Source organism: Lottia gigantea, assembly GCF_000327385.1.
Source record: "Lottia gigantea unplaced genomic scaffold LOTGIsca_69, whole genome shotgun sequence".
NCBI classification, from domain to species: domain Eukaryota; kingdom Metazoa; phylum Mollusca; class Gastropoda; family Lottiidae; genus Lottia; species Lottia gigantea.
Window position 1 is genome coordinate 1,244,697 of NW_008710347.1, and position 72,089 is coordinate 1,316,785.

A 72,089-nucleotide genomic window follows, 5' to 3' on the forward strand; every position below is an offset into this window, starting at 1 on the left:
TTAACAGGTTTTTATTTAATTGAGCCTATCGCAAGACAAATTTTCCTTGAAGTTATCATTTACTTACAGCACAAGATTGTATGTTTTGTAAGGTATTTAATTGTGTGAGAGGGTGTGTTTGTGTGAGTTTGATGTGTTATGGTAAGGCAAGTTTGGTGAAAAGTAAAAGTTTGTATATTTTGTATGCAGGGCTTTCAACGTTTTTCTTTCTTTTATCCTATTTAGGGTCTTTAATCAATTGCATGACGCCCCCCCCCCCCCACCCTTTTCTATTTCGTGACTTTCTTTGTGCAATTTTCTGCAATCTTTTTCATGTCGGAGAACATTTTTTCAATTAATAAATTTCTAAATTATCCTACTTGGGATAATTACCCCTAGGTTGAAAACCCCCGATGTAGTGTGTGTGTATATTTGTTGTGTTACTAATATTGAGTACGAAAGTGTGATACATTGAACGATTATGTGATGGTGTCAATATATTTTCTGTTAGCAGTTGAGTGATTACTGCTTAGTGATAATTGTTTTGTTATTGTGTTTGTGTACAAATACGGTTGGAAAAGTCCAACAAAGAAGTTTCATGATTTCACTAACCTTTTACCAAAACATAACTAGATTTGAATAATGTCTAAAGATATTATCGAATTTCAACTATCGGAAACACTAATAAAAAAATTAAAAAGAGTTTCATAATTCATCTTTTCCCCTTTCACAATTGTTAACATTCTTCAGTCAGAATTATTCAGACACAAAAAAAACCCTTGAATTTGAGTTTCATTTCCCGATTGAATGGATTTGAAATACATGTCTTACAGTGCATCATATTATCGATTTTCAGCAATATCTCCGATTCGAGACCATATACAAGTTATTTTATGGCACTGGTGCTTTGTAAAACGTTCATAATTACTATGACTTTCAAATTTCAAAAGCATGATACTCTCAGAGAATCTAGATTTTCTTTAAAAATCATGAATGTCGATTGCTTCTGATTATTAGGGTGTTTGGTTACAAATAGCATTGACGTCACGTCACACCTATGATAACAAGGTAGTTGTAGAGAAGAAAGGGGGTGAAAATTGAATCAATATACTGTAAATATTTATATTACTGTATATCTATGTTGTGTGAATCAGGACGAGACATTGAATACATAGGTGACAGATGGCAGCATGTGTTCTATTGCACGGGAGATCTAGAAAAACATGAAAAAAGAACGAACAAACGGACAACTTTACATTGATAACTAGCTGAGGTTCACGAGGGTCCTTTCTACCAGTTGATTCCTGGCCAAAACTCTTAGAATCGATTTTTCCCGGATTATCTGTTTTCAATATTGATAAACGTTACTTACCAGAACTTTTACCAGTAATTGTATCAGCCAAACATTTCAAAAATTGACTGGATGGTAACTTTTCAGCCCATCTAGATATAGGTAATGTATCACAGGGGCTCTGAATTATCTCATCACAAACAGGGCACAGAAAACATCCCTCGGCTTCTACTTCTTTACTCCTTTTATCTATATAACTCTGTATACACGACTGGCAGAAACTGTGAAGGCACTTGAGAGTCACGGGAGAATCAAAGTCTTGGCAGCATAATCCACAAGTGAGATGATACTCCGATCCGGTAGACAGTGAGGCCATGTCTAAAATGAATAATACAAGAGTGGAATGAAGTTCATACAATGAACATACAGCGAAGATCAATAGAAAAGCTAGCAGACGAAGTTTAAGAAAACAGATCCAGTAACGAGAATCAATGAACTATGAGAAGTTAATAAGATAATATTATAAATCAATACATATTAAACTAATAACTAGTCATATATTTACATTCTTAAAATGGTCATAATCCTATTATATTACCTATTGTGTTAGTATTACAAAACAAGAAATTTCACGTCCGATGTTCCGACCATAAGCTGAAAAGAAGGCATAACTTTTTATCTATCATGGCATCGTCTTCAAAATGTCGAGCTATTATACCTTGACTGCAATAAGCACTATTGCTGTATTACGGGATGCATCGATTTGATTGGATTGTACGCCAGCGAATATATCCAATCAGAGGCCTCGACAGAAAGGCAATTAACCATATGCATTTGTGACTGTTCACATACTTTTTTTTTTGTCGAGGAAGAAGACTGGCCGTATTCACCTCTTGGCAGGACGTTCATTTTATGTTATTGAACACATGTGATGGCTTTCGTTTTCAAAATATTTAATACATTGTTACTATAACACTAAATTTCCCAGTGCTTTTAATTTAGATCAGCGTAATCTCGTTCATTTATAATAGTTATATCTGTTTTCAATAAGGCATACCTGGAGAATTCAAGTCAACGAATAGCCGTTACACAACGAGAACGGTATATCCCTATATAATTTATACCCCTATTTCAACCTTCAAACCAACTAAAATTTACCACTGGTCAATAAAATATTTTAAATAATTACATTACTTTTTGGCTTCGTGACAAAACTTCTATTACGTAAAGTAACTACACTAGTCTTTTTGCGTGAACTTGTTTCATTACTGTTGTTAAAGCGGAAATATCAAGCAAAAAATTTAATCCAATTTTGTATGCAGAAAAATAATGGCTACTGATCACATTATGTGATATCCTTGCCGCTGCGTTCTGACAATCCTAATGTTTTCTAGCACAGTCGGTGCTGGTAGAAGGGATCTTTTAATAGTTGTATAAACCCAATTTGTTATCTTTGTCGATAAAAAAATCTTTCTCTCATTCTTTTTTCGATAGAACTACATCATCATCATCACCATACAACATAAATATTGTTAATGTAATTTGATTATTGGGTTACAAGGAATACACAAGTGATACTTCCAGAACTCTCATGAAAATAATTTTATACATAGATAAAATATGTCATTACGTTATCGTTTTTCAATATTCCTGTGTGTCTCCATTTACGTAAATCAGTTGTTAAACTGTTTCATCATACATTGCAACTGAGTGAAATTCGTTGGGTCAACTTTATACATTTACTCTGTATCAAATCAAACTATTTCTGCGCATGTATTTATCTCCAACTGCCTAGGAAAGATTTATCATATAATCACATTAAAATTATACATAATCATAACCAGTTGTAGACCAAGATGGAGATGAGAGATAGTGTGTTACCATATAACTTTCCATACGCCACTCTAATATCCCATTTACATGTATTTCCTACGAGAATTGCCACGACGTGCACGCTGATTTCATGATCAGACCTATTATCACAGAATCTTGAGGAAATGCGATTACATTGCTTCGAGGAATAGTAAATGAATCAAACTTACTTGGAATATTGTGTACGTAAGACCAATCAAAGTTCAAATAACGAATCCAGCAATAGTGTTTTAGATACAGCTGTTACAAGGATATTTCTTCAAATTCCTTTATTATATTTACATGTTCATAAAATATTGTGTATGAAAAGTCAATAGAAATACTATGTGAAGTTTTTATATAGAATCGATAGAGTCTGGTATATACAGTAGATATAGATGCAATCATTAACTTTACCACCTGATATAACCTGTAAAAAGTGTAAACAGGGTATATACGCCCCCGTCAGGAAAACCTGGTGGCTCTTTGTGATTGAGTCTTTCGACTTTAACTTACAGTAGATAGTATCTGGAATATCAGGAGCTTTGTTTGATGTAAATCACTAGATCACTATACATCTGATCAGTGTACCGTATGGAATACATCAACTATTACCTACTTTACCAATCGGCAGATCTTCGATTTTTAAGTTTCAATCCAATACGAAACTACAAAACTTTCTTACGACCATTTTGAATCTCTATATCGATAAGTCTCCCGAATAAAGGGCTATAATATTTCAACAAAATCCTTTTCCTTAAAATGTGATTTGATGGCTTAGTTGAAATATAATAGCCTTTTGAAAACCCATTCGTAGTTTCGTATGGTTTCATTCCCTTCGACCTGCATCATAGGGGGTAACCCAACAAAAAGACTCAATTGCGATGCTTTATAGTTCCTTGTCTTAATATCGTGACATCCTGATAGCTTAACTAAAAGGATGAGACTAGTTAAATTGATTGGAAGCTCGCATGTTTCTTCACAATCAAATCGAAATCCAAGAACATAATTAGTAGACAATATCAAGCTTATCTCGATAAACTTTATTTCTGTGGTGTTACCTCGAGCAATGGAGATCATAATGTCGAACTAGCGCAGAAAATGCGTGAGATTCTTATCAGAAGAGCCACGGGCTTTCACTTCCACCAATTAATATCTAGATCATTTTCTTAATCTGAAATCTTCCATTCCTCCTGGGGCTTCATCTGAGGATATTTTGGGTGTTGGTCGAAACTCCTACGTTCCGCTATATTTTCCAATCTGAATTATTATTTTTTTGCTTTCTTATAGCAAAATATCATTTTCCGGTATAAAAAGGGTTATGGATGCCTTCAGCTTGTAGTTTGTATCCTTTTCGACATTAAAGATGGGTTTCCTTATTTATATGTGTCATATTAAGCAAACTATTTGATTAATTGGTGTTTCTAATGTATTATCATGCATTTTGAATCATATCATTATGCTCTTATTGCATATAATTAAGAGTTTTAATCAATCATAAATGTCCATGTTTGTACAGTCTGGATAAACAAAAAAAAAAAAAATAAAATGTGTTATATTCCATAATATTGTCTTGTGTTTTTGTTATATCTTCTAATTTAGCTAATTATGAATTAATTATGGACATGTGAGACAAACTTGGGTTTTTTCCAAGTCATGAGGACACCTCTACTTTCTATTCATATAAATATTAGCATTTTCATTTTAATAAATGAAAATCAGGAAACTCCTCTTTAAATGTTTTGATCATAAAAAGGCATAGAATTTGATGCCAATCGTCTATCCTCGTAAATCGTCAATCTAGTCTGGTATTCAAATTAGTAAGTAGTAAAAACCAACACATCTTGAATAAATTGAGAACCAGTAGCATGGAGATAAGTAACTATTTACAATGCGTTATGGCTCTATTTGCTTCAGCGACTATTTAACTAATGTTCCTTATCATCTCCAGGAATTACAATGAATGATTCCATTTTACTAGTAAATGGCATTATTGACTTTAGTACCAGTGTATAGTCCTCTTTTAGGTCAGTGAATTATGATCATCGTTGGTTGGACAATTGTCGCGTTATGATATATACTATAAGACCAAAGAATACATCAAATTTATGAAATGAAGCCGATCTTTATTTGTTCTAACCATATACATTGCAAATGGGTAATAATTTCGCCATTATCAATAGATGTATAATTCACTCATCAACATTGATCATAAACAATAGCCTCGACAAAAACAAAAGAATTTTTATAGAGCGATAATATGATTTCTGTTTCAATATTTACCTTGTTACCCCAGAATAATACAATGAATATTCCATTCATTTTGTACAGCGTTGAAGTTTTATTGTCTCATGATCACTACCAATTGTTATAATTATTAAAATAATGGCACTACATTAAATTATCTCATACCTTCGTCCATGCCAAATTACATTTTACTACAGAAACATATATGTATTGTGTCGAATGGGAAATAACAAAGCATCCATGGCTTCTGTATTTAACACCCTTCACAGTGATCAGTATTACTAGAATAGATAGAGGTAAGGGTGAAGACCTTGGGTTCGGGAGGGACCATCGCCAATTTTTCTCCGCATATACATTTTAGGTGATTCTGGGAACGTTTTTGTTAATAAAGGACTTGAATCCTGCATTTTATTAAATTCAGGGTCGGGGCAATATCTTGACGCCTGTGCGTAAGTAGTAAAGTGTTTCCAGTTATGAATTTTGATCGAATTGTGGAAACTTCCAAATGTTTGACATGGAATTTTAAGTCTAGTTTCATCAACTGAGTTGAAGACGGACAATGCCATGTAACGTCATGAACTTCCTGATGATAATGATAATAGGATTATAAAGGACACAGAACTAGAAGTATATTAAGGTCAGTGTATAAGAAGATTTAATGAAAATGAAGATCGGGGGGATGAGACAGGATTATTTGTCAGTCAGTTGACTTGTCTGTACCTGTTTCATATATCATTAATGACTATTACTTTATTATTTCCTTTGTGTTGTGTATTATTATGTAGGTCTAGAATGATTCTGGTGATTGATTTTACTACCAGCAAGAATCTAACAAATATTAAAAAAATTACCATATACAGCTGTGTCGAAACTATACTGATATTTTTAGCTATTAATTGATTTTCAAAAGCTGAATATAAAGCCATGAGTTGATTTCAGTTGAATAGGAGTGTGGTGTTCATATGGGAAGCAGAAATTTATCGACAAAAAAAGTAGAAGATGGTATCAGATGCAAACTGGCTGGAATCTGACGCCAACTTTATAGTAGTTGAGGGATTGAAATAAGTGTTCTATATCTCAGACGGTGGGTGGCAGCGACCTAAAAATCCCCAGGCAGACTCGCACATTCATTGATCGAAGTCGTGCTTCGCCCAACATCTCAACCCTTCAAAATTTTCGGTCACACCATTTTAGTTGAAGGGGAATAACTCTATGTTTTCTTCACCTGATTGACTTGTGCAGTGTGCAATGAGGGAAATTCGGTTTTTGACAGCAGCTTAGGACCATTCTTTTTCTATTTCCAGCACAGGCCTTTAGCACACGCTGTCTTGGTATTTTGTCCCATTAGAGCCCTTCATCCTGCATTACAAGAGGCACCCGGTTGATAAATTCGATGGTATCATCTTGACCTATGTCGGGATGGATACCTGTAAACGTAACAGTTTACACTATGGGAAAAGGTTTCAGATTCGTTGACAGTGGCGGCGCCCTTGGTTTGTATCCCAACTATATTTCTAACAAACTTAAAAAATGATTTTTATACGTTTTTGCCCTAAAAAAATCAGAATGCACCAAATCAATTCTATTTTTCAATTATGTTCTTCCACAGTGATACCGCATTTACAATTTCAACCTCAACAGTTGTCCAAAAAAGTTAATCCGCCCCGTTTCTGTTTGTTTTCCTTGACTGAGAACACTGGCTGAAACAGTTTGGTTCGTACGGACGTACCAGTAATCTTTATTTACAATTTCAACCTCAACAGTTGTCCAAAAAAGTTAATCCGCCCCGTTTCTGTTTGTTTTCCTTGACTGAGAACACTGGCTGAAACAGTTTGGTTCGTACGGACGTACCAGTAATCTTTATTTCAAATCTTTGAATGGCAGCAGTATTTTACATAATTGTAAAATAAAATAACTTTAAAACGCAAATAATTTATGGTGTCACCGAAAATTAGAATTTCGTGGTACTGAAAAAACATTTCTTTTGTAGGTAAATGAAGAAAACAGATGCAATGTCTGTAAAAGTTATATTGTTCAAATTCTGTACACATTTGTACATTTGGTCTGCTTACTAAAGACCAAAATTGCGATTATGATCCATCATCAATTACTGTACATCACTATATTTTATATTTAAGTCTTTTCGAATCCATCAACATCAGACTGATGTTATATGATTTAAATGCACATAATATCATTGTACAGCAAGTGTCGTATACGGAATTATTATTGACAAATACACAGTGTAACGATATACATCACAAGACTTTATTTACATATATTAATCCATTCATTCCTTACTTTCCCGCGCTTTGAAAAATCCTGTATCAGACGAGCATTCACGAATCGTTATAGTTTGTGCTTCGGTTGTAACATCTGTAATACATATACTATCTAACACGGGTTTCACTGATATCGGTGGTGACCAGTAATTCTTGAGTTCAATAGGCTTCTCTTCGAATTTAGAGAACAGTTTATCACTTTGTTCAAGTCTATCGGACAGTTTGTTGTTCAACATTTGATTATTTTCACCGTTACTTTTAACATTCGAATGTCCATTTTTTAGAAAGCTTGTTTTATTTGTCCTCCTTCCCATCTGTTTAGTAACTTTGACTTTTAATTTTGGTCTCTTTTTATCTTTGTCTTTTAAACGAGGTCGACCAACTGGATTCTTCGGTTTCCCATCAGCGGTTTTCAATAACTTGGCTTTTGTTTTTCTAGCTCGTTTCAATGCTGGATTTTTCTTGGCAGGGGGTACCCATCCCGGTGGCCTCGGATATTTAGGAGGTCGTCCTGGACCCCGTTTGACAGGAACCGGAGGAGGATCTGGAGTATTCGGGCCCGGAGATCCGGTATAAGATGATTCACCGAATGACGAACTCTTCTTGTCTTGCTTTGAAGATGAACTTTGTTCGTCGGCTGGTTTTTTAATTTCTTTCTGTCGTAATTTATTGTGGTTCTCTTGACTGCTGTTACTGTTGGTATCTGAGGCAAAGATTGAAGTGTCGTCATCATCTTCGTGTTCATCATTCTTATCACTATCATCTTCACTGATTTCCCGTCTTGCAGCAGCTTCCTAGAATACAGTAAACATACAATATACTTTCTATTACTTTAATTGGATATACTTACATTTCAATTTCACAGATTGAAAAATATCTTTTTTTCTCAAATTCTCGATCCGTTTGACCAATTGTACCTTAATCTCAGAAACGGAAAGTTGTTTTTAGCTAAGCTTATTGTCACAGTTCGCCGTCGAAATTCAAACCTTCAAATCCATGTGTCAAGAATTATCGGAGTTTGAAATTTAAAAATTTCACAAGACGAATCATATTTTCTTGAGATTCTGCCTTATATAGAAAAGACATTATGTGAATAGATAGTGAATTTCTTAGTTTTGAAAGAATTATGATATTTTCTAGTATGACATTTTTATAGTTCTGAAGACGTTTTACATATACATATAGTCAAAACCCAAATCAGCCCAGGAATGGCGAATCTGTCCTTGTAAAATAATTATTTTAATGACTTTTAAAAGTTAAAACACTAACATATGAATGTACTTCTTCTGATTGTATAACATACCACATTTTGAAAAAAAATTCAGGTAACATTAGTACCGTAATCATAACGTTATAACGTTATAAGTATAGTAACTGACAATGTAAGTAAAAGTTATATTGTATTGTGGTTGTTTATTTATTTTCCCATTAAAGCTATCTTGTTTAAAAATTGTTAATTAAATTTATTCCTGAAAATTTTGAAAAAAACGAATTTTTCTTTTGAATTTCATTGGCCATTAGTGATATTACTCTCTAACAATTACTTTAACGATTTACTGAAGTTAAGTAATCCGCAATCATAATTAAGTTTTCTTGTTACACAAAAAATACATATTTGAACATAAATTCGATAAAAAAAAAAAGGTAACATAAAAATGTTCCTGTATAATTCATCTTTTGACATTTGACAAAATGTATGATTACTTTTTGACCGAAAAAAAATTTTGATTTCGTCCTTGGATAGAATTTTGCCGATATTTTTACCTAAATATAGCTTCAACATATTATTGACCGTATAAAATGACTTTACGATGGTCAATGACGACCACGGCCTCCCGAGACTTGGGGAACGAATAAGGGGTAGATTGACTATCAAGCCTTGAATGTGATTTCAAGAACAAGGGCAATAACTCATATTAAATACTTTTAGGGTTTTTTTAATATCTAAAGAGTACATCATTGGGAAATAATTAATAATCATCGATAAATAATTAATTATTTCACGACATTTGGTCTAAATCTCTCAAGAATTGAGCCTTCAAGATCTTTCACATGTTAAAAATTGAACATGTTTTCAAGAACAAGGGCAATAACTCATATCAAATACTTTTCAATTTGTCTGATTTTCAATGCGGTTCATCCTATTATGATAACAAACACTGGTACCAAATTTTATCAAAATCTCTCTAGAAACTAGCTCTCTATAGTGACCACAACATATTTTCAATTAAAAATTGAAAGCGTTTTCAAGAACAAGGGCAAGAACTCATCAAATATTTTTCGATTTGTCTGATTTTCAATAGGGTTCATCCTTGGGTAATAACAAGCATTGACACCAATTCCGTCCCAATGGCGCCGCCAACATGAGTATATATTATCACTGCCAAAGGTGTTTTATCAGATCTTCGATTAACGGCGGACAGTAAGTTTTTATTTTTCGTATTTCTAAATGCTCGATTACACAGAAAGAAAGTCTACTAATGTTAGATTATTTTTAAATATATAAAAAAAATCTTCATTTATTTGTTTTGTAAAATTATATTTATTAGGGAAAATTTCATATTATTATTGTTTCAAACATAAAATATAATAGGATTTGAAAATATCTATCTATTAATTCATTTCCCTTTATAACTGTCAACAAAAATGTCCAACAGCAAAACTAAATAACCTACACACATGTGTTATATTATATAAAGTATGTAAAAAAAGTTATACCAGTGAGATAATTGTACCATTGTTTACACAATAGATTATTACGTGTGCTAATTTAATATAACCTCCATGGAGTTGGCGCAAATTGCTAATGAATATGGCTCTTCAATATTCCTTTGTATTGAGGATTATTTTTTTTGCATGCACATAATTATGATCAATATAGGCTAATATGAAAATGCATATATTATGTTACATAAAATGAGGTTAGACGTAGAAATGAACTCAAACATAACTGTTCACTAGTTATTTAATTATTATTCATTAGTACGTATTTTTAGAATTATCGTACTTTATAAGGACATAATAATAGTGACAGATTTTCCTTGTCCCTTTATACTTTCTATTTTCGGAGTTGTGTACATATACAATTTTCTTATATATTTCGATTATTAGCCTTCTCAACGTAAATATATTTATTAAACCTATGACATCGGTTAAATAATTTTATATAAAAATTCACAAGAAATAACCTCTGGAAATTACACAAATGCCAAAAACATAAGTCAACTAAAATTTACTATTTAAACTTGAAAATAAAATTGATTAAAGCTCACTTACTTGCTGTAATTTTAATTTCTTAGGCTTGGGTCCTCGTTTGTGACATCTACCATCATTTTCTCTCAAACTAAAGTAAAATATTGGGAACAAATTAAATGTAAATGTAGGAGGTATATTTAAGAAATTTAAATTGTAAAAGTAATGTTGAACGTGTTAAGAAAAGTGATTATAGCAAGCGGCCATGACAGATGTATAATATCTCTACTAACCTCGCTTTAAATGCTTGGATTAACCGCTGATCAAGTATATTTTCTTCTGGTTCCCACGTATTAAACCTACACAGGAAAAAATAAACAAAATGTTAGCTATCTCGATATATTTTTCATACATTTAATTTGATAACATTTAGAGAAGGAAAATTAATTTCAACTTACTTTGTCGACCAGCCTTTCCACTTGATATAAAATTCAGTCCGGCCCTGTAAAATGAAAACGTATATTGTGAGACTAGGTCAAATAATTCGTTGAGATCGAACACAAAACAAAGATAAATTCACATACCCGCAATGTCCTCTTCTTCTCGATACGTTCTGCAGCAAACACCCTTTCCCCCATATTTTGTAACTCCATTCCAATTTAAGAAAACAATGTAAAATTTTCCGTTGTTTACGGTTTTACAAACCGTGCCATAGATGCATCGCTACATCCCATAATACTCAGTGTGTGACGTCACTACAATATTTTGTATAGGGTTTATTTCGACCTGGTTATATGAACAATACGTCGCGTGGGGGTTAAATCCTCTATTTTAATTTATTCTTTCTGGGCTTCATTCTTAACCATCTTAAATACAGGCCCTCCGAATAGCCTATCATGCAGTTATTATTAGTTGTCCTTGTCGCCTCTTTGTTTTTTTATATCGATTGACTATTCGCTTTAGAAATTTAAAGAAACATCGATATATATATATTTTTTTAATTAAATTCAAGAGGTAATTTTTATACGATTTATGATGTAAGGAAATATATGATACGAATATCTTTGTTATATTTTAAGTTTTATGATTTTGTCTGAGAATTTTCAACGTGTATTTATAAGTATATACTGTGTACTGAAAATCTTTTCTTATCAATTTTATATACCTTGTTTTGATAACAATATGAACATTTTATTATTTATGCAATAATGTAACTGTGCCGAAAACGCTATATCTTCACATAGATTTAGAATAATTTTTAACGATTTCAATGTATTATTTTATAAATTCACAAAAATTATCTGTGTATACATAATAGAACAACTTATTAAGTATTAAGAATGATTTCTTTTTTCAAACAGTTTATTTAATAACAAAGTTACATGGTTTATATATATAGTTTGTATAATAAATTATAATTACATTACATCTTATTTCATCCACGAGGCTTTATGAATATTTCATTACTTTTGTATCGTTTTCCAGACATTTATAAATTCTAATTGATTTTTTAGTTTTTATTGATTTTAATAAGATGATTTTGGTTTTGTATATAGAATGATATAATACAGTTTATAACTCATTCAGTATTATTTTGGTTATTATACTTGTAAATAATATTAATTTTACTCATATTTAATGCAGTAAAAAGGAATTTCGTTCAAACTGGTTAAACGTATTTGTACGTTTTACTTTACCGTCTGATGTATTTATCCTTTATGTACATCGTGATAGATAATGTGTTTTATGAAAAAAATGTGATTAATAAGTCTTATGTTTTGTTAAATTTTATCTTATCAAAAATCAAAAATACTTCAAATGCTGGTCCAAGCGTCACTCTTGGAATGGCTCTTATACAATTTAATTTTGTATCGTTATATATGCTTGTACATACCATTGTACAATACAAATAATTTTATTTGAACAAATATTATTGCATATGTTATTTTCAGTTTAAATGCTGGTATTTCAACCTGAATTCAATAATACTGATTTACATTTGAAACGATGTAAACTTTGATAGGACTATTGTTCAGATATTTTAATATTTGGAAATATGTTGCCAATCTCACCATTGAACAACATAACTGAAAATATGGATGTGTTAAAAAAGCTTAGAGGGTGAAAAATTTTTTTCTGATACTGGACGTAGTAAAACCAATATGTTTTCATGTGATTTCTACATTAGTTAATGTTCCGAATAGTTAGCAACCAGAACTATTTTTCCACATTCAATTAGACGTTTGAATTATTTTACTTATTATGAGCGAGTTTCTTTTCGGAAGATCATGGACTATCGTTCAATGTAAAATAGCCATAATAAATTTCTACTACAGGAAACAATTCTTTTTTCCAGACGTATTGAAATAACTTAACTTTCAAAGATGACTGGTTTCTAGTTGGAAGTTTTAAAGACACAAGGAAAGAGAAATTCGTAGATATTCACAAATAATGAGTTGGCTATATTTTATAATTTGATCATTTTATGTTATATTTAAGAAATTATATGAATATGATATTTGTGTAGAATGAGTTGGCAATATTTTATAATTTTATAATTTCGTATTATATTCAAGAAGTTATATGATATTTATGTAGAATGAGTTGTTGACAATATTTTATAATTTGATCATTTTATGTTATATTGAAGAAGTTATATGATATTTATGTAGAAGGAGTTGGCAATATTTTATAATTTGATCATTTCGTGTTATATTCAAGAAGTTATATGGTATTTATGTAGAATGAGTTGGCAATATTTTATAATTTGATCATTTCGTATTATATTCAAGAAGTTATATGAAATTTATGTAGAATGAGTTGGCAATATTTTATAATTTGATCATTTCGTGTTATATTCAAGAAATTATATGATATTTATAGAATGAGTTGGCTATATTTTATAATTTGATCATTTCGTATTATATTCAAGAAGTTATATGATATTTATGTAGAATGAGTTGGCAATGTTTTATAATTTGATCATTTCGTATTATATTTAAGAAATTATATGATATTTATATAGAATGAGTTGGCAATATTTTATAATTTGATCATTTCGTATTATATTTAAGAAATTATATGATATTTATATAGAATGAGTTGGCAATATTTTATAATTTGATCATTTCGTATTATATTCAAGAAGTTATATGATATTTATGTAGAAGGAGTTGGCAATATTTTATAATTGATCATTTCGTGTTATATTGAAGAAATCATATGATATTTATGTAGAATGAGTTGGCAATATTTTATAATTTGATCATTTCGTGTTATATTGAAGAAATCATATGATATTTATGTAGATTGAGTTGGCAATATTTTATAATTTGATCATTTCGTGTTATATTGAAGAAATTATATGATATTTATGTAGAATGAGTTGTTGACAATATTTTATAATTTGATCATTTCGTGTTATATTCAAGAAGTTATATGATATTTATGTAGAATGAGTTGGCACTATTTTTTAATTTGATCATTTCGTGTTATATTTAAGAAATTATATGATATTTATGTAGAATGAGTTGGCACTATTTTATAATTTGATCATTTCGTGTTATATTTAAGAAATTATATGATATTTATGTAGAATGAGTTGTTGACAATATTTTATAATTTGATCATTTCGTGTTATATTTAAGAAATTGTATGATATTTATGTAGAATGAGTTGGCTATATTCTATAATTTGATCATTTCGTATTATATTTAAGAAATTATATGATATTTATGTAGAATGAGTTGGCTATATTCTATAATTTGATCATTTCGTATTATATTTAAGAAATTATATGATATTTATGTAGAATGAGTTGGCTATATTCTATAATTTGATCATTTCGTATTATATTTAAGAAATTATATGATATTTATGTAGAATGAGTTGGCTATATTCTATAATTTGATCATTTCGTGTTATATTTAAGAAATTATATGATATTTATGTAGAATGAGTTGGCTATATTCTATAATTTGATCATTTCGTATTATATTTAAGAAATTATATGATATTTATGTAGAATGAGTTGGCTATATTCTATAATTTGATCATTTCGTGTTATATTTAAGAAATTATATGATATTTATGTAGAATGAGTTGGCTATATTCTATAATTTGATCATTTCGTGTTATATTTAAGAAATTATATGATATTTATGTAGAATGAGTTGGCAATATTTTATAATTTGATCATTTCGTGTTATATTCAAGAAGTTATATGATATTTATGTAGAAGGAGTTGGCAATATTTTATAATTTGATCATTTCGTGTTATATTCAAGAAGTTATATGATATTTATGTAGAATGAGTTGGCAGTATTTTATCATTTGATCGTTTGATTATTTCACGTTATATTTAAATAATCCATTACACAAAGAGTTGTTATACAAATGTTATATGTGAATTAACACATTATTTTTATTCTTTTATGGTATTTAAAATTAACTGCACATTTTGTGTTTATATTTTAATCTTAGTATGAAACCAAAAACCAAAAGTATCCTATTTTTCAGATATTTTTATATTGTTCAAAAATGTGAAGTATTATGTAATCTTGTTTGTAACGAATAATTGTATGTATGACGGTTTAGACTATTTTCTTCTCTTGCATCTGCTGACTATGATATACAGGACATGGCACCATTTAATGAACATAGTTTTCCCAGTAGTAACAACCATCATTACAATAAGACCCCGTCACACCGGTAAGGTGTTCTTATTGCACTGCTACTGCGACAAAGACGCTACAAAAACGTTAGAGGCAACTCAAGGGACTTTTTACTTTAGTTTTCCTCACGATTGGCCGCAACGCAGTATATTTCGAGTCGCCGTTGGATCGCAAATGGTCACAGTCCGGTGTGACGGGGCTATAACCTATTCAGTAATAGACTTTGATTCTTTCGCGATATCAAATTCTGTCACTAAAATTCCCGTATTAAAATGGACATTATCATGTAAGAGCCTGGACAAGAACTACATTAACATATTACTTCTATATTGACCATAATTGAATAGAATTAAAATCTCATTATCGCCATTTTACAGAATTAACTCGATAAAATAAATACAGAATAGGCATTAGCGTTTCAAATTTTATGATTTTGGCAGATTACTTGACTCTTGATATACCGATATAGATAGACGCGGCAGTTGTATTTTTTTGTGCAAAAAAAATATAGAAATGCGTTTTGCAGTTTTAATTGCTCTTCTTTTGCTATATCACAATGCAGTTTTAGCAAGGAATCAAACTTTGCAGGATTTCGTTATTCTTATTGATGATCAATATTGTGGACATTCAACTTGTTCCTTTACTTCAAATAAACGGAAAACTCCAAATCCATTTTGTAGAGAGTGTAGCTGTCAGTTTGATTGTTTTGTTCAACATAATTGCTGTCCAACCACAGCCTTTCAATACAAAGGAATTTATAAAGAAGATACAAGCACAGAATGTATCTCGGCTGATTTAACTGGTAGAGTAACTAATTCAACGAAACATTACCGTCTTGTTAGTAAATGTTCACCAAACCACCCAGATGGTATCTGGAGAAGATCCTGTGAAAATGTTACCGATAACACACCGCTTAGTCTGATACCCGCTCTTGGTTGGTTCAAGGGAGTTAATACTGCATTTTACAGCAGTATACCATGTGCTGGTTGTAATGATATGGAAAATTTGGAACCGTTCTCCTTATTAGCTACCTGTAATCACATCGATATCTTCATACAGGCAAAATCCGAAATAGATGTTTATTATGCAGCAATGAATCAATCCGATTGTCATTTAGAAGCGAGTTTGGCATTCAGAGAACCTGACACTTGTTACCCTAATGATAAATATCTGATACGGTCGTGTAATGTTAGTGGATTATGGAGACAAAGGGATGATATGATAGAAGCTGGTTGTCTGTTACAGATTTATAAAGTACCAGTTAAGAGTAAATATTACAACATTTTCTGCTATTTGTGTAATACTGATCAGGATTTGACTGAATTGATACAGGAAGAACCAGAAATAGAAATAGAACAGATAAAATTTGAAGCGTTCCTTGATGGTTTACCACAAACATTATCAGAACAAAGGAGCGAGAGGCCAAACCCGAATGTTTGTTTTGAAGGTGACTATTTCATAGATCTTAAGGTAAGTGGATTCGCCATTTCGCTTATTCCAAACTAGGAATTTCTATTTTCATTTCTATATGTCTTTCCTCATATATGGCATAGTCGAGTCGTCTTTTTATTTTTTTAACTCGGATAACACATATGGATTTGAAGGCTCAAAATATTTCGACTGTGCGTAGTGAACACTATTAGTGATCATCTTGAACACTATCAGTGATCAGCTTAGCTAAAAAAAATTCTGTTTCTGAGACTAGGGTACGTCAAAGAGAAGTCGAACCTATCACACTAAAACAGAACTGTCTACAGTCCTATTCCCTAAAATAATACGGTCGGCATGTTTGAAGTTACGTTAAGTTCACTTATTCTACCGATTCTTCGTATTGTCAAAATCTAAAAGAAATGACAATATCAAACATCAAATTCCAAATCAAGACAACACTTTATACGCATGCAAAGTCAAAAATACCACTAACATACAATCATTAGTGCAGAATGTTTTTGTGGTTTGAGTCAAACATGGGGACTTCCCTATAGAATTCAATACACTCTCCAGCATGCAACATTCCAAAGCTAATGAACGAAGTAAGCATATAAACAATGAAATATATACCTGCCTATCGTAATTCGGAGGATTCAGGAATATCACCAAACCTGTGTCACTCAGGCAATTTAAATTCATATGTATTAAAAGATGCTTGGAATCTGAAGTTTGTTATAAACAAATTGTTCATGTTTCCGAGATGGAAAATTTGCGGTTTTGTTCAGTAATTAACTTATTAATTAATCAACCTTAATTAAAATTAATTTAACTTTCGGACCTCATCTTTGTGGATCTGAAATACCAATCTCTCTTAATTGTCGTGAAAATCTCTTTCAGGGTAGATGTTTTGATATAAGTTGCAGTCTTGGAAAGGTGTTTAATGGTATTGCTTGCGAGAGCCCTATTCATAGTAATATCATAGGATACGATGTTTGTTTAGAACTTCAAGCTGATGATGGTCAAGATATCGAGAGTGGAGAAGCCGAGTTGTACCTTAAATTAGTAATTTTTGCTGAAAAGCTAAAGGAATCATCGGGATTTCAAGTGACATCAATAAAGTCTTTTGAACTCGAACAATGGATCTGTAATAATTCTTCAGCCTTAAAACAACAGTCAATATTATCTTTAGTAAATCCATCACCTATTAAAAGGGAATGGCTGTTTGATCTTATTTCACATATCTGGACAGGCATCACCATCAAACATCCCCGTCGTTGTGGACAGCTAAACGATAATAACTGTAATGTTAGATTTGTTAGTGGGACTAATCACACTGAAAATTATATATCCAGTAAATCAACATTAGCTGAATATAGCAAACAGGTTCTGTCCGTTCCATTTACTAGGCTCGAATCATGCTGCCAGATTTTACTCTATGAACACGACTTTCTCATGAACGATACAAATAAAAATCTGCTTATTTTGAACTCTAAATTAAATCTATCTGTCGATGATTATATATTACATGAAAATGGAACAGTTACTGTTTGCTTATCTGATTTTTTAACTAAATACGCCGTAATTTGTAATAATAAAATTAGATTTCAGGATGAAGGCACGAATACTTCTTCGATTGACCACCCAGTTAGCCCTCTAGTTAACCGAACAGTTGATGAGTTGAATGATCCTGCTATTGCTTCCAGCACTGTTCCTTATGACGTGGCTCAGGTGAAATCTGCAAGTGAAGTATTTTCTCCCTCGTTAATACATACTGAAATTATTTTTATTTTTAGTCTTGTGTTCTGTTCATTTTAGTTGATTCTATTAATATATAAGTAAGTCCTTAAGATAACTGATTTAGACTTGTTTTTAAGATATTTATGAAAATGTGTGTTTTCTCACTGATTTAGATTAATCTAAAGATATTTATGAAAATGTGTGTTTTCTCACTGATTTAGATTAATCTAAAGATATTTATTTAAAAAAAAGTGTCTTTGAGTGTAAGAAGTCCTTTTTTATTAAGATAACTGATTTAGACTAATCTCAAAATATTTATAAAAATGTGTGTTTTAGTTTGGTGCAGGAGGTCCTTATAATAAACTCGCTGATTTAGATTAATCCAAAAATATACATGAAAGTGTGTCACTGATTTAGATTAATCTAAAAATATATATAAAAATGTGTGTTTTAGTTTGGTGCAGGAGGACCATATATATAATAAACGCACTGATTTAGATTAAATTTAAAAAATATTCATTAAACGAGTGTGTTTTAGCGCAGAAAGTCCCCGTCATAAAGATAACTGATTTAGATTATATTAAAAAAAAACGTGTGTTTTAGTGTTTTAGTTTAAATAATGCTGATTTATTTAGATTAATCTAAAGATATTTATGAAAATATGCGTTTTCTCACTGATTTAGATTAATGTAAAATTGTTTATAAAATTGTGTGTTTTGATTATCTTATTTAATTATTTATTTATTTTATTATATTTGAAGGAAATCAATGTACAATGTTACTTTTATTGGACCAAACAGTCGGCAGTGATTGTTATAATAATACGAAACCTCTTTTCTTGTATAAAGTTTTATAAGAGAAACTCTCGTAAAGAAGCACTGGCCTAGGTTACATTGTGTTTCACTATTTTGAATAACATTTTTTAAATAGACTTTGGTGGTTATTTAAAGTCAGTTGACAAACCAAATTACCAAATCTGTTTGTGTAATGCAAAAAAGATGCATGAACTTTTCATAATTTCTAGATAATTTTTTATCTGAATTTAATATTTGAAAATAGTTGCATAACAATTTCAAAGTATTTAGATCTGTTTTATTAATAAGTAGCAGAAGTACGGTACCCAATGTGCTCTACCTGGCACACCAATCGCATAATTTCCATATATGTTAATACGCAATTTGTGGGTATTTCTCGATTAAACATGTCTTTTACCTTTTGGAAAGTCACCTGATATTGTTTAACCGTTGTCTACAAAAGCATTAACATTTAGATTGGATTTGATCCTGTAAAACTATTTTACTGTAATTGAAATATGAATTAAAATGTTAGGATTAAATACAGATTAAAATACGATATACCTCATTTATTGAGCATTACGTGGAATTTTAGTTAATGGGTATAAATATAAGAATTTGATGTGTGATTATTTGGAATTAAAATTACTTCACATTATTGGCCGAATGATCGCAGCAATGTATATTTATTCCAACAAGAATAAATGTTTATCATTCTAGTAACAAAGGATAGAGGATGCAAGGGAAAAGGCAATTTCATTTTCTGTCATTTATATTTTTGACTTTGGTGTTTGAACTAAATTTTGCTTTCAATTTTGTTGACGATAATGTTACACATACAGCTGTATCATCTACATCGCCGTTCTTCACGGCATCGTTTTACACAAGTAGATTTCATCAACAGGTTACGTTAATTGATGGACAATTTTGCGGTCCTAATGATTGTTTTGCTTCAGTATTAACAGCATTGCGAGTACGAAATCCTAACTGTCATCAATGTAGTTGCAATGAAGACTGTTTTCTGTACCACGACTGTTGTCCCTCTGTTTCGGTATACGCCAATATTCCTTACAGGAAAAGGGAATTTATATGTCGACAACCAGGCAGCAAACCAAGCAAAAATGGTCAAAGATATTTCCTGACATCTACATGTCCAGTCGGACAGCCACCTGACTTGGTATATAAATGTGAAGGTAGTATAGACCCTGATGTTGACGTACAGATGCCTGTTGAAGGATTTGGTCCGGATTGTTTTGGTAACTTTAAAAATAGATATTGTGCTGAGTGTCATGGTTGTAATGAAACATATTACGTTACAACGTTCCTAGAATGTATAAATAGTTCCCACGTTCTTACTGATCCTATTTCTGCCCTGGAAAAAATTACCACGGCTTTGATCACTGATGATTGTAAAATAGACTATCTTTTACCTGGTGTTATGTGTGAAGTTACTGATGAAGATGGTTTTGAATTGATTGATAGTTGTAACCAGACCGGATTGTGGGAAGAATATGATGAACTTGTTCTCAAAGGCTGTCTCTTGAAGTCCTACAAAATTCCAGTATTTGATAAATATTACAATATCTTTTGCTACATGTGTAATCATAATTATACATGGGGTCGGGTAATATTTACGCTGCATTATCCAGAGCACTGTGGTAGCGCTTGAATTAGAAATTTTAAAAGAGTGGCGAATATATACGATGCACTCAATTATTCCAGGGTGCTATATTAAGTGTACGGCGGCATATTAATTTATAGATTGTTTTAAGAACAATCCAATTTATGATATGATTATGAAATGTAGTTCATCTTCAATCCCATCACATTTATCTTTTGTTGATAATTTAGGGAATATGTAGAGACATCCTTTGTCCACCTGAACTTGAATTTAAAGAGAAGGATTCAATATGCAAGGATAAGATTGTTACCAATGCTTATGGGTATGACGTATGTGTAATAAGAGAAACCATTGAAACCAATCCATCAGAAGCTGCATTGGAACTGAACACTGTGATAAATGATATGAAGAAACAATTGGAAGTTGTGTCATTCGTTATAAAATCAAGTGAACAGTATGATTTGGAAATGTGGAATTGTGATGGAAAAGTTTTCTTTAGAGTTCAGACGCGATTCCAAATCGCATCAGTATATATGACGTCTCGCAGTTATTTCAGATCTTTACTAGGATGGATTTTTGGAGACTCTGTTTTTAAACCACCAGAAAAATGCGGGCATGTTACGAAGTCCTCATTAGAAGAAGATAATTGTAAAGTGAACGCGATATTAAATACAGGTAAACTGGATGATTTATCACATAGTACTCCCTTGATTACGTTTGTCAAATCAGTCATCTACCTACCTTTCTCCAAACTAACTGAATGTTGTCAAACAAGATTGGAAGGATCCGAGTTTGTTATTGATAAATTTGGTATTTTGACTATACTAACTTCCCAGAAAACATTAAAAGAGCTCGATTATGTGTTAGATGTTAATGATACTGTACGAGTATGTATTGATGATATTGTCCAACTACCGTATAAATCACCGTGTAGTAACCGTCAAACTTTTTATTTTGATGAGAGTGATTTTAACAGTAGACAAGGTACAACAACACCTGGTTATGAAACCAATTATGATCTAACCCTTCCTCCTGAAGCCATTGTGTATGATGACGAAACCCTATACCATGACGACATAGAAGAGTCTTTATTCGACCCGGAAACGAAAGATGAAACGTCAACTGAATCCACTACAATTGGAGATTCTATCAACAGCAACACATCAAATCGACTGATTGTTCCATTGGTCTTATTTCATGCCAATATGTGTTGCTTGATAGTGTATACCTTATTTACATAAGCTGCTATATTATAATTTATGGAATGTGCTTGTTGTAGATGCTAAAACTGTTTGTATAAATCCTTAAGTTTTTTTGTTATCACCAACCTTCAGTGAGTGAAATAAAGTTTAATTCGGATGAAAATTACTAGTTTAGATGGACTCACTCCACTAATTCATTTGCCATCTCTTCCCATGTTAAAACATAAAATTCAACCTTCTACAACTTTTTCCAGAAATCTTGTTGAAAGCTTTCCAATATGTCGAATGAAAGCCTGACCAATTTCTAATGTCTCCTAAAAAATTCAAATTATGATGATGACCATCATAATTTTGAGCTACTAAAATTGAAAGTAGACTACTACCGCTAGAGTTTGGCACTTCACAAAACGACTATTTTTAGAATTAGCCTTCCGCCTTTAGGTCTCTCATCATCTCACCAAATTTTAAAGATAATGCAATTTCAGACATCAAATTCCAAATAAAGACCAAAAATTACCCCAAAATAGGCATGCAAAACCCCTAAAGGAAGAGAAAAAGAAGATTTCTCAAAATAGAAAGAAGATTTCTAAAAATCATTTGCTTAAAATGTTTTAGTGGAGTGAGTCCAGTTTGGCCATGAAACTCAGTTTTCTCCCATTACACGTTATTGCTTTAAAGGAATATAATATATTATACTGATTATTTGTCAAGTTTGATAAATCTCCATGATACGGATTAGGTAACTTAACTGACTTTTTATTAATTTTAATATTTGCATGGGACAAATGGCAAGTTGTGAATGACATAGTCTGCAAATCTGAATAGATGTACATGGAGTTATTATAGCTACAGTGGAATGGAGGAAACGTGTAGGGAAATATCGAGTAGCTTTCGGTATCTAATGTTGGAGAAACCACCGAGAAATTTATTTCTGTATAGCATACTGGATATACATGTATATGTATATGTTTTGTATAGTCTTTAAATGTAGTTATCAACAGCAGTTGAAGCGACATTGGTATTTCAAGATTCAAGACTGCACTAGACACTAACTTGTTTGTGTTTGTATATGTATTTCAATTGTAGCCTATGCCCTTCACGTTGCACTTTCAATAACACTAAATCTATTATTGTCTTTATTTAATATGCATTGATAACTATATATAAGGTGAAAGGAAGCTCATTAACATAAAGTCTGCTGGAAGTGGAATGTCCTGACAAACGTTCACCAATATCATTCGACAGTTACCCCCATTGTCTTAGAATATTTACAATTTGAGAACATAAGTTATAATGCGTCGTAGCAACCTGGGGATCCGGTAAGGACCAAATATAAGACCTTTGACAAAGTAACGGCAGAAAAGATCAACACGGCGTTAGTAACAATCTATTTAACATGCCGTATACATTGTATACACGCTATATGCGTGTTCCTAACACAGCCCAAAAAAGCTAGAAGCTGTTGGCCAAGACAGCCCCCCAGGGAATTTGCAACTCTTAACAATCTAAATTGAGTTCTGTTACTGTGGGGGATTTCACTGTGGCCGTGTCAACTCGGCAATTCTTTGGGAAAGGTTAAATTATTTGCTTGATATAATTGTCTAGTATATATTGTTCCATGTACGTTGTAACCTTGATTTTATGTATTTAAAATTTGACTTTGCATTTCATTGTGCTAAAATGTATCCTTTGTGTAGATAACATGTATTCATATAATGATGTAAATAGTGTTTATATATTATGTATAGAAATAAATGTTAGTTGACAAAAGGTGATGACATTCTGTTATAATCAAGCTAATAGTTCTACAATATTCTTTCTTCAATGGTTTCACTATATACATTCTGTACCATTGTTTATAATTATTATTGAACAATCCTATAAACAGACTCACTCAAACTAATTAAAATTTCATCACTTTTCATCTTAAAGGGACAGATTCGCCATTTTCGGTGCTTGATTTGGGTGTTGAATAAATAACAAAAAAATAGTCATCAGAAGTACTCAATTCCTTCAAAAATACCTCAATCTAGAAATTTCACTTTCTATTTCTATAATTGTCTATTCTAACTAAAATGGCAATGTCTAGAGAAATGACGAGTCGTCATTTTAACATTCAAAAGCGGATATTTCTGGACACACGTGGATAAGGCTAAAAAGGCTAAAATTTTGACGATGATCTATAAACACTATTACTGATTAGCTGAGCTAAAAAAAAAGTACCGTTTCTGGGACTAAAAAATCCAATTGGTCAAACGCATGGCGAATCTGTCCCTTTAAATCACGAAACTCACCTTCAATAACATTTTTCTCTCATTGAAAACTCTCTTTTTGTTACATATAATAACCATTACGTAGTATCTGTGCAAAGACATAAGATATTGTGACCATGGATATTTTCGGTTATACAGTTAACCAAAAGACAATCGCTGTCGGTACAGACATTGCGATCCAAACCCAGACTCAATATATGTTTGCTAAACCCAAAAAGGTAAGAAGTAAAATTGTGTAAGTATGGACTTTAATCATAGACAATGTTAACTGCAGATTTTTTTTTGGTGATCTAAGAGCTATATTATGCAAAAACTGTATATTGTAGCGTAGAGAGAAGTTGATCAATCATAATCCTCTGCATAATTTGTTATTTTGATATAGATTTCTATCACAAGAACACTTCTTTCACAATAACTGTTCTTTCCTATCTTCAACAACCTTTTTTTTTGCTGTGAGTCTTGCTAGCATTGGTGCTTTATAGATTATATTTATCAACCTCACGATTGCATTTAATAGGCTTCACAGGAGGAAATCTACATAGTTTCAATGGTTATTGTCCTATAGGCAGAACATATTAAAAATTACATATTAACTACTCAATAAAGCCTTTGTAACGACGGTTAATATATAGAAATTCAATTATTTCAAAGATGAGACGTGTTAATCGGTTATTTGAAATTTCAAACTTGCCTTCTGTTTCTATAATGTTTATATTATTCTAATATAGAAGTATAGTGGAGTCTGCCAGCAATCAATAGACGTAGGAATAATGTTCTAACAATCTCCAGTGAACACAATAAATACACATAGTGTGCTCCTAGTAAAAATGGCTGGATTTGAAGCAGAAGATTCAAAATTACGAGTGGTACAGAATGGACGGCCTACATCTCTATTGCCTTCGGCGGTTGATAATGACAGTATTCCATATGATGACACTATAATACACAAGGTAAGTCTATATTCAGACAGCTAGTGGCAATATATCAGCGTAGACTAATATATCTGGCTAAACCTAAGAGTCAAGTAGTCAAGATCATTGTTGTAAATATATTCGACAGATCGTTATTAAACCAAACGGCGATCCTTTTTCATAGAACCAGATGATAGATAGGTCAAATGGCATCATTGACACCACAGATCGATTAGAATTTGTTGGCTTTAATTTATCTTCTAATGCGAGGTTCACACGAAGACCTTTATGGCCCATCACTGAGATAAAACTATGACACCGACGCGGTAATAATTAATATTGCAGTCCTATCATTGTCTTAAAGTGATTGTAAAGAGGTTTTCTCAACTTTTTAAGTGTATCGGGGTCACTGATAGCATCAATTTGCACCATACCAATTTTTAGTTAGCCGTTCCTGCAATTCCACTTAAACTACGTGATTGATGACGTCATTAATCGCGGAAAACCTTATGTGATATTGCCTCAGCAAATTTGGCGATTAGTGACGTCATTTAACATATGTTTTGTGTGGAATAGCAAGTTCGCGAGAGGTAACGGTGGATCGACTTCATACAAGCTTATTACCGTAACTATATCGTGATATACTGAGGATAAAAATCACAAACACTATCACGTGATTTATTACAGCATGCCAATAGTGTCTGTGACGAATTTGCTTGATTTGTTTGATGCGTTTTTTTACTAATTGTGCGGCACAGGCACGGTCATGGTCGGCGATTTTTTTCAAGAATCTAACTGACCAGGTGCGGGCACACGAGGAGACGAATATCTCCAGTCGGTAGTTTTCCACTATGTCGATAATCACGTGCAGATTATGCAATTAGAAAAAAGGGAATCTGATTGGATGATGACGCTTTGTCTTTCAGACGATAAAACAATCGGCGACAAATATCAAATTGGTTTGATATTATAAATCCTGTCGGTAACGCGATAATTTTGTCGTGGAAGCCCGGGCGACCATGAAATTTTTCTTATAATCAGCGACCAAGACTGTTCATGTGCCTGTACCCTTTGGTTACAACTTGAACCCTTTTTCATCAAGTTATGGATAAAAATCGTATTTGATTAATATTTGTTCAATTAATGAGAAGAAACTGGCACATAGTTTTCACAAAAGTTGTTACTTCAAGTAATAATGCCTTGTAAAAAGTTTCGTAATTTCAACTAGTGGTATATTTTGTTGTTAAAACAACGCACACCTATTGTACAGCAAATGGTAAAACAGGCATAATACTTTGTGCTCTTGGCACAATGTTCGACTAAAACGAATTTACTTCGTAGTTTAGGTATTGTTCAGTTCTTCTAGTCCCCCCCCCCCACCCCCTTCAAGGAGTATAACAACGCTTATCTAACGACATTGTCGATCCAATGGCGTTCTCAACCCGTTCTAGGTCAGATCGTCGAATCTTAACGTTTGTTTTAACATGTCCAAAATAATAGCCTTGACTCGGCGAATAGTGGCGACTATGGCGACAAATGCACGATTTCACGCTCTGATATTTCTGTCTCATTACGCAGAAAGAACGCATATTCGGTGTGACGGTGCCATTAAAGGTCAATCAGCAATGGTCAAACATTGGTATATCCGCGGTCGGCCACCACTTCGTTTTTGTATCGAAATTCAAAATTGTTGTATTACTTTAATACAAAAAAATGGATTTACTGATTAAAATAGTCAATTATTTCTATAAGCTATTACTTGGCTACTTTTCTTTATGAAATACGTTTTGGATTTCGGATTTCCTTTTGCGGTTCGGATTAATGCGAAGGTTTTGTTTTTATTTTTTTGATTATAAAGATTTTATATGAGAGTCAAATCATGAGATGGTCGACATGGCTTTACAGTCCTATCGATTTATATCCGCTAAATATTTCATTTCTCGCCATTTCACTTCGTTTCACAATAAATGTGATCTCATATCAAGATTAATGGACAAACTAGACTCTAATATTTAGCCATTTGTAATAATTAGATTGAAAGCTGGCTCTTTTATAGCTCAGTGTGATACAAAACGGGCATTTACTATCTGATAAAGTAAATATCAGCAAAGATGGAAGCAGATCAGTACAAATTATAACGTGTATACAGTCACTTCTGTACAATTCCATCAACCATTTCTAGATAGAAGAATAATGTTTTTTATGTATATGGTCAGACAGCTTCACTAACGGAAGTAATAATAGTCCATTAAAAACAAATTAATATAGCTTACTAATTACATTAGCTTTAAAACAAACATCAAAAAATGATCAAAAGGACATTTTTTTTTTTATTTTATACCGATAGCAAAATATAGCCAAACAAACATATATGAAACATTGCAAACCGAAATGACACCTAGAAAAATATTAACACACATTAAAAACAACGCCAACCGACACTCAAACGTCATGAAACAACATCAGAATCAAGAATCAATGACAGCATAACATCATGAACAACATCAACAATCGCAAGGAGAAATTTACAGAAACACCACTAATATACAGATATATACCAGAAACAACACCAAATGACCCCAGAAACAGCACCAATAGATATCAGAAACAACACCAATAGACACCAGAAACAGCACCAATGGACACCAGAAACGGCACCAATAGGTACCAGAAACAACACCAGAAACAACACCAATAGGCACCAGAAACAGAACCAATAGACACCAGAAACAACATCAATAGACACCAAAAACAGAACCAATAGACACCAGAAACAACACCAATAGACACCAAAAACAACACCAATAGGCACCAGAAACAACACCAATAGGCACCAGAAACAGCACCAATAGGCACCAGAAACAACACCAATAGGCACTAGAAACAACACCAATAGACACCAGAAACAACACCAATAGGCACCAGAAACAGCACCAATAGATTTCAGAAACAACAGCAATAGACACCAGAAACAACACCAATAGACACCAGAAACAGCACCAATAGACACCAGAAACAACACCAATAGGCACCAGAAACAGCACCAATAGACACCAGAAACAACACCAATAGACACCAGAAACAACACCAATAGGCACCAGAAACAGCACCAATAGATTTCAGAAACAACAGCAATAGGCACCAGAAACAACACCAATAGACACCAGAAACAACACCAATAGACACCAGAAACAACACCAATAGGCACCAGAAACAGAACCAATAGACACCAGAAACAACACCAGAAACAACACCAATAGACACCAGAAACAACACCAATAGACACCAGAAACAACACCAATAGGCACCAGAAACAACACCAATAGGCACCAGAAACAACACCAATAGACACCAGAAACAACACCAATAGACACCAGAAACAACACCAATAGACACCAGAAACAACACCAATAGACACCAGAAACAACACCAATAGGCACCAGAAAAACACAGTAATAGACATTAGAAATAGCCCCAATGGATATCAGAAACCACACCAATAGACACCAGAAACCACACCAATAGACATCAGAAACCACACCAATAGACATCAGAAACCACACCAATAGACACCAGAGACAACACCAATAGACATCAGAAACCACACCAATAGACACCAGAAAAAAACAGCAATAGATGCCCGAAAAAAACAGCAATAGATGCCCGAAACAACACCAATAGACATTAGAAACAGCCCCAATGGATATCAGACACCACACCAATAGACATCAGAAACCACACCAATAGACATCAGAAACAGCCCCATTGGATATCAGAAACAACACCAATAGACACCAGAAACAACACCAATAGACACCAGAAATAAAGCTTACACGGAAACAACATCACTTAAGGCAAGAAACAGCTCCAATAGACATCTGAACAACATGCACAAACACAAATTCAACAGTTTTTTCTTGGTTGGTTTTGTTGTCTGTCGGAATCTATTTTTGATCTTTTCGCTTCCATCCAAAGTGTCAGTTAAATAGTAACTTGTAAAAATCATAACCATTATTAAAAAAAACTATTCAACAACTCTAATCTGGTATATAGATTGTATAAGTACTGCCCAAGTCTAAAAATGACTTTTTCTGCTTTCTCAGTGTTCGAATCGATTTTATTTCGGATCAGTGAATAGGGCAGACGTATCAGATGTTTTCTATTTATATTTATATGTGAGAATTTAAAGAATATAAATTGAAAAATATTTGAGGAATTTATTGTGTTTACTGTACTGTCAGCTGTGAAAGTTGGGGTATTGATTACGTTGATATGCAGTATACAAACGTGAGTAGCAAGATATTTTGAGATATAGAGATGTTTTCAATGGGAACATATTTTAGGTTCATTCTTGTCCTAATGTGTTGTCCTTAATATAATTTATACGTGTAGTCTACTTCAAATATATAATGCTAACATCAAGTTAAGGTCAATATGACGCCACTGTTTAAATCCCCTCAGCAGTTAATTTGAAGTATTTCTTTTAATATCACAAGTTAATGATGTAGACAACTTTCTTAGACTAAAATAATTGTAACTGTCACGTTGACGTGCCCACGTTGACAATCCATTCCATTTCTCCAAACTGAAGAAGCTATACCAGATTGCTATCTAATGATGATAGTATGATCTGTATTGGGACCACGAATAAATTTGCGTAGAAGTATGGTGCCAGAAACTCGGTCTTAGAAAGGATTCCAAGAAGTCGCTGATTCTTATGAAACCTTCTATTGCATCGTCTTCGTCACGTGTGAACGTCTTTTAGTAGGCCTGTGTTCGTAGATATATTACGAGTCTTGGATACCGGCGTATCTCGATTCCATGACGTTCCAATGCGTTCCAGAACAGATCGCGTTTGAACAAAAAAAAAGTACCGCCACGACTCGACTTTTATTGGCGACAATGGCAACCACCAACCCGTTTATACACTACTTTATGCACCCCTTCTATGAATTTCGTCCTTTTCGTCTATTTCAAATGGATATAATTACAATGCTTAAGAAATATTAAAAGTCAGAGATTGAGGCTTGGGGACAATAATTAATAATTGTGTCAGTATAATTATACTATACTGGATCTGTCATGAACAATAATGTCTTGCTGAGTAACTTCTTATCACGCTTGCCATTTAGTTAATATCGATTATTATGATGGTTACTTATCGATTGAGGTAAATTGGTATTGTTAAAGAATATAATAGAAGTATACTAGAGTAGAACTACTAAGTTCCAATGTTGTGGTTTTGAACAATTGTTTTAAGTATTTCGTCAACCGATAAGATGAACAGAACTCATGTGTATAATAGTGGAGTTTGCCTCTCATACTAGTTTAAAGGTATACTACCTCTTAGTATGACCAAAAAATTGAAATGTTAGGCTGCGCCAAAATGAGTCTTTGTTCATCAGTGGACTTACCTGCTGTCATAACAATTCAACAGAATCCCTCTATAATCCAATAAATCCAGAAAAAAAACTAAGTATTAATTCATTAAACTAAGTAATTTTGAAACATGCTTTTAATCGTTTTTTCAAAATTACTTAGTTTAATGGACATATCGTCTTATATTGAGACTCTATTCTTGGGTCATGGCACATGGTAATTCCTGATGGATGTATTTTTACGCAAGACTTAGCTTTTCTAAGTGGAAAATATTGAATAAGTGCCGATAAAAGTCATTTTGATAGAAATATATACTATTCACATGTTTTCATTCATAAATTAGGCAAGGGCAATACTCTTTAGTTCTATATTTGTTCATAAATTCTGTGTAGTAAAATCCTGCTGCGAGCACAGAAAAACGAAACTAGAATGGCTACAGAGCAATACTTATTAGATCACTGACTATATTAATACATGGTTTATAAACTTAATTATAAAATAGACGCATTTCATTCTGTAAAAGCATCAGTTATAAACCATTTATAATGTCATTGACAGTCTAAAAACCATGAAAGGCTTTACAAACGAGATTAAATGTGAAATGTGAATAAAAGTGAATTAAAACTAAACCATGCATCTATAAATCAATATAGAATTATAAAACAAATACTGCTACAAGTCATTGGAGACAAATTCAGTCAATTTACACAAAACAGTATAATTCTTAAAATAGTTTATATTATATTCCAGGCTTTATTAAAACTGTTTAGGAATAATTGTATTGCAAGTCACGTTAAGATAATAAGGGTTGACATAACGCCATTCTAGAGGACAAATAGCTGGATATAAATCTATTAAGACTATCGTCACGTGTAGGCCTATCTCGAAGGCAACGGCGGCGGCGCCAGAAATATTCCCTGCCGGGCCTCACTATAATTGTTACATCGTTTCTGGTGTCCTATAAAATTTGTAGCCTAATTGTGTTTCATTTGTGACCAAGTCAACAATTTTTAATTAATATAATATAACATACAATGTGAATCTAAAAGAATCAAGAATTAACCATAATACAAAGTTTTCTCAGTATTCAGTTTTTTAGGGGTGGGGGAGGGGTCAATTACATATTAAAATACTTCTTCACAAAATCAGTCCTGCATAATCTTGTAGATACTGAATATAGATGCACTAACATTAGGTTTCTTGTTATGATATTTTATATGATCCTATTATCGGTCTACAAGCTCGATATTTTCGAGTTTTCATAACCATGGCAATAACCGGACAAAACCTTGTTAACGTATAGTTTCACCAATTTCTTAACAAATTTGAATATCTAACTCAATAGAAATATATTTGAATATTTATATATCGCTCTACAATTGATGTATTGAGCTCTATTTTAACAGTAAAAATAGTTTATTATTGTATTTAACTCAATAAATAAATAAATTCAAATATGAATATGGGAGTTAATGGTAGAAGGCGAAATATTATGAGCAAAATCTAACCAAACAAAAAACACAAAAAGTAAGATTTTTAACTTACGTTTACCAGAAAATCTACCTACGATATTTTGAGAGACTTGGTCAAGCATATCCTTGAGAAAATGCAGCTCTCTACTTATTCAGTTCAATCGAGATAGGTCAACAACAGAGCATAGATCTAGATAAAAAGTCGACAAATTTTGTTGAGGTAGGACACTATGTTAGTCTGATGATCTGTGCGAATACAATAGTGTTATCTCCCTTTACTGCGACTGTTCCTGGCAACGCCAGTTGTATGATGGGCTTACAGTTTTGGATGACACCTATGTATTAGGAAATGTGTACGATTAAGTGAAAGTGCATTTCTTGATTTAAAAGATAACGTATATAATCTTTACCTTGTTATAGATTACGAGATCTTTCGACATAGCCCAAGGTTGTCTGGATGAAACAAAATATAATAGTGAAGTTATAAAGTCTTATATAACATTGTAAATTCTATTATACTTTCAAACTAGAAATATATACTGAGCACTATTTTAACAGTGTAAAATGTTTTATTTGTATATTTTCAGACTATATTAGTTGGTGATAGTGGAGTTGGTAAAACGTCGTTATTAGTTCAGTTTGATCAAGGTAAATTTCAGGCCGGTGCTTTTTCTGCTACAGTTGGTATTGGTTTTACAGTGAGTATCAATTATCATACATTTCACGTAAAATTCACACGATAAAACAAGCGATAATCTGATTGAAATAACGCTTTATATTTCTGTGGGTGGCTGCCGTTAAGTGTGTTAATAATAAATAATCGATAAGAAAGAAGAAATATACAATCTGTATTTCAATCAGACTCTAAAATACGATACACAACAGGTCTGGTCATATTCTATATTATTATGCTTGCAAGGTAAACATTACGTTAAAAGTCACTGAAGTAATTCAAGCTACTAGTTTGAATTACTTACAATATCAAGTGACTATCACTTATTAAAGAGAGACTTTGTCTGCTTTTAAATTCCTCAGAATACTTTTTAAAGTCCTACAGGTGGCACTTTCGAGTCCTAATTAATCTCACGTTTGTCTCAAAAACGGAAATTTTCACATAAGCTAATCAGTAATAGTGTTCACCGCTTACCGTCGAAAATTTATCCTTCTTAGCCATGAGTATCCTTTATTATCAGTTTTTTTAATTTAATTTGACGAGTCGCTATTTTCAAATCTTCCAATTTTACGAATAGTAAAAAGACTATATCAACAAGACGTACAACTTTCGGATACCACAAGCTTATGAACATAATCAATTTGAAATTGAGGAATATTTGAGATTCCAACATCCAGGTCGTCGAATGGACTACTTTTTCGTAGATATTAGAATGAGACCACAAACAATCCAGTCGTCAGTAAGCTCAGTTGCTGTCAGTTGAAATCCACTTGCTCTCAGATTCTGCCAGTCGTAAGTCGGCCGGGTCGGACAGAAAAATGTTATATTGTGTTATGTGTTTGATGTGAAGTTAATCACGAAATCAGAGACGAAGAGAGATGTGCCAGAAGATAAGAAATATGAATGGTGTTCCCTCTGGAAATCAACCTAAGGTAACTTATTTATTTAGCTTGATTATATTTCCCATGTGACATCATTATGTTTATTTACAGTGATCTCGTGATTATTGAATACTGGAGTCAGCAAAATGTTCTATGACATCTTTCTGGTGTGTAATATTGTCTAACCTACACCAATCTTACCAAAACAAGATTACAATTATTCGTTTCTTTTTTTCTTTTCTATCCGTAATCTAACGAGATTTATAACTACGCATCTCTCTACCGCAATCGGAAACCTTTTTTTTACTAATGAGTATCGACAGTCTAATAATTTCGGAAGTCATTTCGTTCTACTATGGGTCTTTCGCTACCCCACAATAAGTCATAGATGATATTTAGACATGGATTCTGCATGACGCTCTGTGAATGGTTGAAATGAACGGTAACAGTGAGTGACCTTGGAAAAAATCTTTTTAGATTACAATGAACACCGAAAAAAAAGACAAGAAATTGTAATCTAATTTTTATTTAGATTGAACCTACCTTTTTAGATGTCTATGGCAGCTAATTGATGTTTACAACGACTTTTTCTACCATTTTCTTCTGGAGGCTAATAAAATAAATGTCTTATCGTTCCGATATAATTGGTTCACGCAACGGATTTCAGTTCTTGATTTGTTTATACTACAGATAGGAGGCTATGCTTATTTATATTGAAGAGTTTATGTCACTAAAAGATATAAATATCCCTTAAATAGGGTTCAATTCATCACATTAAATTTCAGTTTTGGATAATGAAATTAAATTTTGATGAGAATTTCATAAAAAAAAAAAAAAAAAAAATTAAATGCTCCAGTCGTAGACTTTTTGTATATATTTTGATTTGATTAGAAGATCTTCGTGATAAAAATTTAATTTTAGCTAATCAAATGAAATCTTGGAAAGCAAAATGCGATGCGAGTCCGCTTAAATGGAACCCTGACCTATAATAAATATATCGTTATATAAGAAGCTAATGCTGATGAATACACTATACAGTTGTCTCTCCATGACGGCTATGTGGACACACATTCACAATGACCGGGATTAACAGACTGAAATTGTTGACCATTTGCGTGATGGAATAAATTGTAATATAAGCCACATTAAATCGCATAAAATCTGTGAGAGGCTTTACAGCTACTGGAATAGGTATTATGGAGAGAATTGATGAGGACAAAAAAACACAATATATATAGTGTCAAATAGATTTCCCGAATGACGAATCGTATTTCAAGCAACGTCAACATTTTTCCTGTTTATAGCTTTTACGGAGGTGTTACACTGATGCTACTTGAAACTTCATTTCTAAATACAAACCATGTTTATTATTATTCTCTTGAACAATGTTGTCTCCCGTGCTATGAAATTTATGAATTAATTTGTATTATATTCAAGTTTTAACGAATAATTTTGCAAATACGCCAAAACACAATGTCCCAGTTCCTTCCTTATCTATGTCCCAGTTCATTTCTATATTTATGTCTCAGCAGTGTGTTTCTCTTTCTCTTTTATGAAAATCTGGCCCTTGCCCATTCTACAGGTTATAATATTCATGATAGAATGTAACCAATTTTTGACGTTTCTATGAAAGTAGGGTTAATCTCTATAATATTTGTGAGAGAATTGGAATTTTAGTGGTGGACACATAAATGCACTTAATGTTGCAAATCAACCTTTACTTATGCTCTAAATTTTATACTATATTCTTTTACTTGGAGTACGCTGCAACGTAACAGGAAATATTCCACTATTTGTATCTTATTTTATGTTGATAAAATTGATATGTTTGTTTTTTGGACTTTGATTGAAATTTGGTAAATATTATCTGCTTGTAATGCGGTATCAATAGCAGTATTTTTTGTAATCGCATACCTGACTACTTTGAGACTATAAGAAAATAATTCTACACATGAGCAAACCTAGACAATATTCTTTAAATAAGAGAAGGTCACCAGTTTTCATAAAGGTCATTGAAAAGAGACCCTCGCTCAGACAACCTTCGTCTGGTTTTAGACAGACTTGACCTACCTTTTCAATCTGAAATGATCGAAAAAAATCATTGTTTTTCGAAGTTGCTCTTCTGATAGAATTTTGTTTATTGTTATAATTGTGAAATGTGGTGGGTTTTACGTCTAACTTTACTTCCCTTGGTTGGGTTCTTACTAGCCGTCCTCTAACCTCATATATGGAACAACAGTTTTGTGACCTAGGGTCCTGGTAAGTGTGCCACGAAGTCGTTGCAAATGTTACAGTTTTTGCTACGCGTGAACTTCGCCTTTTTTACGTTTATGGAGATTTTACAACGCTTTTCTTGCGACCCTCGATTCCATGGAGTTCCCAACGTACATGTCCGACTACCTTAACATGCTCTGAGCGCCGTAAAAGAGCAGTTAGACAGTGGAGTTTCTATTTAACATTATGGGGGCCGTTTAGAGGCAACAGTATTATTAATTAAGGAGGGGCCCCCATCTCCAGGCATTTAAGATCCCGATTTGAATAAATTTTAAACTGTGGTGAGGGTAACACCCCTGTCCGCCCCTGCAACCTTGATCAAAATGGGGAGAAGGGGTTTTGAAGGATAGAATCCGGAACAAAAGATTTGCGAGCCAGGAACTCTGAACAATATATTACTTCAAACCGTTGAAATTTGAAAATCTTTTAAGAATTAATATTTACATTTTAAATTTTGCTTGCGGCGTAATTGTATGGTTTATCATCATTACTACATGCTGGGTGTCAATCAAACATGACACCTATTCATCAAATAATCAACTTTACCTTATATTAAAATAGAAATAAATAACTATCACAAATAACACATTCTATCGATCGATTCGGCATGGAGACAACTTTAACTTACATGTTAGTAGCCTATTGTGATTTTAAGGATTCCAGTTAACATCATTACTACGGTGGTTGCTATTGGCGAACACCTTATGTCACACCTCGACTGAGTAGATCAACTCGGCATCAGCTTTATATTTCTAATATTGGTTGTTAGATATTAAGTTATTACACGTTACCACAGTAACATTTGTACCTTTAACTTCTTCATTATTTCTTATCATTTAGTTTTGTGCTAATGAACCCTGGTATATTACTCACGTCATATCACCCATCACTGTCTTATAATACTAGAATACATGTTGTTAAACTAGAATTTTGTTCTATCTTTCCAATCGATGATAGTAGAACCTTGTAACACCACTTGTAGAGATGAAGAGACACGATGCAGGAAGAAAATGCCACTAATAACTGGAAGCGTTTGTGTTAGTTTTGTCATTGTCAACATACTGTCATCATATTGTCAGTTTGGATGCACGGGAACATATTGCGACCATCAAACTAAGTGTGGATTGATCTAAGACAAGACAAGTAGCGTATATCTATTCATCTATTCATACAGACTATAGTGGATAGATATTTACAATATGTTTGATATGAACAGGTTATAGTGATATATTGTGTCGTCTGTTTAATCTATCTATAAATCAAGATAAAAAATGTTATGTTTTAGATTCTGATAAAATGGAAGAAGAGGACGAGAAAGATTTGATTGAATATAAGGTAATTATCTTTTATTCGTTTATAATAATTACTTTACTTCGTCTTGCAATGCTGACAGATGGCAAAGATATCTTCATGGACGATTAGATAGTCTAGATATTTTTTGTGAAAAATGTGATACATACATTGTGTTTCGGTGAAATGGAAACATAAAAACACTCACTCAAACTTTCCTGATTGTCAGTGAAATTTTTTAAACTGAAAATGTTTGTGCGAAAATTGTGTAAATATTTTATATATATTCCTGACCGTTAATGGTTGTTTTCTGACCGACATCACTTAAACCTTCCTCCTATGAAACAGACCGATGAAGCAGGCTTTCTGTTGTTTTGTAATTTCTACAATACTCAATTAAAATACCCGAAAAAAATTATCCCATAACAGATGAAAATAATTGCCCGATTGCCCAAAATTACGAATTTTTTTTTTCTGAGAGTTCTTCTATAAGTCACTTTAAATAAGCTACCACCCCACCCATCCCCCAACCCGTCTCTCCCTTTACCCTTTCCCACCCACACGTTTAACAGTGGTTTAAAAGTCAAACGATTTGAATCGATAATGAAGATACTATACTTGTTTGACAAACACAATAATTACGTACATTACTCAAGTAGAATGGAAATGAAAACTATAGTGGACTCCAAATCTTCCAATAAAGTCAATTAACAATTGTACATCATAGCTCCCTGATTTCTATCGCTTATATTTTGGTTATAAGTCGACATGAAATTCGATCAAAACTTAACACCAGATCCTGATTGAATGCTCGACCTAAAAAGACTAATTCCGATATTTTCAAAGATAGCATTGTTTGAAAGTATATCACCTCTTAGGATGACCAAAAATTTGAAATTTTTAAACTCAGTTAAAAAGAATCTTTGTTTAACAGTAGACTTACCTGGTGTTGAAACTATACAACATAATCCCTCTATAATCTAATAAATCCATAAAATTAAGAAATAATTTAAAATTTTCAATAATTTTTTACTTTAATGGATATATCGTCTGAAATAAACATTCTATTTTTAGTTATTCCACCTGGTAAGTCCACTTGATGAGTATATACTGTTATTGACCAAGTTTGAGATTTTAAATTGTATGCTCATTCTAAGAGGTGGTATCCTTTTAAGCTTCCTACTAGCACATTATTTTTCCGCATGAGTATGTTCGCAGAGACCTTGATTTTCACTGATTGGATTTATGACGGCATTAAATCTCGAGAAATTACACGGACTAGCGGTGATGTCACTAATTTAATTTCGAGCTAATAGTTGAGCACAAAAAAGCTCAGCAAGTTCTTGTAGCATTAAATGAATTACCATACCATTGACATTTGCTTTAATGCATAAATATTGCAATTCTGAAGTCAAAAGCAATCAAAAGATTACATTTTTAAGAGAGAGAAATAAAGAAAAATTCAGAGTAAAAATCTATAAAGAAATCAATGAAGATTGTATCGTGGCATTAAACTATTTTAAGAATTAGTAAACAATATAAAATGGCTATCACGCAATACAGAAGTTGAAATAACTATAACATCTTCTGATTTTAGAGTGTTTAATGTTCATTTCTCAGCATGTTATTGAAACGTGCTTAATGAACATGTCAAAAACATATCTTTACCCGTAATTGATATCCTGTATTACATTCTCAATGTTCGAAACAATACAATTCACCAGTCTATTGGGACGTATATTAAAGGTATACTACCTCTAAAGATGACCAAAAAAATTAACTTAGCCAAAATGAGTCTTTGTTCATCAGTGGATTACCTGGTGTCATAACTATACAACAGAATCCCTCTATAATCCATATAACTAATTAATAATCCATTAAACTGAGTAATTTTGAATCATGCGTGTTGAAAAAAATAAGTATATTCTTTAGTAATGGCGCCTGTCCAACTGATGAATAAGTATTAAGTCTTAAGAATTGACCAAGTTTGAGACTTTAAATTATATGTCCATTCTAAGAGGTAGTATTCCTTTAATAGTGTATCTTCGAGGGAAATACATATTAATACAAAATACAATATTTGATGGATTAGTCTGATTATTAAGAATGAAAAAGATATCTCTATCGAACATGTCATTGGCTATAATTATACTAACCGAAGCATAGAATTCTTGTAATCGAATCAATAGAGCATTTACTGAAAGTTTCATACGCATGAATTGGCATCTTACTGTCAAAATTGCTATTTTTTCATAATGTCTTTACGCTTTTCATCGCAGCAAGAACTGCGTTCCGTAGCTAGTTGGAGAGTAGCACCACACCCATGTCCGAATATTTGTTGCTTAAAATATGGTATTCTTGGTTTACAAAAAGTCCGATAGGTTGTGACAATCTGCCCCATAGCGGGGTTGGTTGTCATACCTTATGGGCCATCCGCCATTTTCAGGGATATTTTTCACCAGAATGTGAAAAGTTGGAAATAATGTTTTAAAGGCATTTTCTAAATAGATTAACATGTGAATGTCTAGTGACCTGGAATAAGTCATCTTACTAAATTTTCAAGTCGAGCCGGCCAATAATGGTTAAGGATAATCCCGGAAAGAACAATGCTAGGTTTGCTTAAGGACCAGCTGGTCGAAAGGATCCTAATTGAATTTGAATTGATATCCTTATAAGACAAAGGTTGTTTCTTTCTAACTTTATTACGTTTCAGGAAGACGTATCTCTAAAAGGTTTGGATAGCAGTAATACTTTTGCTCCATGTGGCTAAATAAGTAAGATTTCAAACCCGCGATTAATAAAATAGTCAGTTACATAAAGCATAACGTTCCTGTTAGAGTGGTACTAGTGTTCGACACTTAACCTTTGATCATGCAGCCCCGAATTTTGACAATCAATTTAATTGTTCAACGATAATATTAAAGAACTATAGACCTACTCTAAATACTCTTGAAGGGAAACTGTCTACAATCATATGACACAAACGTCAAGTTAACGGGTCCAGGCCATCAAGAAAATCTTTTCACAACATGTATTGCACAAAATGTCCAAAAATACTTATCGCATCGCACAATTAGGTAACGTAAATCGATATTGTTTATAGCCTACATTTGATCAGAATTTATTCGCTGTTATCATGTTATTATTTTCCCTGTTTAGTTTTTCTTCGGGACATTGACAAACGCTATGATCAGAAGGAAACTTAATCTTGGTGGCTTTGTATTTTCCTAAAGGTCATAATGTAAAAGTATCCTTTTGATAAAAACATCAAATTTCATATTCTTGGTTATTTTCACTCATTATTAATCTTACTCAGTAAGAGTTCTTTTGAGATTATGAAATCACACTTGAATTCGATCTGAAAGAGACGGGTTAGCCAATTTTGGGGGTTGATTTGAGTCTTGAATATATGTAAATAGTCTTCAGGAGTACTAGAAAATACGAAAATCGCATGATAATTCCTTCAAAAATACCTAGGAACTAGGAATTTCACTTTATACTCCTCTTTGTGTCTTTTCTATGACTGAGTCTCAAAAAAGGTCAGTCGTCTTTTTAACTTTCAAGTGCGGATAATTCTGACCATGCATGGCCTTGAAAGCTTTTAAATTTAACAATATTACAGACTAGATAAGCTAAAAGACTAAGCTAAAAGACTTACAATTGGTCAAAAGAATAGCGAACTGTCCCTATCGCTCGTGTCACTTGCTACTAAAATATATGTTCGCGACAAGCCTATTATTACATCAGGAATAGCTGCAAATGAGAGTATGAGAATTTTCATCCTAAAATGTACTTCGAACAGCTGAAATGTGAGTATTGATATAGTTTAGGAAAAAAAGGGACTTGATTGATCCATCTTTGCCTGTAGGCAAGAGCTGTTTTCTAGATATAGTTTGAGAGATTTTACTTACATTTCCCTTTCTGCGTAATTGATAATATAACAGAATAATGAACTGTACTACGTGTGACTCTACTACCATAGGGACTGATTGTCCACAGTCCTCACCGCCTGAAAAAAAATGCAGGAGTCTAATGTTTACAAAATATTTCCCGCGAAAGGGGCCCAAACTCATTTACTCATCTCGTTGAGCCACTGTACTACGTGTAGATTCGGACAATATCTTAATGTCTCATTTTAACTTACGATTATTGTTTCAGTTTCCAGTCAGGATAAACAAAGCAAATAAATTGTGATTAGAAATGGCGAATATCAACGATACGTTATTTGTATTCATCGACATTTTTAAAGTATCAATTCTCGTTCAGGCCTTATAAAATTCTATCTAATCACGTATTGTTTATTCAGCCATTATGGAAATATCCTCATTGCTTTTATGTTCATCACCAATCTGATTAAAGTTCAGATTCTATATATCATTTCACTTATCAATCTACACATTTTATTCGACAGTTAAAGGGACAGTTTTGGCCGAGAATACCTTACATTTTAAATAATTACAAGAAAGTACAAGTACAAGAAAATTTCAAAAAGAGAGAATTTCAAGGTATATCAAGTGTCCCACAAAACTTCCCAAAGTTCAACGTGCAGTATCTCAGCTGTTGATAAACTGATTTCTTTCCGAACAAAATAGCATGTCACAAAATGCAATATCAAGGCAAATTACGTTCAACCTGTGTTCAATGTGCCCTCCATCAACTTCGACCACCAATCGCAACCGCGTTTTCTATCCCGAGATGCTGTTTCTCTATGGCGGAGTCTCAAGAAAAGACTAGTCGTCCTTTTAACTTCCAAAATAATTATTGGGACACACAAGAATTTCGCTCTTAAAAAACTCCAAGTCATTTCGTTTACGAGCAACGACAGCATTCTGTACAAGTTTCTATTGAATTTAGCTGGTTTGGACATCAGATTGTTCTTTGTTCTACAATTATATGTAGTCGTATACGATGCACCTAACTGCAGATTGAGTTTCTAATAGACTTATAGTGCCTTAAACACTTACTTGCGATTTTGAAAATGTTGCTATGGCTACGAGACATGAAATAAAGATAATAGTATTGAAGAGGTCCCCAACGATTAATATGTTTACAATATCGTTATATAGAAAAGACGCATTTGACATTCTCATATCTTATTATGTTAGGGATGTTATCTTGCGCTAAATTTGATTGAAAATGGATAAATGGGATTGAAGAGAGCTTTAATAGGTGTAACGAAATTTCTGCTCTCATTTTGCCTTTCTTGTTTGTGGGATATTCAACTTCAACGATATTCCTTGTATGACGTCATACCCACCACCCCAATGATCTCTCATGTTTCTGTGGGAGCCGTAATGGCTCAGTGTGTTAGACGCTTGATCGCTAACCTTAAGGTTCAATCCCTGCCTTCCAATTTTTCAACCCAGTCTCCCCTGTCAGTGATGCGGGTTGAAGGGTCTAGTCGTTCGGATGGAATTAGTACTTTCGTTTTTTCAGTATCACTTGACCCCGTGACCCTTGAACTTTTGGTTGCGCACACTGTCTTAAATGGCCGACGATAAGTTAGTTTTATTTTAAAAAAAACTTTGCTGGAACCACAGACGAGAAAGGGGAATAATAATGGTATAGCTGCTAAAATATATTTAAAGGATCTTAATGTAAATAAGAAAGGTGCAGAAAATCTCCACAAAACAGGGCCTTATTTTCTATCTCTACACCAGCTGACAACTCATCGAACTCAATGGCTGAAATAGAAGCAGATGTTTCAGACTAATGTAGCATCTACAACTCTCGCATAAATTCTGACTTTCAAGTAAAAGTGTAAAAAAAATATATCTCCAAACTAACAAGAGACGAGAAAATCGTTTACCATGATGGTGACATTAGCAAGTTTAATCTGGCTCATCAGCACTAATCTATATTTAGCCCTGTATAGTAACACTTGTTATTAGTAGTAATGATATAGTTATTGGTAACATGTCTCGCATACAAATTGATTTTACTCTAAACATAAATTCTCACCCGTCATTTCTTTATAAACCTTATACAAATCCAATCTCATGATAGAAACGTTTGTCGGAAATAGTTTTAGTGTCCCTTTCTTCAGATTTCCAGACTTAATTCAGAGTTGGTGGTAGGTGTCCTAGTTCAATCTCGGAGCTTCTACTGTAATGAAATTTTCATTTAAGATCATAGAAATAACAACTTTCTTGATAACGGTGATGAAACTCTACCAAATATGCAATAAGCAATATATGTCAGATCTATTGAGCAATACAGATTGTCTATTGGGAAGCTCGTTTCGACCTTGCGACAGGCAGAATCTTAGAGCTATCTACCAGAAGATATGATCAGTCGGTGGATTTAATCGATCTGAGCGCACCGGTTGCTCTTGTCATACCTTATAGCAAAAGTTGAGTGTTGTCTACGACCGTAGCGTTCGGAATCTGAGAACTTAGACATTTTAGTGAAATATTTTTCATATACTTGGAACAACTTCTGAAAAAAAATTAGTATTCCATATTGTCAGATTTGGATGGTTTTGACTGAAGTCCATTCCTAGAGAATCTCCAGTAACATGCGATTGACTCTTGATAGTAATTCAACGAAGCTTAAAAGACTATATCTTAGAATGGACATAAAATTTAAAGTCTCAAACTTGGACAATTAAGGTGAGGGCACACGAGAGGTCTTGGTCAGAGATTTTGGTCGCATACTAGTGTCTTGTCAGGAGTTTCGCCGACTGGCACCGGCACACGAAGAGACAAAAATCTCCAATTGATCGTTTTCCACATTGTCGAAAATGAATCTGATGATGACCGTCTGTCTTGCAGATGATAAAACCATCGGAGACAAATATCAAACCTGTTTGATACTATAAATCCTGTCGGGAACGCGATAATCTTGTGGTAGCACGGGCACACGCGAGATTTTACTGAAGACTCTAATCGGCAACAAAAATTTCCGACCAAGACTACGCGTGTGCCCGCACCTCAAGCGTATATATTGATCAATTGACTTTCCAGGTGTCATGACATGTTTCAAAATTACTATGTTTATTGAATTATTACTTAGTTTTATGGATTTATTGGATTATAGAGAGATTCGAATAGTTTTCAAAGTCTACTGATGAACAAAGACTCATTTTTTGGTCATCCTAATGGTAGTATACCTTAACGTATTTTGGGTTTAATATGAAGATAAATTGGAAATAAATGATCATCTATATAGAAATATAGGGTAACTGTAATTGAAATTGGATGTGAATATCAATGTTAACGTCTAATGATAAATGACATAGTGTAAATGAATTAATTATTAAGATATGTTATCAGTCACTTCCATTATTTCAGTACAGTTGTCACACTGTGTAGGAGTAGTTATAATTCTGTTATTTCTCAACTCCATATATTTTCTCTCAAAGAGATCATCGGCTTATTGTTATAATACATTGGAAAATAATATACAACTTGTTAATGATGAAAGTTGAAGAAAAGGTTATTAAGCTTGATATTTGTTCATAATGTTCATAGAAAATCTTATTGAAAATAAAATTATACCTTAGCGGCGCTTTTTGGAACGAAATGGGGTAGCAATATACGAGGTTTAAGCTCTTTATTCCAAGTCAAACGACTTTATTGAATTTGAACTCTGTTGAAATAAGCACTAAGACGGGTGAAACTAAAGAGTCATTGTGCTCACCTTTTTTGAATGACTGGTGTCACTCTGTTACTGGGTTTGTCAACTCCATTTTGGCATCCATGGAGAGTTCACACATCTAAGATAGTTTATTTTTGGTATATTTATTTCTATAAAAATATCCAGTTTTTTCAATAATTTTGTTGTTTGCTAAGGCTTGATGCATCTCAGACTACTGGCTTTGTCAACTCTCCCTAATCTTTTTTCTAGATGCTACGTAAATCGCCCTTCGTTTTAATGTGAATTTAAGGAAAGCGGAATATCGCCAAATTTGTATTTTAGGTGGACATCTATAAAGTCAGAATTATTATTCTTTAATTCCATTCTGATTCTCACTTTATTACTGATACTAAACTTGTGACATTTTATTAATGAGTTGTGAATTGTGTTGACGTGTTGCTAGTATAAAGAGGTTTCTGTTATTGATTAAGACTGATTTTATTTTAAGATCCAGTGTTAATGACTTTTTGCCGTTTTGCATGACAAATTTAATTGTATTAGAATTGCTGAATACTATTGCATTAGTGCTGACTGTAGTTTAATTCTTTAAGGGATTATATAATACGTTAGCTCGAAGTAGTTGAAAATTATTTTTAGGTAAACCTTTTCTTGGATTGAACACTGTGCGATTATGTATCTAAACGTTGCAAATGACCAACGCTTCTAAAAACAGTTATTTAACAGAGCTGTTGTAAAGCTTGACTGTATTTAAATAAAGGTAGAATATAATTTTATATACCGGTACAAGATACACCTACACCCAAATTATCTAAAAAAAAAAACCAACCATATTTTACAGGAATGAGGCCTACAACTCGAATATCAATCCGTTTTTAGACTTAGGGCCATGCAACAATTAGACCTACAAAGATAACATATTTTGTGTATTATGTTCATGAATCTGTATATCAGTAAGTGAATTGGATCCCAAATTTTATCTCGAGAATTGTGAGGCCGCTTAAATTGATTCCAGAAGTATAAGTGAAAGAAGAGAAGTAACAGGTAGAGTAAAGTAAGATCGAAAGAGGGGTACAAAGTGAAGATTGGCAGAAATGCAGAAAAAAATTCTAGTGAAGGGACGGAGGAGAGGAGATCAAGAAAGACAATGGATCCTTGACGTTAAAGAGATTCAGGTTGAAGAAGGAAAACGGAAGTGTGATGACGCGGGAGTACTCATCACGAATGTTGGTAGAGGAACAATAAGGTTGAGATTATGTTTGACTTGGGTACGAAACGTTTGGACGGGGATCGAACATGGAGAAGACCGGGGCCATGGGATTATTTCAGACGGCAGTGGGTTCATCAAGGGAAGATTTTAAAGTAGTCGTAGGGATATTACCTTAAATTGAGAGGTACTCATTGTACCTCCGTGCAATGTTTCGAATTACAGTACTCCCGAAGACTTATTATAGATTATGGACTGCTGTCTTCCGCAGCAAAAAACGATATGTCACCAATTATCATTAACGACTAGAATTTGATTTAAAAGCATTTCATAACTAGCCTCAGTGGTCAAATAAAATTGCAGAGAATTGTTTCCCTTTGAATAAAACGTATATAAAACGTTACTAATCAAATTAAAATTTTGAAAAATTTGGTATCAATGTTGAAGATTTCAGTTAGATCTCGCCAATAACATCTAAAAAAACATAATAATACTAATTAAATATTCATATTGTAAGATGATATTCAATGGTTCCAGCTATTTTTAGATTAAACGGACCATAGCTGCTGTTCAAGGATTTTAGAGATCGCCAAACGTTGCCTTATTTTATTATATTTGGCAAAAATCACTATTGATGAGTTATGAACACCTAGATATAATCTTCTTATCTTCTTTGATATTTTTCTTAAAGATAACTAATTTGTAAATGAGCTTTAAGAAGTTCAGTCAAAGGCAATACGTTTCATATTACACCATTTAGAAATTGAAGTCTTGTCAATCCAATCCAAAATATACACTGAACTATATAAGATATTAAGATGAATAATACATGATCAGGTCGCGATAAAAAAAATATGATGAGAATATTCGACCAATAATGATCGTCTGTTGACAAGTCAGAAGTGAGATTTCAACGTTTAAGTGTAATAAAGAGAGACAATATGGATAGTAATGGTATAGAATTTCAGGTAATGGTAATGGTAATGAAATAAACCGGTTTTAAGTTTGTAATCTATATTATTTTAATCGAACAATTTTGTAACCCACGCAACCGACTACACATACGGAACAATGTTGTAACCTGTTAAATAATATTGGAACGAAACAATTTTGTAACCCATTAAATACTATTTTAACGGAATAATTTTGTAACCCATGTAACCCAATGAATATTATTTTAACAGACAATGTTTTAAACTGTTAAATGTTATTTATAACGGAACAATTTCAGTCCATTAAATATTATTTAAACGGATCATTGTTGTAACCTATTAAATATTATTTGAACGGATCATTGTTGTAACCTATTAAATATTATTTGAACAATGTTGTAACCTATATATGAAATGTTATTTTGACAGGAAATTTTGTAGCCCATTAAAAATTATTTAAAGGGAGTTCAATGTTGCGCTAGTGTCACTCAAAATTTTTGCACCAAAGTGTATTGCTTAGGTATATCTTTATGTAAATTTTACAGTTCACGGAACACAACAAATCAAACAATTATCTTAAGTAGGCCTAGGCGTGATTTCTAAAATAAAAAAAAATCATTTCAACAAGACTATTTAGGCTAGGCCTAATCGTAGGCCTACCTTGACTTTAAAATATCCGTAGATTCCAGTACATTCAATGTACTTCTTGACGAACCTTATCTGACTTGATGGGATAATTTCTATACTCATCTAGTTTGATTTTTCAACATCAAACTACAGCTAGTAAACCAAGGCCTAGTTTGAGAAACTCTGAGAATAGGCCCATCCGCAGTCTGCGGTTTTATCGCACAGTCGTTTCAGGGAGGGACAGTTAGAAATATAAAGTAGACTATCTTACGGCGAAGGCTATCTATCAGCGTTTATCTTTGAATACACCTAGCTTTCTTTAAAATAGTCTATGTTAGGAGTAGAATAGGTCTGTTATTGGTGAGCACGTTTTTCATCATGTCTCATTTTGGATTTTGTCTTTGAAGCGTTACATTTTTTTCGGATTGACCTCTCTTCTTGTTAGGCAACTAATCTTCTTTGTGACAAAAATACCCCACCATACAAAATACAAAAGGAAAGATAGTCAAGGGAGGTAAATCCATTGAAGACAACAACCGGAACTCGACACTGACAGATTGTAGAAAATCGTTTTTTGTCAACAAACAGAAGCTTTGAACCGAATGGCATGGTAAAATCTCGTGTAAAACGGGGGAAATGTAATTGTTTCATGTTTGACCGTTGATATAATCTACTACAACACGCAGTGCCTTATGTCATTGTGCCTGGCATCAATATAAAACATGGGAAAGGACAAAACTTTAAATGCAAATGGAACAGATTTTCGTCAAAATGGTGGGGGGCAAGCTGGTGGGGGAATGAATGGGCACTCATCATTTCAAGGTAACAGCCATCTTCATAGACAGGCATCTAGGCAGTGTTCATCTGAACTTTATGATTTATCTTGTAAGGTACGTCCTGTTCTACTTCTACTATTAATAACTACTGTATCCCATGGATAAATTCAATCATCTCAATTCTTTGTGATTCAAGTGATTAGATTGACATGGTTGTTTACACCTGATTAGAAAGATGTTATGATTTGTAACAATAAGCTTATTTTGTGTAGAGTTTGGTTTGAAATTTATCAAGAATTGATATCAGTTAAAAGTAAGTAGGCTACAAAGGAATTAAAGCATGCAGTGAAAGATGTTATTGATCTGTAGGTCATACTGGTTGCTGTTTTTGGTCCATTGGAAATTATAACTATTAAGTGAATATCTCAATATTTAAATTATTCATTGGCATTGGTAATGTGAAAGCTTACCACTGATGTAATAATGAATCATTTATAAAAGCTTTTTTTTTGTGCAAGCTGTTATAATGAATTTATTGATGAAGCTTATTGTGCTTTTTACTAAAAAAAGGCCTCACTTATGGACCAAATTTTGCAAATCCTGATCATCTTGAAAATCAAACTTGAATTGTCATACACCTAATATTAATGTAATAGTTTTGATAGCTATCATACTCGATAGGAATAGTACTGGTATTCTAAAAATGCTAGGGTCTGATTGAAGACATTAGCTTTAGATAATAGCAGTGACAAAAGATAACCATTGTAAAGTGTCTGCAAGGGTATGTTGTTAATTGCTAAGTTTCAGTTCATATTGAACTAGTCTGAATTCCTAGGAGCTGTTAAAGGTGCTGCACTAAAATAATTAAAGAATTCTTCAGAATGAAAGTCTGACGTCTGATTTGCAGAAAAGCAAAAAAAGGTCATGTTGATGAAATTCAACTGTCATCTCTTATTTATAAAAAATGCATATATCTGTACTTCAGATTTTAAATATAAGTAGATGACTGTGAGCTTATACTTTTCACTTCCAACTTTACAATAAAAGATAAGCTTTTGATAATATTTTAAGTAGATTTTGACTGGATTATTTTTCAAACTTTGTTTTCTTGAGCCACTAGGTTTGATAAAAGAAAATGTAATTATAAAACCTCTGGAGGTGTTCTGTTGGAAATTAAAAGATCTTATAACATTGCTTTTTATGTTAAAGACAGAATATTGAATGTCAACGACACATTAAATATTGAGTGTAAAAAGTAGAGCTATAATATGTAGGCGACATTTAATGCTGTGTCGTCTTTATTATGATGTAACTCTCTTACTTAACAATTTCTTGTTCCAATATTTTAAGTTTTAAATACCAGGTACAGTATCGAGATAAACCAATATTAATCATTTTTTGTCATATATTCTGAGACAATGTTACAGCAATTTTTATTTTGATATGAGGCTTAGAGGACCTAAGATGCAGAAAAATGAAAATTGTTGACAGATGATATTTTAGGGTATGGAAAGTCTAGATACTTCGGATTAAGATCATTTTGAATAATAAGCTTATGTTGTTAGATTACATTAGCTTGTATCATTTTCAGTCTGACTTTTAGAAAAATACTCAGATTAAAAATTAAGGATTTAAGATACAATGGGGTAATTTTGGTCTATTTAACGCTTAAACTCGCAGGTGTAAAAAAATGTTTCAAAGTGAGGTGATAAAGAATATGTTCTAAATGAAGAACTATTCTTGATACTCATTTCTGTATAGTTTTCGTTTCATATCAGAACTTCACAAATATTCAGCGTGGCCAATGTTACCTTGAAAATGGTAATGGGCATTTATGATTCATTGCTTTAGACAAAATCTTGTCTGCTACACTGCATAATATCAAAGTAATGAGCTTGTGAAAAAGTTATCAAATGATTGCAGACTGTTCTACCATGAGGAACCATATTTCATTTTTGTAGAAATACATGTAAGCTTATTCTGTGAGAAAGCAGCTTGAAACACAAATCATATAAATATCACTACTAGAAATGTTTTAACATAGATTCATAAATCTGTCTATATCTAAAATTCCTCCATAATAATAAGAGTTCACAAGTCTTTCTCAATATTCTTCAGAAGAGGTTTAATAGTTTCTCAATGTCATGTCATTCATTATGCACCTGGGACCAACTCATAAACATTGCTTTATTTGGTCTTGCATTATTCATGAAAAAATTTGATTGATTGAATAACATTATTAAGGTTAAATTGACTATTATAGACTAAAATAACATAATTCTACAAATTTGTTATGCAGATTTTGGACTTATTGTACTATTAGTTTCAAACAGTGTTTAAAAGTGAGCGTTGTCTCAAGATTTTTGAAAATAATCGTTGACAATGAAACTTCAGCGTTCAATTTAACAAGAAATACGAATTTCAAAATTTACGCATTATATTATGATGTTCACTGTAAGGAATTTCACCTCTTAGAATAAGAATGGACGTAAAATTTAAATTCTCAGACTTGGGCAATAAGAGTATATTATATTCATCAGTGGAGTTACCTGGTGTCAAAACTATACAATAGTATCTTTCCATAAGCTGATATACCCTTGAAATTATCTATAAAACTTGCTTAAATAAAAATGCTTAAAATTGGTTAAGTTCTTTCAATAATTACTTTGTTTTATGAATTTATGGGAACAATTTTTTAAAAACTCTATAATTTACAAGGATAACAACTAAGGTTCACAATTAAGGACCAGCTGGTAGAAACCAAACCTCTTGACATTTGTCTTTCCTGGATAATCCATACCCATTTTACAGCTGAGTTAACTGGAATAATGAATGGAGATATTCAGTTGTAGAGTTATGACCTCAGGATTTAAATTTCTGTTCATTCTCTAAAAGTATTCCTGTAAAAATATATTTAATTTTTATTTCAGGTTATGTTAATTGGTGACAGTGGTGTTGGTAAAACATGTTTACTGGTCAGATTTAAAGATGGAACGTTTCTATCAGGCAGTTTTATCTCAACTGTGGGCATTGATTTTAGGGTAAGATTAACAAAATTCAGTTTAATATACTGTTAAATTGTTAGACAGTAAAATTGATTCTAATAGTAAGTATGTTATATTGAATTAGTCTATGTGATAAATTCATTGATGAATTATATTTGACCTTTTTATATGGCATTTAACTGGTTCATTAATTAATTTATTTTTGTATATTATTTTATATGTTGTAATAGACTATAAAGCTTACTATACTTGTATAATTGAGTTCTGATATAATCTATATTATATTTATCCTTATATGTTGATGTTTGTAATGATTTTATACTCTTATTTTTTTATTTATTTAACACAGGTCTAATTGAGTTGAGCTTGTTTAATTTAATATACCTTTCTAGGAACAAAGCAATATGTTGTAACCAAACTGCACTCCATGAAAGGAAACAAAAATCCCACAAATCAGCAGTTGTCTTTCTTTGAAACCAAGTTCTTAAAACTCTTGCATTCAAAATTTACTGCTACTTTATTTAATGCTTAAGTTCTTAGCATTTAAATTCTAGTTAATAAGTTCATTCTGTTATGAACTTTTCATGTCATCTTTATCATCATTAATTCTATTATAACTGTATTATAGAGCATAGAAGGGAATCCTGTTTGTTGTCATTGTTAGTATTAATCATAATAACTGTCTGTCTTATACCTTGTTTATAGTCCATTTGACAGATAAATATATATCGTGGGTGACCACTTGTTATATGCCATATTTGGTCATTTTCACTATTCTGATATCCCTCCCTTCTAAAAATCTATAAACCAGTTAAAGTGGCGTCTATTTTTCAATAAATCGTAGGTTTTCAATTGACATTATGGCGTATGAATACATCTCAAAGCAACACAATGACTCAATCTGAGATTTGTGAAGAAAAAAAAGTAACAGCTCGTATAAAATGATAATGTTTGTATTGAAATAAATATCTGAATATAGAAAGCATTTAGGTTGCTCTCAATAGCATTATTGGTGTGTAAACGCAATTGATCACGCCACACACATACATAAATGATTTAATTATTTATTTAGTTTGTCATGTGATCAATTGCGTTTACACACCAATAATGCTATTGTAACAAACATTGAATTATCAAATAAATGTATATCTATTGAACAAAACTAACGCTGCTCAATAGATAAACTGAAATCCTTGCAAACATATAATATAGACCAATGCTTAATTCTGTATTAACTCTTTTATGACAGACGTGCGGTTTTAAAACGCTACTTGATTTGACCTTTTCTGATTGGTCACAGACACATTAGAGTTGTCTGTGGTCATTCCTTATTATTAATCCCAGTTATTTGTGATATAAGGAAATTAGTTCTAGGGTCACTGTGGACTGAAAGGAAATAAGCTTGTGTCACATGGCTGTATGAAAAATCGACTGAGTTCCATTAAAGGGATAGTAAAGAGGTTTTGTAAACGCTTTATGTGAATCGATTTACACCATTCCATTCCAATTTTCAATCAGATGTCTGTGGTTCTTGAAATTCCACTAAAATTAAGCTTTTTTTGACATTTCTATGGCATAGGGTCTTATATAATATTAACAGCTTTTGCCAAAATGACTTAACGTCTGACTGAAAAGTGGAATGGTGCAAATCAATGCTATCAGTGTCCCAGATAGACATTAAAAGTTTAGGAAAACCTCTTTACAATCCCTTTAAATGTTAACTATCAACAAATTGACCACTATTTGTATGTGAAATTAAACCTAAATGCCAAATTCTTTATAAGTAAAACCTCTCAGATGAGGCCACATGATATGTTTTCTCTAGCCTAATTTACTGATATTGAAAGTCCAAATATTCATGCTGTTAATTTCTATCTCTTTGAATTTCTTATCAATTTCATTATGATATTATTCACTTCTTAATGATTGAATCAAGCCTAATCACTAAGAATGACTGAGCTTATTTTTTTAAATTGTTGTTTTCAGAATAAAGTAGTGGAAGTAGATGGATCTAAAGTAAAATTACAGGTAAAAGGAATACAAATACTTAATCAATACACTATTTCTTTTTTATATTTATTGATTACAGATTTAAAAACAACATTGATATTATATGAGTAAGTCAGTTAGATTAGGCTTTATAGAATAGAGTTTTATATTATTTTATATCTATAATATATTATCTGCTGGTAGAATAATCTTGTTGATGTGAAAACCATTCCTGTTGACCAATAATCTCCTTTGATTGTGATGCCATAAAGTCTTATCTAGTTTTATGAATTCTCATGGGTGTTTTCCTATTTGAGCTTATTTCCAATAGAGCCTATTCCTATTTTAGCTTCTTTTTTTCCCTGTTAGGTCTACTACTTTGAGCTAACTAAGGTCCAAAGATTAAAAATCTATTGGGAAGTTAAATTTTCTGATTTTTTTAAATAAAATATTGATGTCCACATCTAGTTTTGAATATGGAGATGATTACAAGTAATGAGGAAAATATAGGAATATATAGAAAATAGGAACAAAAGTATTGAACAAGAGAAGCCAACAAAATTATTGTGCGTTACTATTTTGCATCAGAATATTGCATTATAAATTTTATCAACTAGTGCCTTAAATTTGCACAGTGTATCAATTTTGGTTTTATATGTAGAAAAAGTGAATTTATTTGTAAATCAAGGGTCTGAGATAGTTGGCTCAAGAATCTAAGGTAATTAACTTGAGAGGTTTGAAAGAAGTTCTTGTGATTTTCAAGTGTTACTCTAATGAGAGATGGTGGATTGATATCAATGATAGTTTATAATTCAAGACACTGTTTCTATGAGACTTATTGGTACTGTTACTAAAGTAGACCTCAAATTATTTGTAGAAATCCCAGAGATTTGAACTTGAGCAAATCTTTAGGAAATTGTGCTATTTTTCAGATTTGGGACACAGCCGGGCAAGAACGATTTCGCAGTATCACTAGAGCATACTATCGTGATGCCAACGGTATGTTGGGTTTAAAATCAGAAACGTAAAGGAGCCTTCACACTATAGCAATCACCAGTTTTGTATGGTTGCGAATAAGAATAGCAGTCATAATTTTTGAATGAAACTCCCATGTCACTGAGTTGTGAGTGACCACTGGTTATCGCTATAGTGTGAGGGCACCATTAGATAAATAATCACATTTCAAACTTTTCTACTGACTCGAACACTTCACGTCTATGTGTTCAGTTGAATATAAATGATTGAAATGTGATTATGTTCTGTTTGTCTTCATGTAGATAAACAGGTGGAGGTGGAATTATTGTAGAGGTAGAGAATATAGGATGCAAACTTGTACTTTCAGATTTGGGATACTGCTGGACAAGAACGATTCCGTAGCATAACCCATGCTTACTACAGAGACGCCCATGGTACTATATATATAACTATGTGTCATTTATGCTCATTACAAATTTTAACTTTTTAACATTGTAATTCCTGCTTTTGTGCTTTTTAATCAATTTTGTGGTGGCAGTAACATTTTAAATATTTTAGGTGTAGTAGATCTGTATTGATGAATTTGTCTTAAGCTTTTGATATTTTTCTCATTGACTATTTCAAGCCTAATTCTACATTTTATAGCAGTTAATGCCTGATACAACTGACCAAAATTCTAAATTTATCCTTTTTATTTCTCTTTCTAAGACAGTCTAATTAAACCAAACTTTCTTTCTGTTTTTTTATTTGTTTTGTTTTAATATAGCGACTTCAGTTAGGGACTAACTGAAGACTCTGCTTTTTACAATCAAATTTATTATTCTGAGAAGCATTAAACTGTGAATGCACCTATATTTGCAGCACAGAATCCTAGCATTGGAGGTTCAAGAAGGCTGTCTTTAGACCCTAACTGAAGTGGCTATATTAAAAATCAAAGCTAATAAAAACACAACCCAAGTTTGGTCTTATTTTGATTAAACTGTCTACTAAATCATTGATTATACAATTTTTTGTGATGCTACATTATCTTATATCATGAATTTAAAATTTCTATGATTCAAAAAGCAAAAGGTTGAAAGCATGTAGAATTACTAGAATTAAGCTTGTCAATATCAATAATTATCCTTGAAATCTTCTTACCAGCACTTATATAAATTAATACTTTTATCCTCAGCACTATTGTCTTAAACTTGTGTTTTTGAGATAGGCAACACGATGTTTATATGAAGCTCCAAAATATCATGCACAATCTTACCTAAATTATTAAGATATTAAACAATGGAGACATTACCCTTTCTCTTTCTATAAAACATATTTCAGTCAGCAAAATCCCTCGGAAAAAAACTAGAATTCAGGCCATGAAATAAATTTACAAAAAAAGCTTTTTGTTAAAAAATAAGCACCAGAATAACTCTGCATATGAGAAGCCATTTTTATCAGTTTGTCAAATAGTAATTTTCTTTAGTGTATAATGTAATGAAAAAATCAATCATTTATAGAATATAGGTTAATGATTATATTATGTGCAAATGATGATTTTTTATTCTGATTCATCTATTTTCTAATTTTGGCTGATTATAGTTGATAAGCATGTTTTATGATTGTAGTGATTGATTATTCTCTATAATTACTATAGGGAAGGATTTGTGTCATTATGTGTTTTGTGTACACCCATTTAAACAAATAACAAATAAGTATTGTAATCTCTAAAGTCGCTTAATTTTTCTTGAAGGAATTTTTCTAATTACTAAAGAAACTAATGAAATTCATATATGTGATTGTAAAGAGGTTTTCTAAAAATTTCATGTGTATTGGGGACACTAATAGCATCAATTTGCACCATTCCAATTTTAGATCAGATGTCTGTGGTTCCTGCAATTAAAACTATGTTTTATGACGTCACTAAGTGCGAAGTCCTTATGAGATAAAGCATATTTTGCGATTAGTGACATCATCAAACACCTAGTTATAGTGGAATTGCAGGAACAACATGACTCTGATTGAAAATTGGAATGCAAATTGATGCTATTGGTATCCCTGATACACACACAAATTTTTAGAAGACCATTGAACAATCCCTTTAAAATGTTCAGAGAAAAGGCTTGTTGATGTGGCACTGTACTTGAAAAGCACCTGCTTTTGCCCATGAACAGTGAAAATATGCCTATAAAATAATTTATGACTAATCTTGCCCATTTTAATCTTTTTAAATCTCTTAATATGAAATATACTTATTAATTTATGTCCTTGAGCATAAACATCATTAGATTTGAAATTTGTGTGCATTTGTATATAAAAAGTTGAGTTATCTGCTAAAATCTTTTCAAATGTCTACATATTATAGATTTTTCAAAGATATTTGAAATTAACACAAATCCTTCTAAATAATTGAATAATTTTCAGTTGTATTTATAATAATCTTACTTTTCAACTGAATGTATACAATTTTCATAGTTTTCTTGATATTAACCATAAAACCCTTGTGATAATCAAATATACAATTCTTTCCCAAATTCCATGCTCACCTTTCTAGATTTAACCTATTAACTGTATACATAAACATATTACAACCTAACAGAAATTATTCTCTGTTCACTTAAAGGGGGGAGAATGCACAAACTTCAAAATAAATCAATCTTCTCTTTTTTATTCATGACATGTATTTTAAAAATTACCAAGTAAATCAATGCATTCTTCTACTTTTACAAAACAATATGTGTATATGATTTATTAGCAAAGGTTTAAAAATAATCTGAGATCTTAAAATTACCTCCAATCTTATTCCTTTCTTTACAGATGAATGAATTTCGCAAAAGATTTGAAATAGTAATTAATATTTGTTATGAAATAGTTGTTTTGCAGTAATTTTCAGCCATAAAAACTAAAGCCATATTTAAATTTTTGAAATAATAAATGTATTGTGTTTTATTTTAGCCTTGTTATTACTGTATGATGTAACCAATAAAAACAGTTTTGATAATATTAGGGTAAGTTAACATAAACTTATATATTATTCATTTTGCAAAAAGATTACAAAATGTTCTTGTGGGTGATTTATCATCAATGCAGTTGAAATTTGTCAATTTTTGGCATTTGCTCTTTTTTTTGTCCAGTATTCATTATTGATGCTAATGTAAGCTTTTTTTCGGAACTTCTTTGTGAGTCAAATGCAATATCTAAGAAGGACCTACCAAACTACTAAATTTAAAGGTTTTATGGAATATTTTTTTTTTAATTGCCAAATGTTTGATATGTCCGAGGCATGTTTTTCACTAGTATTTGATTTTAGTATGCATAGATCAGATGTTAATATAATGATATATATTGTAGGCTTGGTTAGCTGAAATTAATGAATATGCTCAAGAAGATGTAGTTATAATGTTATTAGGTAATAAATGTGATGTAGCTGGAGAACGACAGTTACGTCGAGAAGATGGTGAGAAATTAGCAAAGGTATGATTTATATTCCCTGACCTAACACATTAATATTTATACTTATTGCTATGAATATAAACAGTTTAGATAATGAAGACATCAAGTGTATAATGCAATGTTTTCATTAGTATTTGTTTGGTTCATGTAGTTTTCTAGTAGGCAAACAAGTTACAATCTAATAACCATGTATGAATTCATAAAATTTACCTTAAGATGAGCTTATGAGAAATGATCTATAGAGTAAGACTAATACCGTATAGGCTGATTAATAATGTTCCCTTGACAGATAATTTCAAAAATTACAAGATGGTATATGCAATCTGGTTGAAATGAAAGCCTGGATGGTTTCACCTTGTGTTTATTATGCAGTTTACTACGACCAAATGAAGCAACCTGCAGAAAAAATATACAATAAAATATCCAGATTTGCATTTAAATTGAAATTAATTTTCAGGAATATGGTGTGGCCTTTATGGAAACTAGTGCTAAAACTGGTATGAATGTTGAATTAGCTTTCATGGCAGTTGCAAGGTTAGTTTTAATATTACAGTGGTGTAATGAAACAGTGCATGGTTGATTAATTTTTGTCCATTCTTTGTGGCTGGGTAAAGGAGCAGGTTGCTTTTCATGAGTTTGACAACTACTCAAGTATTTATACTGTGAGTTGGATGACAGGCAGAAGAAGATTACCTCCCCTGAAGTAAAGATGTTTCTATCTGGTAAAGCCATGAGTAAATGATGGGATGACAGAAATGCTAACAAAATTTTGGTTTTGAAATAAATATCCCAATTAAACAATGTAAATAGCTATGTTGATTTTCCAAAAAAGGGATAAAGTCTTATCACAATGGGAGCCCAAATTCTAAAAGGATTTTGGATATGAACTCAAGAGCTTAAAGCTAGTAGATTTAATGATATGCAGGGGACAGTCCACCAACAGAATTATTGCTAATGGTGAAATATACCAAATAAATAATGCTGGCTTCTCTGAAGATTACTGAAAGAGATACTGAGTTGACAGACACAGTTGATGTGTGACACTCTTTGTGGCATCAGGATTAGTGCTCTGTAAGAACCAGCTTTCCCTTGACACAGTTATATGTTATATTCTTAATTTTTCAGAGATTTAAAAATGAAGAAAACAAGAAAACCAGATGAACCACAATTTAATGTTGCTGAATATGTAGATCAAGAGAAGACAACTAGTCAGTGTTGCAGCAGCTAACATTTGCTCAGGGTTCTTTACATTCAATATATGACTAAATCTTCCATCTTATAATAACCTATTTATAACTAAACACAATTATATGGATAATAATTACTTAAATTTTTTAAGTTTTAAGGATGATATATTAATATAATTGTGTCCAGTTATTTATTCTCCAATTACTAAATACCACTCAAAAAATAACCTGGTTATAATTATAACATTGCTTATATAATTTACTTAATTAATTTAAATTTAATCTTATGTTATACAGAAATAACCAATGTGTTAGTCAAGAATTTTGTCATAAAAAAGTGACTTTGCAGAGAAATGGAATAACAGATATTGAGGTTAAATTTTTAAATAGCAGTTGATGAAAATGACAAAAGAGAGAGTCAGGTTTTTATTACAGTAATTGCATAAAAATCATCAGAAGTGCTCAATGAGGTAATTTATTCTGATGATATGCATTAAATGTCATAAAATTGTTGCAAATAGTGGGTCATTCAAACCGTTATGGGGCACACATATTTACAATTTGACTCTCTGCCTTTAGGTATTATTGGAGTGGTTCATATGGATTACTAAAAATTTAATTATATATGCTGATCTGATCTATATGTAAAACTACATATAACAAGGCTGAATTCCATTGCATTTGAAAGAATATTGTTTTTATGCATCATAACTTTTTTTTCATCAGTACTTGATGCCATGCCTATTGTATAAATGGTTGTTCTTGTATTATATACAAAATATATACAAAATTATGATTATACTTAATATATATATATATATTTATCTGTTATTATCTTATATTCCATCTATTATTATTATTGTATATTTTCCGTCCATGTTATATGGAACACTGTCTTCATTTCTTTTATTTTCTCATAATATAATGTTTACTTATTTATTATTTACATCTTTTCAGTTATTGATGTTTTGATTTGCTCAAGCTTTCCTAATTAGTTTCCAAACTTGTTTCATTCCCTCAAATAACATGTATTTCAAAAGACGGCATTCCAAAAATCCAAAGGTAGACACTAAATGGCTCACATTCCAAACTATAGTACAAGCTTTATCAACATTTCCTTATTTTGTGGAAATCTGATTGGTATTTGGACCCCAGTTTTTAGTCCTGTTGAAAGATTGCGAATTATGATGCCAGCGAGTCACAAATCTTATATTCTGTACTATGTTTAGCTGCTGTAACTTTCTCCCATTGTGCATTTGTTAACAGCTGACTTAAAGTATATTTTTTCATTCTTTACTGCATACTATTTTTAATAATTTTCAATTGTAGTACCACCTTTATTTATCCAAGCTATTCTTTATGTACAATTGTTAAATTTTTCCCCAAGATTATTTCAATACTTGATTATATGAATATTTTAATCCAGGGTTACCGATTTATTCTGATTTGTGAGAATTTTTGTTGCTCAAAATTTATATTTATTATGTGGATTCAACAGACTTTCTAGCATTTGTATGTTACTACATTGGCCCTTAAAGTTTCCTCGATTACAATCTCCTGTCCAATGTCTGGTTCCTGTAATTCCAGAAATAATTTAAAGGGGAAGTGTGTTCCAGCTTCCCAAAAGCAGGAATTTTGACATAATCCATTTATTGCTATATGGGTTCTTGTTAATTTATGAAGTCAATTTTTCTTTATATTTTTTTTAGTAAAGAGAGAGTAATCTTTATGAATTTGATTTAGTTATAAATGTGTGACAGTGTGATTGTCAAAATTCCTACACCTAAAGCTTCATTTTCAACTCTTCATTACAACTATGATATAAATAGAACAAAATTTAAGCTGTAAATTGGTGCACACTGCCGCTGATGAGGATATGACTGTTGTATAAACCATTGATTTTAATATGGTATTATTGACATTAACGTCTTGACTTGGAACTTTAAATGCAGCGATTTGGATGGATTGTACATTAGCGAATACAGTTAGAGTCCTCGTCAGAAAAAAAAAATATTCTGTCGAGGTCTGTGATTGGCTGTATTTGATGTACAATCCAATCAAATGGCTGCAATCCGAGATACAAGAAAATTGACTCTTGCAGTCAAGGTATAAGATCAAGTTCACTATACCTTGACCATTGTGAAGATGCATCTCAACATGTTTTCATGAAACTCTATTGATCAACACAGTGGTTTAGGAAATGGAGATGCATGAATGGAAGCTTCAAGTCTGATGCACATAAAAGGGCTAGATTAGCACTGTTGAATCAAATTGTATGTCATTGAATATTTTAAATACGTCATTTGTCTTGACACTGGTTTATAGGGCATTTTAAAGGACAATACTATGAATGTAACCTCTTATCAAAATTATAACCCTGTCTGTTAATTATTTTATCATAGTATGTGGAAGCAGCCATTAAAGGGTGGTGCTTCTAAATAAGGCAATTTAAATGTGTTCACGCATTCCATTATTTTGGTTAAAAGAGATACTGTTGTCTTAATATTAGCTATTAAGTTGATAAGAGTTATCTGAAGAACTTTTAAGAATTCAAATCCAATATTTGGTTCCCCTACAATTCAACCAATACATACTGTAGAAGTTGTAATTGAGCTGTATCAGTCTGGAAACAAATATATTGAAAACTAATTATATCCATATTCCCTCAAACAATAACCATGTTAATATGAAAGGACATGCAATTCTTGTTATAATGATTGTCAATATTAAAAATAAAATTAAAGTTTTTATTTTAATTGTCTCGATTTATTTTTGATATAAATTCTGTGATATCATCAAATTCTTGGCCTCAATTTTAGTGCATTTCATAGAATAGTCAATTCACAAATTCAAATCCCTATTAAATATTGATCAAATTAGTTCTGTTGTTTCAAAACTAGAAATGAAACCGATAGAAATAGGAATCCTTATGAAAATCCATGAAATTCAGTGCCTATTAAAAAACTTGATTTCACAGCAGAAATTTCACTGATAAATTCTACTTGTAATTGTGTTATGCACACAAACATACTTTTGGAACCTACTTGATCAAAAAATTCCTTCAATATTAAGGGATAAAAATTTTTATTATAGCATAGGGAGATGAATGATTAATAAATAACACCATTAGATATAATAATTCTCTATTTCACAAAATTTTCAACATTTAATAACAGATATTATGATATAATATTTAAGCAATATAATACATTTATAAAACAAGGGATAATTTCTCTATTCATAATAAATAAATATTTTTTATCTTCATAACCTAATTTACATCATCACACAATTTGTACAAAATAATAGATATAACTTTTTGAGGATCTTATTTTTGGCAATAGAAAATTGAAAACAAGTTGAGATATGCACACACTTATATAGTTTAAAAGGAGTGGAAAACAGTCAAATAATAAGTTGCATAATTATGACACAAACAAAGAAAATATCACTCAAAAAAATCATTGATATAGAATGAACAGGTTAAAGAGATTGTAAAGAGATTTTCTAAATTTTTTCTTGTTATCGGGGACACTGATAGCATCAACATGCACCATTCCAATTTTCAATCAGATGTCTGTGATTCCTGCAATTCCACTAATACTAATTGTTTATACTTGCACTAATGGCAAAATATGCTTTTATCATATAGTTATTTTTTGGGGTTCACATTAAAATTCTCTCGATAAATGGTGAATGGGTAATCTTATGTGTAGTAATTAGTTATTACACTTTATCAAATGGGTAATTCAATGTGCAACCAAAGTAAAAAATATAGTATGGCAATACTATTAACACAAAGGGGTGCTGTTAACTAAGTGCAGCAGTCTGAAAACATTAAAGTGCAACAATTAGTAAGGTAAAGTAAGAAATAAACAAATTGGCCTTGACTAAAGAATTTCAATGTTTAAGTCTTAGTTTCTAGTACCTTAAACGATAATCAAAACTACTGAGGAGATGTTATACACTTAGAGAATGTCTTGGTTAGATACTTTCAACTGGTCATATAGATTTGATCAAGGAAAAGAATACAATGAAATTGGAAAATTTAAACAAGATGCCTTTAAATAATCAACTAACAAATTTATATTTCTTAAAATATCTTTCACTGCACAGAAATTTACAAGAATCACAAATAAATGTTAACCTTCAGGACATTTCTTTTTTAATTGTGACATACCAGTAAGTATTAGCAAACCTTCAAAAATTGACAAATGGCATATAATGTATAAAAATAATATTTTAAAATCTTCAAATATCATACAAGGAAATCGAATTCTGTGTCATATATAGTACTATACAAAACATTTTAAATCCTACAATGCTCATCAAATTAATGAATGAATTTCCATTTTTAGCGATTTATAATGTGTTAGCTGCTTTGATGCCTCGGTATTTGTCATGACTATATGTGTCATGTTAAAAATCCTTTAGATAGTTCACAAATGTCTAAAAGTGTGTTGTCACGTTCACATAAAGAATTAAGCTTACATAATTTAAAATTATTCTATTATGTTAATCAAGGTAAGATTTATTACAGTTTATTTTTGACAAAGAATAGATGTTTTGAAAAATATGTCAAATACCATTAACAACAAGCTTAGAAAAGCAGTACTTTAAAGGGACAGGTTCGCCATCCGATTGATCGTACAGTAGTCTTGGAAACGGAATTTCAGTATAAGTGTTCACAGCCCACTTTGAGCACTTTTTTAATGCAAAATTTGAGCCCTTACATACATGTGGGTCTAATATTATCCCCGTTTGAACATTAAAATGACAACTAGTCTTTTCTTGAGACTCTGCCATATATAGAAAATACATATATAGAAATAGAAATTTCTAGTTTAAGGTATTTTTGAATGAATTATGCAATTTTTGTACATTTCTTGTACTTTTGAAGACTATTAACATATATATTCAAAACACAATTTAAGCTCCGAAAATGGCCAACCTGTCCCTTTAAAGCTAAAAAAAAAAATTGAAGACAAAACATTTAGAGAGGTAAATGAGTACAGTACTGTCAGTGAAGAAACATCAAATCTTCATATTGAGATCAATTGCCTATAACTTATGTCAAAGAATGAAATCTTGACATAATTAATTAAGTACCGTACAAATTATTACTGGCACTTACAGTATTACAAGTATTTATTTCATATTTAAGTAATATATTTTCATTGAAAAAAACTCTTCTCAAATGTATAGGAATTTGTACATCAAAAATCAGATAAGAAAAATTTTAAACCATAACAGAAAATTTGGGGTATTTTCCTTTAAATATGAAATGTTACAAAAGAGAGCACATCAGCTATAAAAATATACTATAGACATGGTCCTGGTATTAACCTTTAATAAATTCACAAGAGATTTTTTCTAGCCCATGTAAGTGTATCAAAGGCACTTTATGCTTCTCACTGCACCTTTCTGACATTTCTGAAAAAATTAACCAGAAATTATGAAGTCACCTTCATAAATGTCAATTAAGCTATATGATTTTACCAAAATGACTTCATAATTTTGTCCATTGATATACACACAAAGACTGATAAAACCACTTTTGAACCTCAAAGAGAAAGCAGAAGGTTCTCAAGTGAACTTTAAACACTAATTAAACATTGAAAAATTGTTAAATATTTTATAATTAACATCTATGTGACAATGAACAAAATATAATATATACACCAACTTAAATTATCTATTTGTCTTTAAGTGGCTATCCCAGATAGATCTACTTGTAACGTCCGTAAATCGAATTCAGAACAAAACACTGAAATTCTGAAAAACAATGAAATGTATATATACTGTTGTTGAATTCTGCACCAAACAGTGAAATCAAACATTTCCGAATTATAGCAATCAAAACAATTTTTTTTCTATATATATCCCTCTTCAAAATAAATTAAATAATTATAGACTGGGATTTCCAGCTAAAGAAGGTCCATAAAAAAATTGCGATGGATTTATTAAAATTTTGCTTACAAATCAAAGTAATTTCTTTTTGTACCATGAATCGGAGGACTAGAAATATCCAGGATGTCAACTTAAAAAATTTACTAGGGTAAATCAGTCATCACAAGACAAACCCACAATTGAGCAAGGAATAATTTTGTATGTAACTTTAACTCAAAATATTATATTCATGTATCTAAATAGTCATTGATTTAAGATTGGGGCCAGAATCAATGTATTTTCAGACCCCATACCCATAATATAAGAGAAAGGACTTCTTTTGTCTCCCCCTTAAATTTATGACCTTGTATGCCTATGAAGATTATTCATAAATATACCTGATATATATAATAAACTGTCAAGAATTACAGACACATCTTTCGGAATTCTTCCATATGTGGAACTATCAGGACTCCATTTTAATCTGCATAATGGTTTCTAGTGTCAACTATTTTAGTTTTTGGCCTTCCCTACACCAACAATAATTTACTCAAATTTCCAAATTAAGGACCTAAATTTTGCAAGGCACAGTGTTTTTAAAGTGTTTGTTTATCAATGAGGATGAGAACCTATCTAGAACGAGCAGTTTTTACATTGGATATTAACCGGTATTAATCTAACATTGAGAAATATGGTCTGACAGAAATATGGGTGCTAACAATCAACAATATATACATCTTCATTTATATAAGAAAAAGTGTATAAAAGACACAAGTGATATCTGTTAACTTGGTCTATCAAATGTATGAGGCTCTGGACTAGGTGAACTAGTTGAGCTGTTGGTTGATCTTATACTCAGTTCCCTTCTTTCAATTATTGGCTTCCTACAGATAGGACAAGTTTCTAATTGAAGACTACAAACATCACAAAAACCATTATGTCCACATGGATGTAGTTCCATATTTGCTTGTTTATCAAAACACAATGTACATGAGTCCTCCTTGACTAAAACTTGTTTTAATAAGTCTAATTTTTTATGTCGAGGAAGAATAACCTTTTCTTCTTCAGTAAGAGTTCCCTTATCATTGAATTTCTCAAATTTGAATTTAGGTGGATATTTGAAAGGTTTAGCTCCAAAGTTGAATTCACATTGTTGGAAAGACATAAAACTGGCAGCAGCAAAGAAACCAGTTCTTGTACACGAAAAGACTTGGCAATAAGGAGGAAGAGGATCTCCATTTAAATAGAAAACTAATTGGTGATTTTCTAAATCTAATAATAACCCAAGAGTATCTCCAGGCTGCCAGCAGCGATGTGTATGAGGTTCACTGTGAGCATTATACCATATTAGTTGACGACATCCATCATAAGCCATTGAGAATTCATCATCACCTATACCAAATCCTTCATGATTAAGGAATTTACTGTTTTTAGTTGCCCATCCAATTTGCATGACACCAGCAGTAATAATTGTAACCTCATAATACCAAATTCCTGAATCAACTTGAAATGTACATCTCACACTTTCAAAGGATGAAGCATCACATCTTGCCTCTAACCCATTGGCTGATATTTTGAGATATTCACTAACATCATTACTATTTAACATAACATTTATATTATCATGAACTAACTGTTCGTAGGTGAATGGACGGCCCTGTATCATAAAAAGATTATCGAGGCACCATCTTGCACAAAAGGCAACTTCACGCTTGGCATATTCATCAGAACTAGACCATGCTTCTAATGAAACTAGAGGATTAGTTTTCATTTCACCCAAACTCTGATTAATGGTCACTTTATTTTCACTAGTTTGAGCAAACTTCTCCAATGCCACCATTGAATGAAGGATAACAACAGGATGGTTATTAACACTAAGATTAGAAATTAAATATTGTAAAACATCTGATGATAATAAAGATACACTATTAGGGCCAGCTAATTTTTCCGCTAAGCAACCAAGAATAACTCCAATATTTCTTTGCTGACACGGTTGTTTATACATATTAGATATGCCTTCCTGTGATAAATGAAGATTTGATCTCAGTTCCATTAATGCTTCCTTTGTTGGTAACGGGAACTCGTCCAATAATAATGTAATAACTGCTGGTCCAAGTGGATCTGTTAATGGAATACCACGGATTAGTGATTTCACAACTTCAAGCCAGCCAGAATCTTTCTCAGCAATTTTGTGCAGAGCTAACATGGCCTGTGGGGGTTCTTGATCATTGTCAACCAATGTTCTTATTAAAGACAGTGTTTCTAACACAAGAGAATCTATACTACGTTGAGGATTGTCTCTACTATGGCTACTTCCTAATCTCCGTCGTTGTGAATATCCATTGGTGGATCTTTGTGGTGATTGATGACCATAAGAAGATCTCCTCCTACCATCTCTTGAGGAGAGAGGACTGCTTTCAGTATTAGGTTGATAATGGTCATCTTCTTTCTTATTACAAGTTGTTAAACAACATCCCATTTTTACTTCCTGTATTGTATTAGTAATTCAAGCTCAATTTATGAATGGATAGATCTTTTGCTTAGGCTAGAGCAAATAAAAGATTTGTCCATATTTTGACAAATCTACAAATTAACGTTTTTGTGTCAATCATAGTGGAAACTCAATTGGGTTAATCCTTAACAAACCTGAATAGGCCTAGCCTAGACCTAATTCAGTAATGGATCTACTAACTGTCATATGCACTAGCTAGAGTCTAGAGTCCAATATAAACTTCAGGGCACATCAATTACTATCACATCTTACTGTAACTATATAGTAGTTTTATACTACTAATAAATGAAAAATATCACAGGATTATACAACTGGTTCAATTTATGAACACATTTTCTTATTACCAGTCAAATGTAACTTATGTAAATTTGTGCTGAAAAATGAAGAAATATGACTGAGTTATTTTGAACTAGTTTTGAGACAAAGTTCACACGAGTAATCGGCTATTCTGGATGTATAGCTATTTCTACCATTTACGGACAAAATAACTGCTGGTCAGTTTTCAAGAATACTTTTATATGAAACGTAATTAATCCGATTTTCTTCTCAATATAGCAGCCGACAAATATTGTCAGCCATCTTGAATGATCAACATACAAAATACGGATGCATGGATAGGAATAAATTTATTTCAAGGGTGCTAACTCGTGGTTAAAAAAGGCGTTTTTATGATGTATTAATTTTTCGATAAAATTTTATAGGCTAATGACTTTTTCCTTACATTTGTTCTTTCCAATTTTCGGTTAGGTGTTTATTGGGCCATTTATATCCCTCCCCAACCCTAAACGTAGCCGTCACCGGTCGTAAGTATGAATATATTGCGCGAGATAAATATCAAAGCTACAAACGCCTTAATGTGAATTGCGAATTATGATCAAAACATGAACGCGTATTTTAAACAGACCAGCACTAATAAGGCGTTTTCTTCGATAAATTTTCCAATCTTATCTTGCAGTAATGGTAGATTTACGCGCTGTTTGTTTGCACTTTTCATCTTTGTATTTCGATTAGTATTTTCTGTTCATACAATTTTGGACAGCTGATTTAGATTCATTATTGCTGTTTTTGGCTCATGGCATTTCTCCTAGAAGTCTAAAACATTAACGTTAAAAACGCCTTAGGTCAATTTTCTAAAGAGTTAATAAAATCTACATCACAAATCTTGGCTACATCCATATAACTGTCACAATCAAGATTTGTTTTTATAAAATTGTTTTTAATATTGCAGTACTTATGAATCTTTATTTTAATATTTCGATTAGTTTAGGATTGACATTGTTTGGGTAACCATTAAAGCTAGATTTTGTATATGTTGACATCCAAGGTTATAAAATGTATTGATTATCAACAACCTTCATAGTGGTCAATTTTTCTGCATTCTCATGATGCGATTATTATGAAAACATTACACTGACACTGGTTCCAGCAAAATAGACAAAATGAATGACAGTGGTTCTTTCCCAGTAAAACTCTATGTTTATGATCTAACCAAGGGGTTAGCAAAGTCAATGTCAATGGCATTTTTAGGTATGTAGGAAATTTATCCTAGAAAATTAAAATTATTTATCATTTTTATTCAATTTACTAATTTAGACCTTGGTTTATGACTTAGACGTAGGGCCAAAAATCGTCTTCAAAAATCAAATCAATTGTCTGTTAATTCTTAATCTACTAAGAAAAAGTTGCTTATGTAGACAAATGGAATAATCAAAACTGTAAACATTTATCTTCTCTTGAAACTAGCAACAAACTGAGGCTAAGTAGGCTAATCAATAATAGCTTTATACTGGTACTAGGGTCTAGGGTAGGCCTAAAGGTGAGCCTACCTTAGGCTACAGACTGGCTTCAACAAGGCTAAAAAAAACAGTAGGCCTAAATATTGTATGGTAGATCTAATAAATAAACTTTTATAATGTAAGAATTGTCATTACTTTCAGAAAGCCTAGAACTATGTATGTCATTTATATTTTTAATCCATTTTATTCAGTCTAGCAATAATATTGTTTTTATGGTAGGTATGTAAATATTTTATGTTTTATTTTTGTTTAGGAAAACAGATCGATGGTGTGTGGCACACTGGAACTGTTGTTTATGGAGAGGAGTACTATTTTGGAGGAACAGGAGGAATTGAAAGTTGCCCTCCAGTAAGTGTTTGGTTGTCAGCTTATATGTTATGTCTGTTGGTCAGTTCAAATATTAAGTTGTCTAAATATTTGATTATCAGATGGTCAGTTTACCTTCAAACTATGACCATAAGATAGGCTTTCGTGTTTTTCAGTAAATTACTACAACAACTGCTTGTATTCATATCAAATGACAATTTTAAAACATCAATCTACTCTTGTTGTTTGTTTCTGATGTGGCTAATAATGAAAAGATAGTTTTCAGATCAAGTTTAACCTCCTCCTTATACAGCTAACAATGACATAAAACCAGCGATATCTTTCTTGAACTAGGCTTAGCTTAAATATGACAAAAAGATCAGACATTTGTCAAATTTAATTTAAAATTGTATTTTTTCAGTGTGGAACAATATTGGGTGAACCAGATACCATAATTGATATGGGTACAACACAAATACCTAAAGAAATGTTTCTAGAATATTTATCACAACTGGCAACCTCCAACTTTAAGTAAGAAAATTTATAATACATTAATAGTCTAATTTAGTGTGGATATGGAATTAAAGCTAAGTCAAAAAACCAGCATATGGTTTAAGTTTTTCATTACAGAGTAGAAAGCATGGATTCTATTGTTGAGGATATTATATGATTTCTGTATGCAAAAATTTTTTTAAGATTGAATCAAAGTTGGTGGTGAAAAGTTACTTTCATGAGTGCAAAAATCATTTACTGGTAGGTCCAATTTAATAACACCCTTAATTGATTATATAATATCTTAATCCCCTTTGAAATTATTTTATTTTACAGACCTCAAGACTATAACTTATTAGAACATAATTGTAATAATTTTAGTGACGAGGTGTGCCAGTTTCTAACTGGGAAAAGTATTCCATCTCATATAACTGGTCTTCCTCGTGAAGTTTTAAATACGTAGGTAGCTTTGTTGAAGATTTTATTACTAAGATGCCATTTTAAAGCCCAATTGCCTCATTTGGGGTAACTTCACAAGATGATAACCGACTTGACCATACAAACTGCAATAATTATTGCAAATTACAAATAAATTACTCATAACAACTTGAGGTTTGAGGCTTCATTTGATTCTAGAACATTTAAGAAGACACAAAATTATCTTAGATATTGAAAAAGATTGAATCAATGGAGGATAAATTGTGTAAGGACTCTTACTGTTCATTGTTATTTGTGTTTTTTTTCAGGCCTATGGGTGCCATGATCAAACCTTTGATAGATTCAATGAATATACAACCAAGTGGTGGTCATTCAGTATTTCCTTCTGAACCACCTGGAAATACCACTTCTACTGTACCACCTTCAAGACCGGTTCAGATACCACCAGCCTCACCACAGACATCACCACTCACCAACATACAATCACCTTCTCAACCACCTGTGCAGCATAATTCACACAAACCTGTAACAACTAAAGCTGATATTGTAAGTATCAACAATATATCAAAAAATATTGTAAGATTTAAAGGTTACAGGCAACTTTTGTTTTAGGGACAGTCTGAATTAACATGAGCATCAATATCTTTGAACAAGTGAATTAACTATACATCAACTTAAGTTTTAGTGGAATAGCAAGGATCACAAAATTGAAATGGTGCAAATTGATGCCATCAGTGTCCAAAAAACATCTTTACAATCCCTTTAAGAATTATACAGCGTATGGGTTTATTAATTTCAATTTTTCTATAAAATGACATTAGTTACGTTGTATTTTTATATAGAAGTTTCCAGTATTGAAAGGAGATGAGATACAAGGAAGTATTAAGTCTGCCTTTTCTCTTGGTGATTTAAATCTATGGAATGAAGCGCTTGAATATCTGCAAACTTCAAACCCATCATGGTCATTAAGTAAAAATCATATTTATGTTATTGGTAAGTTTTTCAAAAAGAGATTTTTTTAAGTACATGTATGTAGTATGTATGCCGTATACGTCAAGTCTTACACTTCTACTTATGTCTGGATTCTTGGAGCTACTCCAAGCCTTCTGTATAATAAAATTCTTTCAAATTCTTCCAGCACAAAGGTGCCAAACTATTTACCATAAGCTTAGAATGTATATTAAAGGCAAGGTAAAAAGGTTTTCTATCTTTTTTGTGTGTATCACTGTCACTATGGTTCCTGTAAACATAGTATATGATGTCATTGCAAAATCTCCTTATGATATTTAATAGTCTTTGGAAGAACCAAGTCATAAAATGCTTAATTTTAGTGGAATTGCAAGAACCAAAGATGTCCGACTGGTGCAAATGCATGCTATTAGTGTCAAACTTTTTACTTCTGGTAAAGTAATTTTGAAAAATCTCTAAGTGCTTGTTAAAACTTGTAAGATTAATATATTCCAGGTAAAATATTATG

General features: G+C 31.9%; 7 protein-coding genes across 7 annotated transcripts in view; 4 read left to right on the forward strand and 3 right to left on the reverse strand.

Moving 5' to 3' along the window:
- LOTGIDRAFT_167823 (hypothetical protein) overlaps positions 1–1,646 on the reverse strand; it is a gene marked incomplete at both ends in the record, with an annotated part of 3,868 nt that extends 2,222 nt beyond the window's left edge. Inside the window, one exon of the mRNA XM_009065324.1 lies at positions 1,352–1,646. Within this exon, the coding sequence (XP_009063572.1) occupies positions 1,352–1,646 (295 nt within the window). The remainder of the gene's footprint in view (positions 1–1,351) is intronic.
- Positions 1,647–10,911: 9,265 nt separating this feature from the next.
- On the reverse strand, positions 10,912–11,495 carry LOTGIDRAFT_130384 (hypothetical protein; the record flags this gene model as incomplete). Its single annotated transcript, XM_009065325.1, has 4 exons — positions 10,912–10,987; positions 11,136–11,201; positions 11,301–11,344; positions 11,427–11,495. 4 exons carry the CDS (start codon positions 11,493–11,495, stop codon positions 10,912–10,914), a joined length of 255 nt encoding a protein of 84 aa, XP_009063573.1.
- A 4,533-nt stretch (positions 11,496–16,028) lies between these two features.
- Positions 16,029–18,761, forward strand: LOTGIDRAFT_167825 (hypothetical protein; the record flags this gene model as incomplete). The annotated part of the gene is made up of 2 exons (XM_009065326.1): positions 16,029–16,985; positions 17,844–18,761. The coding sequence occupies 2 exons, from the start codon at positions 16,029–16,031 to the stop codon at positions 18,759–18,761; spliced, it is 1,875 nt and encodes a 624-aa protein (XP_009063574.1).
- A 1,452-nt stretch (positions 18,762–20,213) lies between these two features.
- On the forward strand, positions 20,214–22,339 carry LOTGIDRAFT_167826 (hypothetical protein; the record flags this gene model as incomplete). The annotated part of the gene is made up of 2 exons (XM_009065327.1): positions 20,214–21,101; positions 21,329–22,339. The coding sequence occupies 2 exons, from the start codon at positions 20,214–20,216 to the stop codon at positions 22,337–22,339; spliced, it is 1,899 nt and encodes a 632-aa protein (XP_009063575.1).
- Positions 22,340–48,393: 26,054 nt separating this feature from the next.
- LOTGIDRAFT_195792 (hypothetical protein) lies at positions 48,394–59,459 on the forward strand. Its single transcript, XM_009065328.1, has 8 exons — positions 48,394–48,705; positions 51,522–51,632; positions 53,583–53,624; positions 54,928–54,994; positions 57,495–57,547; positions 57,891–58,013; positions 58,450–58,526; positions 59,118–59,459. The coding sequence occupies exons 1-8, from the start codon at positions 48,538–48,540 to the stop codon at positions 59,218–59,220; spliced, it is 744 nt and encodes a 247-aa protein (XP_009063576.1). The 5' UTR covers positions 48,394–48,537; the 3' UTR covers positions 59,221–59,459.
- Positions 59,460–65,852: 6,393 nt separating this feature from the next.
- On the reverse strand, positions 65,853–67,547 carry LOTGIDRAFT_130506 (hypothetical protein; the record flags this gene model as incomplete). Its single annotated transcript, XM_009065329.1, has 1 exon — positions 65,853–67,547. The coding sequence occupies one exon, from the start codon at positions 67,545–67,547 to the stop codon at positions 65,853–65,855; it is 1,695 nt and encodes a 564-aa protein (XP_009063577.1).
- Positions 67,548–69,037: 1,490 nt separating this feature from the next.
- Positions 69,038–70,990, forward strand: LOTGIDRAFT_87444 (hypothetical protein; the record flags this gene model as incomplete). The annotated part of the gene is made up of 5 exons (XM_009065330.1): positions 69,038–69,107; positions 69,630–69,724; positions 70,104–70,213; positions 70,511–70,633; positions 70,921–70,990. Coding segments are annotated over 5 exons (468 nt in total), but the record flags the coding sequence as incomplete, so codon positions are not given.
- Between the last annotated feature and the right edge of the window lie 1,099 nt (positions 70,991–72,089).

Excerpts from the sequence above, each read along its gene's own strand:
- LOTGIDRAFT_195792 (XM_009065328.1), top strand. The coding sequence starts at position 48,538 with ATGGGAAAGGACAAAACTTTAAATGCAAATGGAACAGATTTTCGTCAA. Across the intron at positions 54,995-57,494 it reads TTACTACAGAGACGCCCATG|CCTTGTTATTACTGTATGAT; the intron begins GTACTATATATA and ends GTTTTATTTTAG. Across the intron at positions 58,014-58,449 it reads ATGGTGAGAAATTAGCAAAG|GAATATGGTGTGGCCTTTAT; the intron begins GTATGATTTATA and ends ATTAATTTTCAG.